The 71,200-nt window shown below is 45.8% G+C and overlaps 2 protein-coding genes across 2 annotated transcripts in view; one reads left to right on the top strand and one right to left on the bottom strand.

Annotated features, from left to right (window-relative positions):
- The window catches only part of SLC25A20 (solute carrier family 25 member 20), a 23,954-nt gene extending 20,399 nt beyond the window's left edge, over positions 1–3,555 (bottom strand). The window contains exon 1 of the mRNA XM_056862013.1: positions 3,339–3,555. Within this exon, the coding sequence (XP_056717991.1) occupies positions 3,339–3,461 (123 nt within the window). The 5' untranslated portion in view covers positions 3,462–3,555. The remainder of the gene's footprint in view (positions 1–3,338) is intronic.
- Positions 3,556–18,836: 15,281 nt separating this feature from the next.
- Positions 18,837–67,254, top strand: ARIH2 (ariadne RBR E3 ubiquitin protein ligase 2). The gene is made up of 15 exons (XM_056854058.1): positions 18,837–18,911; positions 20,940–21,287; positions 48,366–48,433; positions 51,819–51,882; positions 54,822–54,969; positions 55,343–55,464; positions 57,078–57,187; positions 58,228–58,345; positions 59,402–59,452; positions 59,575–59,596; positions 59,824–59,975; positions 62,249–62,392; positions 63,348–63,416; positions 65,482–65,565; positions 67,148–67,254. The coding sequence occupies exons 2-15, from the start codon at positions 21,036–21,038 to the stop codon at positions 67,217–67,219; spliced, it is 1,476 nt and encodes a 491-aa protein (XP_056710036.1). The 5' UTR covers positions 18,837–18,911; positions 20,940–21,035; the 3' UTR covers positions 67,220–67,254.
- The last annotated feature ends 3,946 nt before the right edge of the window (positions 67,255–71,200 follow it).

Below are 71,200 nucleotides of genomic sequence, written 5' to 3'. Positions count from 1 at the left end.
TATAATCTGCCGCAAGTCTCAGCAAAAAAGCAGACTATAAATAAATTTTAAAATTCTTACAATACTAATGTTGTGCCCAATACTAAATTCTTCTCTTGTGTAGAATACATGCTAATGTGTAATTATCATTCCTGAGACTTGCGCCCCACATACACCCTCAATCAATGTTCCTGAGGTGAATTGCATCACAACAGATAGTCCTGTTCTCCCTCAATCGTTTGGAGAACAAAGGGGGAAAACAAGCTCTGCTGCCCAAAGCAATTTAACCAGATGCCTTATCTGCACAAATGGACTATCTGGTTAAAGAGCCTGAAATACAATGCTCTGCAATATCTGATGGTGGTGGAAAGTGCCGCAAAGTCACAGCTGACTTATGGCGACCCTGTAGGGTTTTCAAGATAAGTGATGATCAGAGATGGTTTGCCACTGCCTGCCTCTGCGTCATGACCCTGGTATTCCTTGGTCGTCTCCCGTCCAAATGCTAAAAAGGGCCGACCCTGCTTAGCTTCCAAGATCTGATGTTATCAGGCTAGCCTGGGCTATTGCATTATGTATTCCCAGCGATGTATTAAGAGTTTGAAAATGTTATAAAAAACATCACTTTGAAAGGGTTTTTGGATGCCACGGCTAAAAAATGGTTGGAAGACGTCTTCACAGCTAAAGGGGCCAAACAAAGTGTTAACAGTATTTTTATAACAGTTTCAAACTCTTAATACATCGGTGGGAATACATAGAAAGTGCAAACAGTATTTTTTAATAACATTTTCAAACTCTTAAAACATCTCTGGGAATACATAATGCGGTAACCCTGTAGGTCAAGTCAGCAATACTCTGCTAAGCCACAAAAGATCTTTAAATGGGTTGTTGTGGAAGGGAAACAACCTAATTTCTAGTCAGAAGGGTTTTTTTTAATCCAGTGGGAATAAAATATGAGCTACACTAATGAAAGCAAACTGCAACAAAATCCCAAACAAAATGCACGAAGGCTTTAACTGTAAAAATCAACAGAAACGGCTTTCTGCCCTTAGAATCCCATCATTCATCCAAATCAATCATGAGTACCCACCTAATCATTTCGCCTGGTGTGTCATACAGATGGAATGCCCTCCCCACAGGGGTTCACTAATTAGTCCAAACTCCAGTAACTTCCAGAAAGGCATTTGGGGGGGGGGGAGAGATAGTAATGGTGTTGGAGGAAGAAGGTTACTGAGAATTTAATAGGCACAGAGTTATTAATTCTGGTGTTTTATTGGTCAGTTGTTGAATGTAGCTTTTTTTTTGTTGCTCTTGTGTGTGTGTGTGTTAAGTGCCGTCAAGTCGCCTCTGAATCAGTGTCCTCCAAAACGTCCTATCTTTGACAGCCTTGCTCAGATCTTGCAAACTGAGGGCCCTGGCTTCCTTTATTGAGTCAATCCATTTCTTGTTGGGTCTTCCTCTTTTCCTGCTGTCCTCAACTTTTCCTAGCATGACTGTCTTTTCCACTGACTCTTGTCTTTTCATAATGTGACCAAAAACTAAGTTTAGTCATTTTAGCTTCTAGGGTCAGATCAGGCTTGATTTGATCTATAACCCACTGATTTGGTTTTTTGGCAGTCCACGGTATCTGTAACACTCTCCTCCAACACCACAATTAAAAGGAATCTACTTTCTTCCTATCAGCTTTCTTCCTTGTCCAGCTTTCTTACAGCTTGCAATAAGTATCGTGAAAGCTGCAAGAACAAGAATTCACATGACTGTTCAGCAAAAGGGCACAGCCCATAAAGCTCTTCCAGCATGTGTTACAACTCTGGCATTGCTCCACCAATGTTCCAGCTCTATTATGGGAACTTTGGGAAATGCTGTTTGCAGCCACCTCATGCCAGTTAAGCGCTACACTGGCAAAAGTACATCCTACAATGCACCATATAATACTAATAACACTTACGCAGGACTTTGCACTTCTGTGCTTTGAGGAACAAGGAACCTTGGTCAGTGAGGGGTAGCCCTGTTAAGTATGTTGCAGCAAAAAATAAAACAGAAGCCCAGTGGTACTAAAATAATAATAATAATAGTTACAGGCCAAATTTTTCTGAGTTAGAGCAAGCTTCGTTGGATGCATTGGAATAGTTTATTTAGGCTAATTTTTTGCCTACTGTAAACTATCGCAGACTAAGGGGTTGGACTAGATGGCCTGTATGGCCATCTCTAAGGGTCCACTTTATCTGATGCATGAGATGAGCCTTCGCATGTAAGATATTTATATACAAAGTTATGTGGGAAGCTGACATCGGGAAGGTGTGATTTCTTCAAACCCAGCATGTCAACAGCACTAACACCCAGAGGCTGGTTTCACCTCCTTCTCCATGCGATGCATCCTGGGGGCGGTAGGGTTTTTTTTAGCATCTCCCCGGGAACAGAAACTTAAAAAAAAAAAATCACCTTTCATTCGTAAGAACCGACTGGTAGCCTCCTTAAAACACGAACAGATGCATCTGCGGCATCCGCTTTTTCTCATTCTCGTTAACTGCTCAAAGACCAACAGGTCACAAGCAAAAAGAAAAATAGTATACAAATTAACAACTTGGGCAAAGGCCGTCACATATTGGGATACACTGGCAAAAATGGATTTTACTATTTTAGTTAGTGAGCTATAGAAACAAGTTTTATTATTTTTTTATTATATTGTTAATGGAAATTTTTAAAACTTAAGACACTTCTTCGGAAGTCTGGTGACGGGTCACTTTTTAAGGTGGGTGGAGGGTCAAAAGGGTATTTTTTGTTTTTTGAACCTTATAATTTTGTAACTATGAATGTATTAATAAGAGCATATAATTGATACTCTTTTGTATTTTCTTTTTATTTTTTTATTATTGTATTTGTTTTGTTTAATGTTATAAAAAACAAAAAAACAAAAAAACCAAATTAACAACTAAATAACTGAAATCATACGTAACGTGACATTTCAAATTCTCGCACATCAGAGTCCACGAAAACGGATGTCATAAAGACATCTCGTAGACTTTTAAAGATGCTAACGGGATTCCTGATGGGTTCTGCACGGACAAGCTAAGAGTGCAACCTGCTCTACGGGAAACTACTTCGATTACTGGCCTATGTTTTTATCTTAATGACTGCACATTTTATGTACCTTCTGAAACAACTGTAACATGACTTATGCCATTAAAGGTTTTTCATTTCATTTCAACTACTTCGATTACTCTGGGTTCCCCCTCTGCGCGGCGTTTGCCGGGGCTGGCAGTCCTCCGAACGGTCTCTCGGGCTCTGGTCCTTCTGCAGCCCCCCCCTCGCGCGGTGCATGCCGGGGCTTGTAGTCCCTGCTCGCCCCCTTTCCCCCTCACCTTGATAGTGTCTAACGGGTGTCCCACGAAAACCAAGCAGACGCCCCCGAAGCCTCCGGCGAAGAAGTTCTTGACGGGGCTGATGGGCGCCTGAGGAGGCTTCTTCCGCGGCTCTTCCGCCATGGCTGCTCCGGCGGCGAGACCGTCCCGTCCTGGCTGCCTCCCGCCTGAGCGCTCCGAGCGACCTTTACCCTCCTTTCCCCCCCCCTCCTCGGTCGGGCTCCGGGCAGAGGAGACAGCGTGAAACCTCCCCTGCAGATAGAGCGGCCGCAGTTGGCCGTACTTCCGCCGCCACTCGCCGCGTCTGTTTACCACAGAGTAGCAATACCTCGCCCTCGGTTGCTGGCGTGCAAGCTCTGCTCAGAGCATGTTTATTAATAGCAGTGGAGATGATTTGAATTTTCCTTAATTGCTTGCATTCCCTACATTTCCCTAGCATGTTCGTTAATGGCAGTGGGGATCATCTGAATTTTTCCTTGCATTTGAATTTTCCTTAATTGCTTGCATTCCCTACATTTCCCTAGCATGTTCGTTAATGGCAGTGGAGATAATCTGAATTTTTCCTTGCATTTGAATTTTCCTTAATTGCTTGCATTCCCTACATTTCCCTAGCATGTTTGTTAATGGCAGTGGAGATAATCTGAATTTTCCTTGCATTTGAATTTTCCTTAATTGCTTGCATTCCCTACATTTCCCTAGCATGTTCGTTAATGGCAGTGGGGATCATCTGAATTTTTCCTTGCATTTGAATCGGCCTTAGTTGCTTGCATTCCCAACGTTTCATGACCTTTTATCCCTGGAGATAGATCACGACGGGTAGCCCTGTTAGTCTGTCACTAGTAGCAGAAAAGAGCAAGAGTCCAGTCGCGCCTTAAAGCCTAACAAAATTTCTGGCAGGGTATGAGGTTTTGAGAGCTCATGAAAGCTCATACACTGCCAGAAATTGTGTTAGGCTTTAAGGTGCTACTGGACTCTTGCTCTTCTCTACTTTTATCCCTGGGGTATCCTTTAGAATTTTTTAAATTCTTCATATCCATATTTTTTTTGTTTCATATAGAACGTAAGAGTCTCTGAGAAAAATGCAGAATGGAAGTAAATAAATATGTATCTGCCTAGCAAGACCCACCCCATGCAGCTGGTAAAGTGAGTTCTAGACCACAAAAGCTTATGTATTTTGGAAATTTTTGAAGCTAACGTAGTTGATACCACACAGATTTCATGTGCCTATTGTAGCAAACTCTCTACCCCTCTCCTCTTGGATCATTGCATTTTGAACCAACGGAAGTTTCCAGACTGTATTCAAAAGCAGCCCCACTTAGAGCACGTTCCAGTAGACTAATCTGGACATTTGTGATAGTGGACAGATCAGCTTTCTATAGAAACAGCTGCAGCTAGTAGACCATCATAAGCAAGTTATAAGTAGCCCATGGCCACCTCTGTCACCCGTCTGCCCAGGGACAATTGAGACTCCACAAGTACTCTCCAACTTGCATGCCTGCCATTTCAGAGGGAGTACAGACCTAGCCAGAACAAGTTGTAACAAATTACTTTATCAGCTTTACACCCCATCAACCTTGCTTCTAATTGTCTGGATTGAAGGCTGGTTCTCATGAGCATGAGAATTAGGTGGCAGGGCCCTGAAGTGGTAAAAAGAGGGGCACCACTTTTAACTGTTGGTGGTAGATTCCAACTTTGAATGTTGTTTTGCATAAATAAATGCCACGTAATTAGAAAATGGGCATAGCAGAGACAGAAGCTCTACCCAATTTTTCTGCTGTGCTAGTTTTCTTTCACTAGAATGTTGGTAACAGCAGAAGATTCCAAAATAAGATCTTCTGTTCTCCATATTGTCCAAAGTCCATTGTATCACCCCACATCTCTGCCACCTAATACCCCTTGTATGTGTAAACCAGGCCTTTCTTTCTGTTAATTTGCCCTCAGCCAGTCCAGCATGAAGAGCCGGCATGGTGGAGTGGTTAAGAGTGGTTAAGAGTGTGGCGTGGTTAAGCACATAGTTAAGAGTAGTTACGAGTGTGGAGAGCCAGCGTGGTGTAGTGGTTAAGAGCGGTGGACTCTAATCTGGAGAACCAGGTTTGATTCCCCACTGGGTGACCTTTGGCTAGTCACAGTTCTCTCAGAACTCTCGGCCTCACCTACCTTGGACTAGTCACAGTTCTCTCAGAACTCTCAACCTGACCAACCTCACATGTTGCCTGTTGTGGGGAGAGGAAGGGAAGGAGATTGTAAGCTGGTTTGACCACTGAGCCAATGCCCCAAGCCTAAACTGTACCTCCAAGGCCCTTTCAAACTGTTGGTCCAGAAGGACACTGTAGTCAATAATGAAAGCCACCAAGGAGTCCAGTCAGTCAACAGGGATGTGCTCTTCCTGTTGACTGACTGGAATAGATCAGCCATCAGATACCTCTTCCAGTCAGCTTCACTAGCAGCTTTTTTTAAACTTAGGGGAGCACTCAAAGTAAGACTTTGATGGAAGACTATGGACAAAGAAGTCAAAAGCCCTAGTGCATGTGTGAATCTCTGCCAGTGCATCTCTGTAGTGAAAGCACAAGGCACTAGCAGAAACAAACTGCCTGATCTCTCATCGCACTTGGCCTTGAGTTTCAGCAAGGAAAGTGGCCTATCTATAAAGTAAATAAATTTTTTTTTCACTGATGATGACAACCAGCCTCTTTCTTGCTCATCCAACGTCTTCAGGCACTGTAGGAAAACCTTCCACTTCAGAATGCTGACTGCGTAGTCTCTCCTAGAGAGCATTTTGCTTTCTAGTTCCAATCTGGAGCCAGTTGTGCTTGTATTACAGGATATTCCAGTTACATTTTGTATTATGTCACTTTGGTCTGCATGGCTTTAAAGCACATCTACCTTGCATAATTATATTTGTCATGTTGCTATCCTGCACTTTCAGCAAGAAGCCCAAGGCCATAAACCTGCTCTATGAGGAGAGACTTAAGGAGCTGGGTTTGTTTAGTCTGGAGAAGAGAAGGTTAAGGGGTGACATGATAGCCATGTTTAAATATTTGAAGGGATGTCATGTTGATGAGGGAACTAGCTTGTTCTCTGTTGCTCCAGAGACTAAGACACGGAATAATGGATTTAAACTAAGAGAAAAGCAATTCCACCTAAACATTAGGAAGAACTTCCTGATGATGAGGGCTGTTCGACGGTGGAATGCACTGCCTCGGAGGGTGGTGGAGTCCCCGTCTTTGGAGGTCTTTAAGCAGAGGCTGGATGGCCATCTGTCGGGAGTGCTTTGATTGTGGGATCCTGCATGGCAGGGGGTTGGACTGGATGGCCCTTGTGGTCTCTTCCAACCTTGTGAACCTGATGTTACCTATTGTATACTCACAACTGTACGGTTAGTCTGGAAGATCCTAGTCACTCCAACATGAACACATGAAGCTGCCTTATACTGAAACAGACCCTTGGTTCATCAAAGTCAGTATTGTCTACTCAGACCGGCAGCAGCTCTCCAGGGTCTCAGGCAGAGGTCTTTCACATCACCTACTTGCATAGTCCCTTTAACTGGAGATGCCGAGGATTGAACCTGGGACCTTCTGCATGCCAAGCAGATGCTCTACCACTGAGCCACAGCCCCTCCCCAGCATCATCCAGTAAGCCTCATGGCAGAGGGGAGATCCTTTGCCCACTGGACCTATTACTATTGGGTAGTTCTGCATCCAGTACTTGCTTTTTTTCATCTGCATACCCAGCCAAAACCCATGTGAAAAGCTGATAAATAGCTGCTTTTATGTAATGATCCTGGGAGTCCCTTATTTGACGGAAGCCGTTGAGCTGGGAACGTATGTGTAATCTTCTTTCCTCCCACAATATTTAAATATGTTGAGTGCCAGACTCAATATGAGAAAAAACGTCAATCACTTGTGCGGGACAAAAAGGTCAAATGCGGTTATCAGCTTTCTTCTGGGCTTCTGCCCTTGGCTTCTGTGGTTTATCATCACTACCCATCTGAGAAATGGAGCTCACCACTCTCCCATCTCTTTCAGTAAGCCTTCAGTCGCATGTGGGGCAAACAGACAATTCTGGTGAGAGAGGTCAGAGACAGAAACCTGACAAATTTCAACTGTTTGATGGCTGCCAATGACAACAGAAGAAGCATGGAGAGGAAGGGCTCTCCAAAGACCATCTCAGGTACTTGGTGCTAAAAGGCCTTAGGTGACTGATAAGGGAAGGACTGACTTTGCTTGGTGTAGTCCCAGCTTGGTGTAATGGTTACAGTGTCAGACTAGGGATCTGGAAGATCCAGGTTCAAATCCCTCCTTTGCTGTGGAGGCTCATTGGGTGATCTTGGGCCAGGCACTCAGTCTCAGCAGGACCTGCCTCACAGGGTTGTTATCATGAAGGTCAAATGAATGAGGGGGAACCAATGTATGCCACCCTGAAATCTTGGAAGGAAGGGCAGACTTTTAAAAAATGTACTAAATAAAAATTTGTACAGTTTTGTCTGGGGCTTAATTTAGGTCTGAGCTCAACTCCAGTATCCTCTTATTTCTGACTTTAGGTATTTAGACGCAGCTTGTTTCTTTCCTGCAATGGAGGCCCAAAGCAGCTTAAAACATTGTTTAGCCCTGGAACATCTAAAGTAAGCATAAATAGAAGACTCTCTGAACATGTGCAATACTTCTCTGTCATGACTGAACAACCACAGCCCACGCACAGATAGCTTTTTATGATCAGGATACAGAATTTCCCAGACAGAGCTTGTGGCTTCCCAACCTGGCACATTTCTCTCTGTGTGTGAAGTGCCGTCAAGTCACAGCTGACTTATGGCAACCCCTTTTGGGGTTTTCATGGCAAGAGACTAACAGAGGTGGTTTGCCAGTGCCTTCCTCTGCACAGCAACCCTGGTATTCTTTGGTGGTCTCCCATCCAAATACTAACCAGGGCTGACCCTACTTAGCTTCTGAGATCTGATGAGATCAGGCTAGCCTGGGCCATCCAGGTCAGGACGGCACGTTTCTCTGCCCCCCTTTAAACAATCCATGTCAAAAAGTTCATGAGAACTTGTGTATCTCCAAAGATTTTCTCCCTGGCCTCCCCCCCCCCCATGCAATCCTAGGCTATACTCCCTAGCTGTGATGCACTTTTGTTGTGTCTTATTCCCAGGTGCTGCTGACAGGCTCTGAAACTGATGTGCTCTCATGATTTGGTACAAAAAGAGGGGGATGTTTTCTCCCCTTACCTCTGGAAACTCTTGAGAAATGCAAGGAAGCATGAGACGCTTCAGCCCTGGCTTTCAAAACCAAACCTAGCAGCTGGGAGGCTCCCCAGTTACTCTTCCACAGTTTATCTCATCCATGTCACATTGGTAGATGGTAACAGCAGGAGGATCGGAGCGTGGGTTAAGCCCATCTGCTTTATTGGCTCTCCCTAGATTTCTAGGAAATGTTCCTCCAAGCAGCTGACACTGCTGCAGCCCACGCCCCTTAGGGATGTCCCTGCCGTCAGAAATTAGACCGTTTCCAAACATTGAGCTTTAAGTACGAATGGCTTTTCTCAGCACTCTAAAAAAGATGATCAAAGATGAGGGAATTAAAAAGATGATCAAAGATGATAGAATTAAATCGGAAAGAAGAAAATAAAAGTGTAGTGATAAGAAGGAATTTTGACAGCTTGCTGAAATGCACACATCATTTACCACTAGAACACTAAAACTATCCTGGAATTTGGGAAGGAGAATTAGGCAGCTTGTGCTAAAAATCACCTTTTGTCCATAGGGAGGGCTGTCTGTATTACAAACACATACTCTGTGTCACTCCTCTTTGTTCAAAATAAACTGAATTATGAATATGATTATATGATTGAAAACATGTAAACAGCACCTCTAAAAAGAATATTTGCTATTACTCCCATGTTTTCCAGATGTTTCCTTATTTGTACTCCTTTTCTGCATCTTACACAATTCTCTGTCATTATGCCCTGCTTAAAAACACACAAACATAAATCCCCATACAGATGCAACCCAAATCCAAATGATGAGGGGGATCTGCAAAAATATCTATCCCAGGCTAAATAATGCAATTGGAGCAATCTGGGGGGGGGGGGGAAGCAAATTTGCATTAATAACGTTGTCAGTTTCTTTCTGAAAGCAAATTCTAACTTTGGTACAGAGTTTTGATTCTGATTCTCAACAGTATGAATACCCTCTTAGATCACATTCTGAGTAATATCTGCAACAGGAAGACAGAGAAAAGCACAGTATATGAGTGTGCTGTGCTGACGTTAGTTGGCTGCCTCTACTTGTCAAATAAGACAGCTGCTTATTGTTTCCAAAACTGCTTTTGGGATTATCCCAGAATAGCATGTTGCATTTGTCCAGACTGGAAAGAATGAATCAAACGTTTATGAGAACTCTTCCTCCATCTAGTGGTACGTGGTGTAGTGTAGTGGTTAAGAGCTGCAGACTCTAATCTGGAGAACTGGGTTTGATTCCCCACTCCACATGAGCTGTGGACTCTAATCTGGAGAACTGGGTTTTCCCCACTCCTACACATGAAGCCTGCTGGGTAACTTTGGGCTAGTCACAGTTCGCTCCAAACTCTCAGTCCCACCTACCTCATAAGGTGTCTGCTGTGGAGAGGGGAAGGCAAGGCAATTGTAAGCCGCTTTGAGACTCCTTAAAAGGTAGAAGAAAAGCAGGGTATAAAACCAACTCTTCTTCTAGTGGCAAACCCTTTGCAGCTTTTGCTGACTTGGCAATAGATTTGAGATTTTTTTGTACTCCGAAATGCCAGATTTTGCCTCTGTCAATTATTACCTATTTTTGTATCCTGTTAAACAACTGATGACCTTTGGCATACAGAAGCTGCTAAACTAAAATGGGGAACCAACAAAGACTTTAGGTTGCTTGAAGGTGACAAAAAAGGGCTACAGGACTCCCCAGATTCAAAGAGAAGTAGCCAAGAGTTGACAAAACTTGACCCAAAGTAGTTACCGGTAGCTAAAAGCTCAGCAACTGTTCAGTTCTGAGACAAACTGATAATTCCAGATGAGTTAGCCATGTTAGCCTGTAGCAACAAAATAAAATTGCTGGAATAAATTTTGATAGTTTTTAAGGTGCCACTGGATTCCTGCCTTATTACACTGATGTTAAGGTCATTTTTGCTAATTTCTCCTTCCTGGGGCAGACCTCCAATCTCAACCCACCCCCATTTCTGGAGGTCTTTATTCCCCCAGGAGCAGCATTTGGGGCTGCACTAGGAGGGAGAGGGGAAAAAGTCCCACTCTGCTAATGGAAATCCCTTTTGTGTATGGAAATCCCTGGCAGGAGCAAGCCTTGGTCTTCCATTCCTTCTTAACAGAACAAAACAGTAACAAAAAGTGAGACAAGAGGGTTTAAATTGGATGAGGAAAAAACAAACATTGTTTGTTTATTTTTCTTTATGTCAAACTCGGTTGTCAGTTTCATTCTCTAGGTGCAAATATTGGCTCTTACCGTTGATTTTAATATTGAATATGTTAACAGAGTCTTCTTTTTTTAAGGCTAATATGTTCAAGGTGCCAGTTTCCTAATACGGCTACCCCTCACAAGTTACTGTCTTAACTGAAGCACTGGAAACCCTTCTTTAGCCCCACTTTCACCTCCTCATGGTTCTTATCTTCAGGGTTGTCCCAGAGGTAGCCGACCTGCTAAGGTGTAGTGGTTAAGAGCGGTGGTTTGGAGCTGTGGACTCTGATCTGGAGAACCGGGTTTGATTCCCCACTCCTCCACATGAGCGGCGGAGGCTAATCTGGTGAACTAGATTTGATTTCCCCGCTCCTCCACATGAAGCCAGCTGGGTGACCTGGGGCTAGTCACAGCTCTCTCAGCCCCACCTACCTCACAGGGTGTCTGTTGTGGGGAAGGGGATTGTAAGCTGGTTGGAGTCTCCCTTAAGTGGTAGAGAAAGTCGGCATATAAAAACCAACTTTTTTTTTTAAGGTTTATTTTTGTAATTAAGGGGATACAGAAGGGAAGGGTAAAAACCGTTTGGTATACAAAAACAATGTAGCAGATTCAACAGAAAAATAAACTTAGTCGAATACAGTACCATATAACAAGCATGAATATTAATCAAGTAAAATAAAACATATCTAAAGATATAATTGTGAAAATACAGAAAACCAACTCTTCTTCTTCTTCTGAAAAGGCACCAGGGGCCAGAGCAGCGATTCCCAAACTGTGCTCCACAAAACATCTCCTAGCGCCCAGTGAAGAGAATGGAAAGAAAACTACTACTGTCATTCGGTTTAGCTGCTAAACGAAAGGTTGGGTTCCCAACCTTTTTTTGACCAGGGACCACTAGGACTTTTTTGTTCGGTGCAGGGACCCCAAGGTTCAAAATAAAAATTCCGAGAATTTGAAAATAAACTTTAATCCTAACTGTTAGTTAAACATTAAACTTAGAATAATATTTGAATATGGTTTTTTTTTATAATAGAGAACTTTTAATTGAAAATATTAATTTATTATGGGTTTATAACTTTGTTTCGCGGACCTTAATTTAGTTCTCGCGGACCCCTGGGGGTCCGTGGACCCCCGGTTGGGAACCAACTTAGCATATCGGTGCTAGGAGGAAAATTAGCGCTCCGTGATTAATTTCTCTCCTGAAAAGTGCTCCGTTTGGGAACCGCCGGGCTAGAGCGTCAAAGAAAACCTTTTGCCGCTAGGAGGCGCTGTCAGTCGAATTACGGCGCCGGCGCTTGACCCCTACTTCACCCATAGCATTCGGCCGCTTAGCGCGAGGACTTGCAATGGACTCGCCCAGGAGGCCTGAAATAACATTCTGGTCGCCTTTCCATCCTTTCCTACCGCCGTATGCTAATCGATGCGTCCGGCAACGTATTGCTCCCTTACCCGCATTCGTTTAATGAACAAATAAATAAAGGGGAGCTGGTCTCCTGCCTCCTCCGCACTCCCCCCTCCCATAATAGTTTTTATGTTTTTTTTTAATTATGATTTTTTTTTGCTTTTTGTTTAATTACAAAAAAAAATCAATTTTTTAAATAAAAAAACAGTTTAGCCTAAAACCACGTTCTCGCGCCCCCTGTTCCTGAAAATGGTTCGCGCCGGCATTTCTTCTCCTCCCCGCCGGCGTTTTCTCCTCTCCTCCCTTCGTGGCTCCTCCCCGTCTCCCCCCACGTTCTATCGCTCGTCATCGCCTCTGCTTCCCCCGCTTATCCCGACGGCGGAAGTGACGCCACTAAGGAGGCCGCGGCTTCCGGTGCGCAGGCCACAGTTGCCCGGCTAGAGATGGAGGAACCCGCGGGGAGCTGATTTTCCTTCTCCCCCTCCCCGACCCTCCGGCGGCGCCTCCCGCTTCGCGCCCTGGGCCGGTTGGAGTCGCTTTCGTCGCCGGGACGTCGGTGGCTCAGGCCTCCGCACCGTCCTGCCCGCACCCTGGGTGAGCGCAGAGGTGTTGGGGGGCCGGGCCTTGTTTACATGGAGGGGGGGAGGACAGGGAAGCGGTCCCCCCCTTCCCCCTCCCTCGCGATAGTGTGGCTGTAATTGCGAGGCAAGGCGCGGCTGTAAGGAGGGAGCGCCTCGTTCGCTGCCTCAGTGAGACCCCAAAAGTGTGTGGCAGGAAAAAGAGAAGGTCTGGAGTTCCCTCTTCCCCTGCCGACGCCAGTGGGGAGGGGGTGTAGGAGGCTTCCTATTAGGCTTGAGCACCCGAAGCTGCCTTACACCGGGTCAGACCTTTGGTGAATGTTATTTCTGGCAGGGTATGAGCTTTCGTGAGTCACAGCTCACTTCTTCAGATGCTAGTGATGAAGCTCAAGACAATGCATCCTCCTGGATTGAATAGGGAGCTGGGATTCATGTCTCATTAAAAAGGTAAAGGTCCCCTGTGCAAGCACTGGGTCATTCCTGACCCATGGGGTGACGTCACATCCCGACGTTTCCAAGGCAGACTTTGTTTACGGGGTGGTTTGCCAGTGCCTTCCCCAGTCATCTTCCCTTTACCCCCAGCAAGCTGGGTACTCATTTCACCAACCTCAGAAGGATGGAAGGCTGAGTCAACCTTGAGCCGGCTACCTGAAACCGACTTCCGTCGGGATCGAACTCAGGTCGTGAGCAGAGCTTTTGACTGCAGTACTGCAGCTTAACACTCTGCGCCACGGGGCTCCTACCAATGCTACCATGTCTCATTACCAATGCTAATTTCTCCACGCCTACTATCCCTCTGCATATCACACCAAATCCAATTACGCCTGCTAATGTCATTTACCTGCTATTGACATTTACTTGTTATTGCCAGTGGGTGTCTGAATTCACTCTACTTAAGGATCGATGGACTCGCATTCTAGCTGTATCTGAAGGAGTGAGTTGTGGCTCACAAAAGCTCATACCCTGCCAGAAATTTCGTTAGTCTTTAAGGTACTACTGGACTTTTCTACTGCTAGTGACAAACTAACACATCTACTCATCGTGATCTATCTTTGGTCAATGTTGTCTTTTGTGGCTGGCAGCAGATTTCCAGAGTCTCAGGTAATGGTCTTTCACGTCGCTTGTTACCTGATGCTTTCAAATGGAGATGTTGGGGATTGAACCTGGGGCCCTCTGCGTGCCTGTCAGGTGTTCTGTTACTGAGCCATGACCTCTCGCCTGCACTTACAGGTTCAGATTCCACTCCCACTGTGCTTTAAATGTGATTATCTCTGTCTTGGGTGAATCCCTATCTCTTTCAACCAAATTGATTGAAGGAAACTTGTCATTAGATCTCCTGAACTTCTTGGAGGAGAGTAAATGTTTGGAGGAGAGGTGGTAGTTTCTTCAATAGGGTAGAGGATACTGGTGCTGAAGCTGCTGTTTCCTGTTCTGTGCTCCTTGTCGTATGTGATAGGGCTGTACTAGCTCATGATGTAGGGACTACAGTGACCTCTTGTATTGCAGCTTACATAGGAAGTGCTGCATGTTGACAAGAAGCAAAAGCGTGTAGGACCAACAGTATGTAAACTGTTTTACAGGTTATAGAAGTTAATAACTGTAATCTGCTGTGGGGACTGGCACCTGCTTGAGGGATATACAGTCTGTGGTGAAAAAAACAAAATCATATAAGAGCAACTCAAATTACGCAAAAAGGTGTCCAGGCATTTAAGTACAGGGTAGCGACAGAAGATGGCATTAAGGATTAAGAAATAAACAGCTGGCCACAGAGGAGAGTGGGTAAGATGAGTTTTTGGGTCACTGTTCTGTGTGTGCAGGCAGCAGTGGGGGCACTGAAGGCATTCTTAACAGGAAATGTTTATCCAGCCTCATGGCTCCAGTGCAAATCATTCTTAGTTCTTTTAACAGGCTTGTCCATTAGTCTCTTCTGTGGCCCCTGTTATTTGCCGTTTAGACAGTCTTCTTTACCAAGCCTGTGAATCTGACTAGATTTGCAAAATGTGCTGGTGGCTCAGTGAGTGGAGACAGCAGAACCTGCTTTCTGCAGAATTTCCATTGTACACTCCAGAGCCCACCTCATGCATTCTTCCCTTTGTCTGATCTCAGCTCTTTCTTGAGCCATCAGCTTTTCATCTCTCCTTCCCTCAGACTCTCCTTTCTGAGACAGTTGCCCTATCCTGCACTCCTTGTTAACTATCTTGTTTTATACTCCTAGCCTGCCCCATAAAGCTCTTCCTGGGCTGAGGGCCTATGTGATATTTTATTTCCAGCTAAACTGACAACTTTTTTTTCCTTCACGGAAGCTGAACTGCAAATATAGACAGGTTTGTTTCCTGAGCAGTTTGAAGATTTGTCACATTCTCTACTTTTGAACCAGCTGATCCTGTCAATGTCACAGGCTTCATTGAACAGATAGAAGATTTGGGGGGGAGTAATGTGTTCCAATTAGCAAGGAGCCCCCCTGAGGACAGGTATAGCAATTTTCTAGTTTTGTGTTCAAGTTAACCCTTTCCAATAGATCTGTGGTTGTGCAGATTGTACTATGCCAATAAAGGTATTTGAATTTAGATCTGTGGTTGAATATAGCCACCACTTGCCTGATGTACGCTAATGGGGAGCTGGGCATGGGGGCGTGCTGTGTCCATAGATAAGAATTACATTTCTCACACAATAACTGACTCCTCTTTTCTTCATTACCATTCTTTGACTGCACTGTCTGCCCTGTAATCTCTGGATACAATTCAGATTATTGGTTGTTCAACTTGTTCCAGACCATTTGTTCTTTAAAAATATCTGAAGAACCCTGTAAGTCCGTAACCGTGCCTATCAAATCTCATAATCTGATTTCTCCTCCTCTTTTTTGCTGTTCAGATTAGAAATTTCTTGTATTGGTTTTATTGCTGTGAGTTTTTGAGATGACCTTACAGCCAATGGATTTCCTGATGACTTGTGTTTGTTGTTTAGTGCAGCTGGGATATAAATATTTGAAATCAATGTAATGAACACTTATTACCATATATACTTCCATTTTGGTGTAAAATGCTTGAATTTTGAAGTATCAATATATTTTCATTAGGAGATGGAGACTGTTAAGCTCTGATGTTTACATACTTGCTCTTCCATTTAATTAACACTTTCTTCTTCCCATGTATTTTCATGTCATCTCCTTCTTTTGACAATTAATTGCCTCCTCCCGCTCTTCCCACAAACATTTGTGTTTGCCTTTGAAAAGTGGCTATGAGGAGGGCTGTTCCGAAATATATGAATCGCAATGCAGAACTACGTAGTCTTAAGTCCATTGAAATCAATGGGCTGAGACTGGACAACCCACGAATAGTATTGCACTGTAACTAGGTTGCCTTGTCCCTCTTTGCCACCGGCGGATGGTTTTTTGGGCAGAGCCTGAGGAGGGCAGGGGTTTGGGGAGGAGAGGGACCATAGAGTCCAATTGCCAAAGCGGCCATTTTCTCCAGGTGAACTGATCTCTGTCGGCTGGAGATCAGTTATAATGGCAGGAGATCTCCAGCTAGTACCTGGAGGTTGGCAACCCTAACTGTAACTCTCCCTTAAAAGGCTTTTTAAAGATTAGATGAAGAGTTGTTCTGGGGGACAGCTGTCTAGAGTGCACCTGAGATATACAATGGAGGCAGGGTGTTATTACCCCATCTGAGAATGGCTTTATCATTCCAGACCTGGTCAGGTACCTGGGATAACCAAACCAAGGAGGGTAGCTGATGGTGGAAGCAAGGTAGAAGCCTGGGTGAGTATACTTCTGGGTTGAACCCCCCCCCCCAATAACTACATGGATGCAATACATTTGAGGAAATTCTGATGTTGAACGATTGCCAGGGGAGTCACTTAATCCCAAAGGTATTTGGCTTCAATAATGCCAATGTATTTGGCTTCTGATCCTCATTTCCTACTGCTGGAGAAAATTAACTGAAGTCATAGCAGGACTTTAGACTAATTGCAAATGTTTTTGAGTGAACCACAGATCTTAATTATTTTATATACAAAATTTATATTCTGCTTTTCTGCCCAATTTGGGCCACCAAAGCAAAACATTATGCAACATATCATAAAAAATAAATTAAAAAACACAAAAGCAGTAATTAAAACATAGAGCAGGAAGGAGGGGTCATTGAGGGAACTCCAGACAAACCCAGTAAATTTTCATCTGCTGACAGTGATGGAAGGGGACAGACAAATATCCCTGGGGAGGGCATTCCACAATTTCAGTGCCATGGCCAACAATGCTTTCTCTTGGGTCGCCGCCCATGTAATCTTAAGGCGGGGCACCCGAAGCAGGACCTCACAAGATGATCGTAGCAGCCAGGTAGGTTTACATGGGAGTAGATGATCCTGTTCTCCAAAATAAGAAATTAAATGAAGGGAGAGGTTGTGTAAATACCATCTCCGTGCCAAGATATTTCCATGCTGTATCATTAAGAGTTTGAAAGTGAGAGATAAGACAGCCTTTTTTGCTGAGGCGCTTAAAACCTCCACAACATCTGAGTCTAAAGATGTTGGTGTGTCGGCGGTGGGGAGGAGAGACAGGGGTCATACTTGGTTATACACAGTGGGTTGAGATAAATGCTACAGAATCTGACTGTGTCTTGCATGGAAAAATTCTTGCCCTCTCTTTATAACTAGATGGTTGCATTGTGTTCAACATAAAATAATACAGGTCCAAATGATGGAATGTAAGTTGAATAAATAACAATGGATCTAATTTTATTTATATACACTATGGGAATTTTTTTCTGTCTTTATCTTTGTCTGAGCACTCATGACTAATAATAGTTTTTTAAAAGTCATGCTGTTTTATCAATTTGCTGAAAGCAGAAGTAAAAAAAAGTGTAATGCCGCAAATTTTTGACATACTGGATGTTTTTTATTATGTTCTGGGATGATAAATGCCAGTAGGGGGTTTGCCCGTACATTTTCCTGAGTCACTGTGATGGTTAAACTTATTACACATCCTGGCAAAATTTATTGGGAAATCCCTTGATGTTCCATGCCCTTTTGGTTATACTCATTCATCTGCATAGAATCAGAGTTGAAAGGGACCTCCAGGGTTATCAAGTCCAACCCCCTGCAGAATGCAGGAAGTTCACAACTACCCACACCCCTACTCCATGCCCAGAAGTCGGGGGGGGGGGAACCCTCCAGGATCCCTGGCCTGGAGGGAAATTGCTTCCTGACCCCAAAGTGGAAATTGGCATTACCTGTGGGCATGTAAGAAAGGGCCATGAGAGCCAAACACTGGCTCATGCCTTCCTGCCCTCCCTCTCACTATCGGCCTAAGTTCACAGAATCAGCATTGCTGTCAGATGGCCATCTAGCATCTGCTTAAAAACCTCCAAAGAAGGAGAGCCCACCACCTCCCAAGGAAGCCTGTTCCACATGATCTATAGCCTGTGGATCTCACTAGTTGTCTGTGCTATACTTGCTTATATAGATCCTGGTGATCACACTATTTAAACCATAATAGTTGTAGTTGTTTGAATATAAGCATATTGATCATATGTAACAGAAAAACCTCTTTATAATTAAACAAATAACTTATTTTAAAATAATACCAGCACTTAATTTTCTTTCTGCTAAAGTCAGGTATTTTCTTTGATCTGAGCTGAGTCCATTCTGTATAAAGTCTCTCTATGATTGGGTCAAGAAGGCCTAAGGCTATGAGATGTATTTGAGTCCTTTTGAGAATGGCAGGCTATAAATGCTATACAACAAATTTATATGCTACAGTATGACATTAGTGAACCTCATCGGTGGTTTCCAGTACCTTGCTGGTACTGGCTAAAGCCACGACTTGCTTATGTTGTTGATGAACAGCGCTCAGAATGCCTGAAGCAATCACTGAGTAATGAGATGTTCCTCTTTTTAATGCCTGCATGCTTTGAAATCATTTTTAGAGGTGAATTAGTAAGATGGCCTACTTTCACACTTTCCATCTTTGGGGTTCTGGGTTTGTGCATGTGATAGTTCCCGATTTGTCTGCCTTTCAGACTCTGACTTCTGAATTGGGTTAAACACGAATTCGCTTCTCAGCTCTGCCGTTGACCTGTTGTCATTTCAGCCTGTTTGCTTCCTGTTTCTGAGACGGGTGAAAGCGCCTCTCACGAAGGTCATGAGAACTTGAGTTGCATACTTTGAAGGTATGAGGTGTCACAGTTTACAGCACAGTGTTTATTTAGTGCCATTGGTTACACAGCCACAGTCCTCGCCAAGAAAGATTACTTTCTCGGTAAGATGAGGGGAGAAAGTTGAGAGATGCTCAACTGGTAGTAGAAGGTGCAGCAAAGGTTAGACTGCGATGCTACAGGGTGGCATTTCCAGTAAAATTAATTTTGGAGGATTAAAGGAATCAGTGGGGGTCTATTTATTTGCTTTATTCGTAGTCTACCTTTCTCACTGAGGCTCAGGGCAGATTGCACACTGGAAGTCAATCAGCAGGACAAGACATCTGATAAGCTGTAATATAGTGGGGGCTAGGCAGGGATGTTGATGGCTGGCGGGCCATCAACTTGGGGAGTTGGGTGGATAACCTGGCACAGACGGGGTTGCGTTCCTCCGGTCTAGGGCAGATTGTGCTTCTGTTCCACCAACCACCAGCATGGCTCAGGGAGCTCCTGCCTTCTCGTGTTACTTGATTGTCAAGTGTCAGGGGTCACCAGACACTGTTTTTTCCTTGTCCTCAAAAGTAAAAAAAATGACCTCCCATCTAACACACATTGGTCAGCTGCTAGTTAAATTACTAACTCCTGTGTGGGGCTGCCTGTGAATATTGTTCTGACACGTCAACTAGTCCAAAGTGCAGTGGCCAGCCTGTTAATTTGACCTGGCTAAAGAGGCCACAGTACACTGGTTTACAAAAAGAGTAGTAGTAGTTGGGTTTTCTACCCTGCTTTTCTCTACCTTTAAGGCTCTGTGGTGCAGAGTGGTAAGCTGCAGTCAAAGCTCTACTCATGACCTGAGTTCGTTCCCAACAGAAGTCAGATTCAGGTAGCCGGCTCAAGGTTGACTCTGCCTTCCATCCTTCCGAGGTCGGTAAAATGCGTACCCAGTTTGCTGAGGGTAAAGTGTAGATGACTGGGAAGGCAACGTCAAACCACCCTGTAAACATAGTCTGCCTAGTAAATGTGATGTGACGTTGCCCCATGGGTCAACAATGACCCAGTGCTTGCACAGCGGACTACCTTAACCTTTTTTTCCCCCTCTGCCTTTAAGGAGGCTCACAGTGGCTTACAATCACCTTCCCCCCCCCACAACAGGTACCTTGTGAGGTAGGTGGATCTGAAAGAGGTCTGAGAGAACTGTGACTAGCCCAAGGTCACCCAGCAGGCTGCGTTTGGAGGAGTGGGGAATGGAACCCAGTTCTCCAGACTAGAATCCACCACTATACCACACTGGTGCTGCACTGGCTATACAAATACTTTCTAGCGCTATTTAAAGTGCCATTAAAGCCACCCTAGGCAACCTTCTCTCTTTTTATATCATAGAGGAGGAAGCTCTATGGACAGGGTTCCCTGCATTGGGTGTCCACTGTGTGGCTTACCAAGACTAGAACATTCTCAGTATAGTGGCCTAACCATTACAATTATTTTTAGGGGTCCTCCTTCGGGTGCCACCATCCATCTGAGGCTTTAGCATCCCAAGAAAAAGGCCTTCTCAGTTGTAGCACCAAAGTTATGGAAGACAACAAAATTATGGGAACACAGTCCTGAGCTCCTTGGAGGAACGCTGGGGTAAAATGTGATAGAATTGCCAGAGCAAGGTGTTGCACCACCTTGTCTGAAATTTCTGAGGCCCTTTCCACAGGAGAGTATTTTACAGCTCTCTTCCCGCTTATTTCCTGCATGGTAAGCTATAGTCTTGTGTGGAAAAGGAAACATTTACCTGTAGACAGTGAAGGGAGTTTTGTACCTGAACAGAGGTTGGAAGATGGATCCTTAAACAATTTAGGCAGCAAGAATAACATGGCTGCTCTTGGCCTCTTAAATAAAAGTGTCTTCCAGGCTTCCGTGCGTATGAGCATCACTGTTTAATGTTATGAATTGAGAGGGTTTCCCTCTAAATAAAAACTGCTTTGCTGCTGATGTGCATACACTTTATGGGCATGAAAATAAACTGGTTCTTTTGTTTTCATTCCCTTTGTCCCCCCTCTCTCCCCCCTTCCGGTTTAGGAATTAGAAAAGTCAGATGAAGTCAAGAGAGTGGTAAAGTGCGGTGGAGAAAAACAGACATTCCTCTCCTGCTCTACAGTTTGGCAGAGCATTAAGATGTCCGTGGACATGAACAGCCAGGGCTCCGACAGCAACGAAGAGGACTATGATCCAAACTGTGAGGAGGAGGAGGAAGAAGACGAAGAACCTGGGGACATTGAGGATTATTACGTGGGGGTGGCAAATGATGTGGAGCAACAAGGGGCTGACGCCTTTGATCCCGAGGAATATCTGTTCACCTGCTTGACTTACAAGGAGTCTGAGAGTACCCTGAACGAGCACATGGTCAGCCTGGCCTCTGCATTAAAGGTGAGCAGCCCTGTGGCACTTGGCGGAGATGCGCCTTTAAGTCTGCAAATTCCGACATGACAAAAGTTCAATCGCTGTGTCTTGACAACAGAGCAGTAAGTGGCAAACGCTCACAAGTGCTTTGGATTTGGTTGTGTTTTCAGTGTCACTACAGTGTTCACCTACACATTTTATTGTTTGATTAAGTCATTCATGTATACCCCTGCATTTCTCCCTAAAGGAGACCCAACGGCTTACACAATGTTCTCCTCTCCATTTTATCCTCACAACAACCCTGTGAGGTAGGTTAGGCTGAGAGTGCGGCTGGCCCAAGGACACCCCGCAAGCTTCCATGGCGCGAGTGGGGATTTAAACCTGGGTCTTCCAGGTACTAGTCTGACACTCTTAACCTCTACACCAAACTGGGTTTTCTGTGTATGTGTGTGTGGGGGGAAGCATACCTTTTTCATAGAGCTGCTGTTTTGATTGTAAAAGCTCCTCAATATCCGTAGGTAAGCAAAATGGCCAGGGCTTGTTCATTCCTTTGCTTACTTTGCCATATGGATTTGGTTTACAAAGGTCATAGGCCGCAATTGATTTCAACTAAGGTTGAAAGTCAAATGGAATTTGTGGGTGGGACTTCCTTGGCTTGGGTCAGTACCTGTTCTTCCTCGTAGCTTTCAGTTCCTTCTAACGGGTTTTCATTTCTGAGTCTCCCCTGTCCCGTAAGACCCTTCCTGTGCTTCTTACCCTCTCAGGCCATGCCAAAATCTTACCAAAGGCCCTATAAAATGAGGGATTGCAACCAGAATAAATTATAGTCTTAATAAACTTGCGCAATGGGTATGGCAAAATGTGGTGCATTGGCCATTGAGCAGAAGTCGCAAAACTTGTGTTTTTGCATGTGTGCTCTCACTTGCGCACAGCAGCATTTCTCCCAGAAACTGAGAAACTTTATCCTTCCGTTTTCCAGCTGGGCCTGGACCTCTTCAGAACAAATCAGAGGAGGAAGCAGCCGCTGGGGAGGGGGGGATCCCCTCTGTGTTTTCTGTGCTGCTTCTCCTGGGCAATCCTTCTGAACAAACTCCCACCTCTGTCATGCTTCATGGAGAATGGGCAGTGGGGGCGGGGGCACAGCCAAGGCAGAGTATGGCCTTACAGTAAGGTTGTTTAGGAAATGGGCAGGGGGAATGGATACTTTATAGACCTGATGTTATCCGTTGCCTGCATAGATGGCAGTTGTTATGTCGGTCCCAAAAACTTAATCCCGAATAACACGGTGAAGTTTTCTACACCGCCTTCTTGTGCAGGGGGAATCTATTTTTTGAACTGAATGTTTTATTGGTTATGATTTATGAACAGTTGTCTGTAACTTAAAGGCATTTGTAATTCTTAGCATGAGATCCGTATCTCACTCTACCAGTGTTGAGATTCTCCCCACCACCACCATATCCAGCTCTGGAAACCATCGCTAAAAGGAAGTCCAAGATATACTTTGCAAATAACTTGATCTATTTTGGCTCACGAAGTGAGTCCTCAGAAGCACGTAACAAAAGTTCCAGTTTGACAATTGGGTATTATGCTGTGTTTTTTGAGGGGGGAATAATCATAGATTTTCAAGAGAAGCAGATCTGAGCTCCTTTGAAATCCTATCATTACCATGACAAATGGCTTGTTGAAAGGTAGGTGCTTCTTGCCTCCTGCTGTACCAATGACTAATTCTCCGGGGAGGGGGATGACACACACTTAATTTCTGTGCCAAGTGAACTGAAGAAAGCAGTAATCTCCTTTGTCTAATGCCGCTTGGGCAGTAGACTTAACCGAGAAGCCTGTGAAGACCCCATTGCTCTAACTTGGAGGGGAGAAACTAAGGGCTCAGAGAAGAGGTCTGTTCTTCAGCTTGTGCCAGTATTTGGCACCTGCTCTGAGCCATCTGGCATGTTGGTGACACGTAGTAGCAACCTGCCATGAGCTTGGAGCCAATTGCGACTATTATAGCTAAGGATGCAATGTACACAACAGGCTTCAGTTGCCCTCTTCTGATGCTTTTAACTAATACTTAAAACTTGACTAAATGGCCACCGAGCAAAACTTTTATGTTTCACATTAAAAAACTCTCATACCCTGCCAGAAATTTTGTTAGTCTTTAAGGTGCTGCCGGACTCTTGCTTTTTTCTACTGCTAGTGACGGACTGACATGGCTACCCATTGTGGTCTATCATAAAAAATTGACCCAGATAAATTCTGGGAAGCTTTTCAAGACACCACTGAGATGTACATGCCCATTCTCTGTGTGCGCCTTTAGTGTTTGGTGATGTTTGCTCTGAGGCTATCTTCATAAATCCATGGCTACATTCCCTCGTAAAGGCCACCACTTCATTCTGCCGTCATCATCTTCTCCCTCAATAGCTTCCCTGCTTATTTTACAAGGACAGCCAGTGTGGTGTAGTGGTTAAGAGCGGTGGTTTGGAGCGGTGGACTCTAATCTGGAGAACTGGGTTTTGATTCCCCACTCCACATGAGTGGTGGACGCTCATCTGGTGAACCGGGTTGGCTTCCCCACTCCCACACACGAAGCTAGCTGGGTGACCTTGGGCCAGTCACAGCTTTCTTAGAGCTCTCTCAGCCCCACCTGCCTCACAGGGTGTCTGTTGTGGGGAGAGGGAGATTGTAAGCCAGTTTGATTCTTCCTTAAGGGGTAGAGAAAATTGGCATATAAAAACCAACCTTTTGGTTTCTTATCTGGCTTTGGGGTCAGGCACCCATCTTGCAACTTGGCAGATAATGTTCTTCTCAAAGACAAGTTCAGCAAGCTCTGATCATCCCCATTCTTGCAGACGGTGAGAATCTGTGCCACAGCAGAAAAGAGAATGGTAAATTTCTGGTAAAATCAACATTGAATGCAATCTTGAAGCAATTATTACCTGAGAGAAGGATTTTCCATTGTAATATCCTTGTAAAGATTTACAGCATGGCTGCACTTGGAGTACTGTATACAGTTGTGGTCAACTTGTCTAAAAAGGATATGGTGGAGCTGGAAAATATTTGGAAAAGAGCAATCCGATAATGAAAGGATTGAAGCTCCTTCTTTGAGAGGAAAGACTCAAGAGTTGAAGCTTTTCAGTTTAGGAAAAAAATGGCTATGGGTGGGCATGAGAGGTTTATAAAACTGTGCATGGTGTGGAGAACATGGTTGGAGAGTTGAGGGGATTTTCTGATCCCACGTATATATAGGAAAAAATTGCTATGGGTGGGCATGAGAGGTTTATAAAACTGTACATGGTGTGGAGAACATAGAGAGTTGAGGGAATTTTCTGATCCCATCTACAACCAATTTTAAAAGTCTTATCACTGGGGGTAAGGCAGAGTTTTGTCCATGGTGGGTATAAATAAAAATCAAGCACCAGTTTGCTGTGACATCCAGATTGTGGGTGGGAAAAGAAGTCCAGTTTGCCCAGGTGCCTCCATTCCGATGTCACAATGAACTGGAGCTCAATTCTGGGTTTCCCAGCCGCAAATCTCAAATTGCTTGGGGAAAGAAGAAACCAACACATGAGCCCAGCAACAAATTGTTTTTGTACCCATCGTAGAGAAACCTCTGTTTGTCCGTAACATCTGAAATTCTGGTAATTCTTGCAACATACTTGGAAAGTAGGCCAACATTATCCCTATGTCATACTTGTGGGGGATGAGATCGAGAGAGTATTGCCACCCACCCCTGCCATGGGTGAGGCTCAAACTAGGGACTTCTTGGTCAACGGTGCACCCTAACAAGCTCTCGCAAAGTGTAGCACAGCCATACTTGTTGGCCACAGTTTTTCATGTAGGAGGCCTAAATGCTTCTTGGTTTAAGGGTCTTGTTCCATACCACTGATTGTAAGTTATTGGACTTACCCTACTCAGAAAGACTTAGCTCATGTAACATGATGAAAATCGATGCGCTTGCTCACATGATGCTGGAGGGTTCCCATTTCAAACTGCAACGTGACCAATGGATTACTCCTATTTTAACTAAACTACCTGCCACCGTAATAGGTGATAAAATAGTCCCCTTTTTGCTGGTAGATAGAGATCCAAGTATAACAGTGACAGTGGCCAGGTATCTCTCCACCATATTTTCCTCAAAGAAATAGAAAAAAACTCCCCATTAACTGCTCAAAATCAGTGGGTCGTGGGAGCTAGGAAGGAAAGTTATTGAACATGCAGGCAAACATGTTGTTTTGGCTGTTTTGGAACAGTGGGGATACATTTAGGGCAAAGCTTCTTACTGTGGGTCGTGACCCCCATATGGGGTCGCGTAACTGAATGTGGGGGTCGCGAAAAAATTGGCAACAGTAAAAGTTATAGAGCAAATCACGCCTGAACTGACCCTAGAAGCTAAAATGACTAAACTGAAGCTAGCGTATTTTGGTCACATTATGAGAAGATAAGAGTCACTGGAAAAGACAGTCATGTTAGGAAAGTTGAGGGCAGCAGGAAAAGAGGAAGACCCAACAAGAGATGGACTGACTCAATAAAGGAAGCCACAGCCCTCAGTTTGCAAGATCTTATCAAGGCTGTCAAAGATAGGACATTTTGGAGGACTTTGATTCATAGGGTCGCCATGAGTCAGAAGCAACTTGACGGCACTTAACACACACACACACAAAAGTTATACCAAAGAATTGTTTTAAAATAAATTTCTTTGTGATTTACTATCAGTAAATGTTTGATTTGTATACCTATTTTATATACCGTATCTATATTCTCAGGATCATGTAAAAATTTCTTGGGCAAAAATGGGTCGCGAGCGGGAAAAGTTTAAGAAGCCCTGATTTAGGTGCCTTTGAAATTTTCAGATGCCATGTCAGGGATGCAGAAATAGCAGAAGCCATGCCATATGCGTACATATGTCTGTTTAAAAAACAAAGATGCCTACAAACTTGACTTTTTTTAAGAGGCAGATGTTCGGGAAGTGGAGGGTGGCCCAAGCTGTGAAGTCCTTTGTGTCATTTGCCTTTCTTCTCATACTTGCATGTGTGGGTGCCATGACAGGACCGTGATCAAAGCATTCCCATCCCACCCACACTTTTTTTTTTATGCTCATGGGTGTTCTGGGGAAAGTTTATCCTTCGCGCCCTAAAATGTTTCAAGTGGCCCTTTGAAGAGATGGACTCTTCAAGTAATACGGGTGATGTTACAGCCAATACAGTAATTGAACTGTTATGCTATGTTTGTTTTTGCAAATGTTTTGCATGAGTTGTTTTATCTTGTGGAAAAGGTGACTGCTAGAATCCAGCAAAAGGCCATGGAAGCTTTGTGAGTGGCTCTTCAGTAGGTGCCAAGGGTGGGGGAATATCAAAATAGTAACTAAGAAATAAAGTGGAGGGAGGGACACTTTACTAGTGGGCTGGTGTAAAGCATTTATTATACAGTGTAATTATCTGATAGGGGCAGTGTGACATTTCCTGGTCATACCAGAAAGCTTGATGCTGAAGAGCTCATTAAGCAGCGGAATATTTCAAAAGCGTTCATACGTTTGTGAATTGGCCTGGAGCGGCACATGTAGAGGGAAATGGTGTGCTGTTGGAGATTCTTGCTTGAGTTCTTGGGTCAGTGCAGTCTCTTAAGTTGCTTGCCGCAGCTTCTGATCAGTTTGCATTATTTCTGGTGCTTTTCCTGTGACCTGCTTTAAAATAGTGCAAGACACCAGGGCAGAAGGTAGATCTAGGGCTGGCTCATGATAGATCCCCTGAAGCTCCCCACTCAGGAGCTGTAGGGAATCCAGCTCTTCTTGGCTTAAATGGCTAGGACAACCAGTCTAGTTGGCTGCAGTCTATTTAGATCATAAATAAGAATGTTATATACATTACATTGGTTTTTAAAATGGTCAGCAAGAAGAGGTCACCACTTATCCCTCCACTTCCTCACTTTTAAAATGGACTAGTTCTTTGCATGGCATTTTTAGGGTTTGATGTTGCACAGGAATGTGCTGCCTTGGAGGGTGGTGGAGTCCCCGTCTTTGGAGGTCTTTAAGCAGAGGCTAGATGGCCATCTGTCGGGAGTGCTTTGATTGTGGGATCCTGCATGGCGGGGGGAGGGTTGGGGTCACTGGGGATGTGGGGGGAGTTAGTTGTTAATTTCCTGCATTGTGCAGGGGGTTGGACTAGATGACCCTAGTGGTCCCTTCCAGCTGTATGATTCTATGATGCTATGATCCTGATGAGTGGGCAGTGTGGTATAGTGATTAAGAGCGACAGACTCTAATCTGGAGAACCAGGGTGGTTTCCCCACTCCTCCACATGAAGCCACCTGGGTGACCTTGGGCCACTCAGTCTCTCAGAACTCTCTCAGCCCCACCCTACCTCACATGGTGTCTGTTGTGGGGGAGGCGGGAGGGAAGGCAATTGTAAGCCGGTTTGATTCTCCTTTTGAAAACGTAGAGAAAGTCGGTGTATAAAAACTAGCTCCTCTTCTTCTAGTTCAGATATTAATTTGTATAGGCAGATGCCACAGTGTGTTCCTCAAGCGGTGTGGCAGGTAATTGTGAGTGGCTCCACCACTTGAGAAGGCCATTTTGCAATTGGCTTTGACTGGTGGACCCTGGAGCCCTGGAAAACGAAGAGGTAGATCCCTCAAACCTGAAATCTGGCCATCCCTGCTTTCAGGGTCAGGAATGGACACCTACAGAAAATGTAGACCTCGTCCTATTGGATTTCGCATTAAAGAAAATTTTATATGTGGACATGCACACAAGGCATACTGGAATATGTAACTTCACTTCTGCGTTAGGAGGAATTGTGCTGAATGTTTCTTGCTGGGCAGCTGGCTGTTTAATCATGCGAGGTGCTAAGCCTGGTAAAACCCATTTCATTTTTATCCCACCCTTCCCCCAAGGAGCTCAAGGCAGCACACATAATCTCTCCCCATTTTACCCACAGAACAACCCTGTGAGAGGGAGGTTATTGGACCAGAGTAACCCAGCAGTTTCATGGTGGTTTGAGCCTGGGTCTCCCCAGTACTAGTGTGATATTCTATACCATTACAGCACACTGATTCTCTGCCCTTGATAAAAAAAAATATTGAATTCATGGTTACAAGGACATTGGGGTCTGATGGGAATCTTTAGAAAAACTACTATAAGCAGGGCTTCTTAAACTTTTTCCACTTAGCAACCCCTTTTCGCCCGAGAAATTTTTACGAGACCCCAGGTATATAGGTATATAAAATAGATATACAAATCAAATGTTTACTGATAATAAATCATAAAGAAATTTATTTTAAAACAATTCTTTGGTATACATATAATTTTACCATTTACTGTGGCCAAATTTTTCGCAACCCCCACATTCAGTTAAGCGACCCCATATGGGGCTGTGACCCGCAGTTTTAAGAAGCTTTGATTTAGAGCACGGCTGGCGAAGGCCTATGTTCTGAGGGGCTGCTCTGTCTTCTGGGTGCCGGTTTGGGATGTAGAACAACTTGATCCTCTTGCAGATGGTCAAGCTCTATAATAAAATTGCTGTCTTCGAGCAATAAGGGGTTTACTAGTATTGAGCACATGTGCTTAGGTGGTACAAGGTCATCTCTGGGAGCAGATAAGCAAATATCTGGTGAAGTTGGATATAAAAATCTGCCTTGAGCTTCGGTGAGAAAGGCAGGCTATGAATGAAGTAAAAAAAAAGGAAAATGCGTCTCTTGGAAGATCTCTTTGAGAAATAGATTAGGAGTGGGCTTTTGCTGTTCAAGAATTTTTTAGTACTTGGATTACAAAAATTGGTGAGCCTACTGTGAGCTGACTGTAGTTGCCTTAGGAGTCAGACTGTTCCCCCCAGGCCTCGACAAACTTTCTCGCCAGGCCAAAAACTGGCCAGACTCTTTTTCAGCCTTCAGGTTTTTTTATTGGAATGACAGTTTTCTCATTATCACTACCACAAAACCTACTAAGTATGTCACAATTTCTCGTAATTTTATTTAGGCTACCATATGACAAAAGCGTTGTAGTATATAAATAAATATGGGGATATAACCCTGGCTGTCGTCGCAGTAAAATCATTGCAGAAAATACGAGGTGCCACAATGAAATTTCTAGGTGCTATGGCGACCTGCCACCTTGGGTTTGTCAAGCCCCGATCTAAACAGTTGTTGTTCCACTGAGATTTGAAAAGGATATGTCCTATTTAAAAGAAGTATCAGATTTGGCATCTGGCTTACTGTATCAGCTTACTTAAACATAAAATTAAGTGTCTCATGTGAAGAACTAGAATGTCTCTAGTCTCCTGAAGAGGAGAAGTCTGAGAAGGGTTATGATAACCATCTTCAAGTACTTGAAAGGCTGTCATATAGAGGATGGTGCCGAGTTGTTTTCTGTTGCTTCAGAAGGTCGGACCAGACCCAATGGGTTGAAATTAAATCTCAAGGTTTCCATGTAGACATTAGGAAGAATTTTCTAACAGTTAGAGCGGTTCCTCAGTGGAACAGGCTTCCTTGGGAGGTGGTAAGCTCTCCTTCCCTGGAGGTTTTTAAGAAGAGGCTAGATGGTCATCTGTCAGCAATGCTGATTCTATGACCTTAGGCAGATGATGAGAGGGAGGGCATCTTGGCCATCTTCTGGGCATGGAGTAGGGGTCACTGGGGGTGGGTGGGGGAGATAGTTGTGAATTTCCTGCGTTGTGCAGGGGGTTGGACTAAATGACGCTGGTGGCCGCTTCCAACTCTTATGATTCTATTATTCTAGTCTGGTTTGTCAAGCCTGAAAGTAAGTCTGGTTTGTCAAGCCCTCCTCGTGGGGAATGCTGTGCATTGAACACATGAAGCTGCCTTATACTGAATCAGACCCGTAGTCCATCAAAGTCGATATTGTCTACCCAGACTGGCAGCAGCTCTCCAGGGTCTCAGGCAGAGGTCTTTCACATCACCTACTTGTCTAGTCCCTAACTGGAGATGCCGGGGACTGAACCTGGCACATTTTCTGCATGCCAAGCAGATGCTCTACCACTGAGCCACGGCCCTTCTTCCAGTAATGTTGCTAGGAAGACCTAAGCCTCCTTGTGGGGAATGCCGTCATTTTGATGTTGCCTGCTGCCACTCATCTGACTGGGGAAATGACCTACAAATATTCAGAAGCTATTTAGAATTATTTTTCTTCTTTCCAATTTTATGAATCGCCTAAAGAGTGCTGCGTTTATGGATTGGCCAGAAGCTAAAAAAATCTTCTCACCGCCTCTGATCTTTGCAGGGTATAGGTGGTGGTGGGTGGAGAGCACTGCAAAACCTTTTAGTCATTGTATCTGGGAGTTTATCTTACTAGTTCTGTAGCTGGCCTAGAAAGTGAGTAACGAAAGCTGTGAAACAGAGCCACAGCCCACAGTGTTTCAGTTCAGCAGTCTGTTAATCACCCAGACAAAGGGCCAAATTGGACCAAGGGGAGAGGGATAATAAATCTCCTACAGTTCCACACTCCACATATTTCTCAGTCTTATAGTGTAGCGTTTCACACATGCACTCGACAATTTTTTTTTCTAAATCGCAATATGTTCTCGTGACAGTGGTAAGGTTATTTTTACCCTATTTGCATTGAATGGGAAACTGAAATAAGTAACTATATATCTAACTCGGAGGTGTGCCCACTGCCTGTGGATACTTAAATCCACAAAGAGGGAGCCCACTCAACCCCAACAAAATCTGAAACTAAAAAAAGGGGTTAAATCCCCCCAAAAAACTACCGTATTTTTCGCTCCATAAGACACACTTTTTTCCTCCTCAAAAGTGAGGGGAAATGTCTGTGCATCTTATGGAGCAAATGTGTGTGAATCCGGCCCCCGGGGAGAAGGGCAAAGCTGCGAGAGGCCCTGGGAGCCAAGGCCGACCCCCGGCCATGGCAGCCCAGCGCAGAGCCGGCGCGCCCCGGGCGCCGGCTAGGAAGCTGCCAGCCAGCTGGGGGGCGGGAGGCCCCTCCCAGCAGCCGCCCAGCGCAGCGGGAGCCCGGCGCAGAGCCCACACGCCCTGGGAGCCGGCTTTAAAGCCGCCAGCCAGCTGGGGGGCAGGAGGCCCCTCCCAGCCGCGCGGCAGCGGGGCGCAGAGCCGGGCCGCCCTGGGAGCCGGCTGGGATGCCGCCAGCCAGCTGGGGGGCGGGAGGGCCCTCCCAGCCGCCCAGCGCAGCCTCGGGACCGGGAAGCACTGTGGGGAGGTTAAACTCCTCTGCGCTGCCATCCCAGGCAGTGCAGAGCACTTTCAAGACCCCCCTGCCTTTCCCCGCCTTTAAAGACTGCCCCGCCCGGTTTCCTTGTAGTCCCAGGAAACTGGGCGGGGCGGTCTTTAAACTGCTCCATGCTGCCTGGCCAGGCAGCGCAGAGCAGTTTAACCTCCCCCCGCGCTTCCCGGTCCCGAGGCTCAGCTGTTGGGCGGGGACTTGAAAGTGCTCTGCGCTGCCTGGGATGGCAGCGCGGAGGAGTTTAAAGACACCCCCCCCCCGAGCCGGGCTTCCAGGGAGTCCCTAGAAGCCGGGCGGGGGGGCGGTCTTGAAAGTGCTCTGCGCTGCCTGGGATGGCAGCGTAAAGACACCCACCCCCCTGCCGGGCTTCCACGGGCAGTACACCATTTGATTCAGAATATATTTTTTCTTGTTTTCCTCCTCTAAAATCTAGGTGCGTCTTATGGTCAGGTGCGTCTTATGGAGCGAAAAATATGGTAAATAACGTTGGTGGCTGCCAGCAGCACCCCTCCAACCCAGAGGGCGGGGACATTGACAGCCACCTAGAGATTGGGACTCAGGGGGGTAACCGCATTAGTGGGCAAGCCCAAAGTGGGCTCAGCCAATGAGATTGAGACTGGGGGGGGACGGGCTCAGGAATGGGGGGGAATGGGATTTGTATAGACTAAAATGGACACTTGTGTAGACAAAAGTGGACAAAAAATAGTTTCTTAATGTTCTTATTTTCTCCTTGGTGCAGAGGCGGATCTATTGTGAAACTAATGAAGCTTAAGCTTCAGGGACCCTAATCCCGGAGGGGCCCCCTGAAGCAACTTTTTTTTTTAATGAGTGAATTTTTCAACAAAATTGATGGAGTTTTTTAGCGATAGAATCATAAGCAAATGGGTTGAAGTACTTAATATTGACTTTAGAATATGCTCTAACACCCATTTCATATGGCCTGAAAATGTCCCTGCAATTGGTCAAATTTCAAAATTTTCTCGGCTTGCAGCACTCAAACCCCCAGCTGTAAGGGCCCAATGAGCTCACCTGAATTTATTCACAGCCTTCATTTGGGCAGCTGGATCCTCAAATCCTTCGTTGGTGTACGGCTTAATAGCTCTGTAGTTTTATTTTGTCACTGTATGGCCCATTTTCAAGGACTCCACCCCAACAACCTGTTCTCCACCATTTCAGCCTCAAGGTCCTTGCAAGGGCAGCAAGGCCCTTTGGACCTTGTTGGATGTTGCCCTATTGTTGCTGGTTGCAAAGGAGGCCGCATAACAGTTCAAGCTTCAGGGCCCCAAAAATGTAGGTCCGCCACTGCCTTGGTGTGTTTGCTGCTGTTCTTTATACTGCCAAAGGGAAAGGCTATTCGTCACAATCAATTAAATCCCCAAAGTTTTTATTTTTCTGTCTCATTTTGGGAGTTATTTAATTCTGACGCTAGATTGCAAAAATACACAAGGAAGGGTAAAACGGGAAAAGTCATTTTGTGCATTATAAAGTTCAAGCTGAATCGTTTGATATTGGCACGCAGGTTTTCTTTCAACATGGTAATGTCAATTTGATCAACATAAGAACATAAGAAAGGCCCTGCTGGATCAGACCAAGGCCCATCAAGTCCAGCAGTCTGTTCACACAGTGGCCAACCAGGTGCCTCTAGGAAGCCACTAACAAGACGAGTGCAGCAGCACCATCCTGCCTGTGTTCCACCGCACCCAAAATAATAGGCATGTTCCTCTGATACTAGAGAGAACAGGTATGCAGCATGACTAATATCCATTCTAACTAACAGCCATGAATACCCCTCTCCTCCATGAATATGTCCACTCCCCTCTTAAAGCCCTCCAAGCTGGCAGCCATCACCACATCCTGGGGCAGGGAGTTCCACAATTTAACTATGCGTTGTGTGAAAAAATACTTCCTTTTATCTGTTTTGAATCTCTCACCCTCCAGCTTTAGCAGATGACCCCGTGTTCTAGTATTATGGGAGAGGGAGAAAAACCTCTCCCTGTCCACTCTCTCCGAACCATGCATAATTTTATAGACCTCTATCATGTCTCCCCTCCGCCGCCTTCTTTCCAAGCTAAACAGCCCTAAGCGTCTTAACTGCTCCCCATAGGACAGTTGCTCTAGTCCCCTAATCATTTTGGTTGCTCTTTTCTGCACCTTCTCAAGCTCTGTAATATCCTTTTTTAGGTGTGGTGACCAGAACTGTACACAGTATTCCAAGTGTGGTCTCACCATAGATTTGTACAAGGGCAGTATGATATCAGCAGTTCTTTTCTCTATTCCTCGTCTAATTATAGCCAGCATGGAATTTGCCTTTTTTACAGCAGCTGCATACTGGGTTGACATCTTCAGTGGGCTATCCACTACCACCCCAAGATCCCTTTCTTGGTCTGTTGCTGCCAGCACAGATCCCATCAGTGTATATGTGAAGTTGGGATTTTTTGTCCCAATATGCATCACTTTACACTTACTCACATTGAATCTCATTTGCCATTTTAATGTCCATTCTTCCAGTATGCAGAGATCCTTCTGGAGCTCTTCACAGTCCAATTTTGTTTTAACCACCCTAAATAATTTGGTGTCATCTGCAAACTTGGCTACTTCACTGTTTAACCCCAACTCCAGGTCATTGATGAACAGGTTGAAAAGCACCGGTCCCAACACAGATCCCTGAGGCACCCCACTGCTCACATCCCGCCATTGTGAGAACTGACCATTGATTCCTACTCTCTACTTCCTATTTTTCAGCCAGCTCTCAATCCATAAGAGGATTTGTCCTCTTATCCCGTGACTATAAAGTTTGCTTAGCAGTCTTTGGTGGGGGACTTTGTCAAAAGCTTTTTGGAAATCCAAATACACAATATCCACAGGCTCATTCCTTCCCGCATGCTTACTGACGCTTTCAAAAAACTCTAATAGGTTAGTGAGACAGGACCTACCCTTACAGAAGTCATGTTGGGTTTTGCCCAGCAGACCTTACCCTTCTATATGCTTGACAATTCTATCTTTAATAATGCTTTCCACTAATTTACCTGGAACAGACGTTAAGCTAACTGGCCTGTAATTTCCTGGGTCCCCCCGGAACCTTTTTTATAAATGGGTGTTACATTGGCCATTCTCCAGTCCTCTGGTACAGAGGCTGATCGAAGGACATATTACATATCTTTGTTAGAAGTTCAGCAATTTCCCATTTGAGTTCTTGAAGAACTCTAGGATGAATACCGTCTGGTCCCTGTGACTCGTTAGTTTGCAGTTTGTCTAGACGTTCTAGGACTTCCTGCCTTGTTACCACTATTTGCCTCAGTTCCTCATTTTCCCCTCTCCAAAATCTCTGTTCAGGAGAAGGAATCTGCCCTGTATCTTCAACAGTGAAGACAGATGAGAAGAATTCATTTAGTTTTTCAGCAATCGCTTTATCCTCCCTTAGAGTTCCTTTACTCCCGTTGTCATCCAATGGTCCAACTACTTCCCTAGCTGGTTTCCTACTCCTAATATACTTAAAGAATTTCTTATTGTTTGTTTTGATGTGTTTAGCAATATGCCCCTCAAAATCTTTTTTTGCATCTCTAATTATCTGCTTGCATTTCCTTTGTGCAAGTTTGTGTTTGCCTCTGTTCGCTTCGTTTGGGCAAACCTTCCAGTCTCTGAAGGAAGACTTTTTTTCTCGAATTGCTTCCTTCACCTTACCCGTTAGCCATGGTGGTGACCTCTTGGACTTATTACTACCTTTCCTGACCTGCGGTATACAAGCTAGCTGAGCCTCTAGTAATGTGGACTTGAGTAACCCCCAAGCCTTTTCAAGAGATTTAACCCTCCTAACTGTTCCTTTCAACTTCCTCTTTACCACTTTTCTCATTTTAGAGAAGTTCCCTCTTTTAAAGTCAAAGGTAATTGTGTGAGATTTCCCAGTCACTTTCCCACTTACATATACATTAAATTTGATGCCATTGTGATCACTATTGCCAACTGGCTCAACTACATCCACATCCCGCACTAAATCACTGGCAGCACCACAGAGTATTAAATCCAGGATCGCCTCCCCTCTGTCTGGGTCTATGACCAACTGTTTGAGGGCACAGTCATTTAGGATGTCTAAAAATTTTATCTCTTTGGCTTGACTGGAGCATACATTTATCCAATCAATATGAGGGAAGTTGAAGTCTCCCATTATTACTACTTCATTACCTTTACATGCTTCCCTAATTTCATTCTCCATCTCAAGATCACCCTGAGCCATTTGGTCAGGGGGCCGATAGAACGTCCCCAGTACTAAATCTCCTTTGGGGCCTGGAATCGTCACCCATAAGGATTCTTTGGACGCGTCTGCCCTTTTTATGGTCTCTAGCTTATTAGACACTATGCCTTCCTTGATATACATAGCAACACCCCCTCCAATACGCCCTTCCCTGTCATTTCTATACAGTTTGTAACCAGGGATGACTGTATCCCACTGGTTCTCTCCCCTCCACCAGGTTTCTGTAATGCTCACTATATCTATGTTTTCCCTTAAAACCATGCAGTCTAACTCCCCCATTTTTGCTTGGAGGCTTCTAGCATTAGCATAGGAATACCTCCACACTGCTTCTCTCTTTCGACTTGCCTGGCATGTGCCTTTCGGCATCTTTAAGTGGCTATCCATCATTTTCCCCCCATTCCCTTTCATGTCCAAGTAATTCCCATGTGGGCAATCTGAAGCAATTTTCCCTTTGTCCATGTGCACTGAGTTTGTCCGAACCAGATGCTTCTCAGCTCCTGTCGGCTTTCCCCCCAGGTTCAGTTTAAAAGCTGCTCTACCACCTTTTTTATAGTACGCGCCAGCAGTCTGGTTCCATCCTGGTTCAAGTGGAGCCCATCCCTTTTGTATAGGCCCGGCTTGTCCCAAAATGTTGCCCAGTTCCTTACAAATCTAAAGCCCTCTTCCCTGCACCACCATCTCATCCACGCATTGAGACTCACCAACTGTGCCTGCCTAGCTGGTCCTGCACGTGGAACAGGTAGCATTTCTGAGAAAGCTACCTTGGAGGTCCTGGCTTTTAGTCTTCTGCTTAGCAGCCTAAATTTGGATTCCAAGACCTCCGGACTACATTTCCCCACATCGTTGGTGCCAACATGCACCACAACCACTGGCTCCTCTCCAGCACTACCTACCAGACTACCTATATGACGGGTAATGTCTGCAACCTTCGCACCAGGCAGGCAAGTCACCATGTGGTCCATGCACCTACCAGAAACCCAGCTATCTACATTCCTAAGGATTGAATCCCCCACTACAAGAAGCCCCCCTCCCCTCTGAGGCATATCCTCGGTACGAGAGGATATCTGTTCTTCTACCAAGGAAGAGGTCCCTTCTAAAGTACCACATTCCCCTACCGCAGTGAGATGGCCTCCTTCCCCAAGGGCTCCATCATCCGTGACTGGCAGGTTGCCGTCACCTTGGGACTGGGATGTGATTATTTCATCCCCGGAGTCCTTAGTCACCTCTCTCTCTGCCTGCCTCAGCTCCTCCAGTTGAGCTACCTTGGCCTCGAGGAAGTGAACTCGCTTTCTGAGAGCCAGGAGCTCCCTGCACCGAGCGCACACCCACGACTTCTGTCCAGCAGGCAGATAATCATACATGTGACACTTCATGCAGTACACTGGATAGCCCCCCGACCCCTGCTGGCTTTCTACCTTAATAACTGGTATTTTATTAATTAATTTATTATTATATTATTCTTTGGTGTTGTAACCCTGCCCTTTACTCTCTTGCACTCTTCCTATACCAAATAAGAACTGAGTGCCGAAGTTCCTTGCCCTGCAGCTATCTGCTGCTAATTCACATAGATATTCAAGTTGCTCAGTACTGCAACCGGATAGAGAGAGTTACTCTGCTAAGATAAAAAGATTTTATACTCACCTACAGCTCCCCAGTCACGATCCACAGGGCAAGAGCCTCTCCCAGCAAACCTCAGTTAAATTCTCAGTTTAGGCTTCCCAGTGTTTTAAAAAAGGCAAAGTTTAAACTCACCCCTGCCTGTAGTCCCCAGCTCAGCTGAATCAAAATGCAGCCTCAATGATGGATATGTTGTTCTTCTGTGACAAGCGTGATCTGTGTGAGAAAAAGAAGAAGAGGGGAAGGTGATAACTTTCTATGTGTTAAGAATGAACTTGGACATCATAAAAGCAGGGGGGGGGGAATGTCGGCTGTTTTCCGTGCATCTTCTTTTTGGGCATATGGTATTTACTGCTGTCATTTTTAAGAATGTCTTTGTAACCTTGAATGGTAATCCTTTTTTAAATGGAAGTGTAGTAGTTCAGAGTTTGAGCTATGAACCAATCAGTCCCTTCCTGCTCCCAAGTCTCAACCTTTAATTCACCCCTAGATTCAGCTCCCTGGAGCTCTTAATTCTGTGATACTCATAAGAACATAAGAAAGGCCCTGCTGGATCAGACCAAGGCCCATCAAGTCCAGCAGTCTGTTCACACAATGGCCAACCAGGTGCCTCTAGGAAGCTCACAAACAAGACGACTGCAGCAGCACCATCCTGCCTGTGTTCCACAGCACCTAATATAATAGGCATGCTCCTCCGATCCTGGAGACAATAGGTATGCATTATGACTAGTATCCATTTTAACTAATAGCCATGAATACCCCTTTCCTCCATGAATATGTCCACTCCCCTCTTAAAGCCTTCCAAGTTGGCAGCCATCACCACATCCTGGGGCAGGGAGTTCCACAATTTAACTATGCATTGTGTGAAAAAATACTTCCTTTTATCTGTTTTGAATCTGTCACCCTCCAGCTTCAACAGATGACCTCGCGTTCTAGTATTATGGGAGAGGGAGAAAAACTTCTCCCTGTCCACTCTCTCTAAACTTCTCCCTGTCCACTCTCTCTCTTACCTCCTGAGCTCACAATGCATTTATGATGTTAAAAGTGAGGATACATTGAGGATATCTGTTTTGGGGCTGCTTCTTGCATACAGTTCTCAAGTAATGTATGTGAAGCACATGAGGAATTTCAGGAAATAACTTTGTAATGCTAGCAGCCTGGTCCTGTGTGTGTTTTCTCGGAAGGAAAATCCCACTGGATTGGGTCTAAAGCTCTCCAGAGTTTTCATGCCCTCCCTCCTTCCTCTGCAGCTCCTTATCTCTTGCCCTGAAAAGTTGGGTGACCTTGTAAGGCATATGATGCAGGGGGCTGCAGGTGTGAGGGGGATTGAAAACTTAGGTAGTGTGAGGTAAACTTCTTTCTCTGTATCTGCAGTTTAACAATAGTAACTCTGCATTGCCTCACGTCGTTGGAAATCTAACTGAAATATACTCAAAGTGCTTAAAATACACTCCATAAATGCTTATTTATGGGACTTGCAAAAATTCCTTTTGGGCCTGCATATGAGGCATAAATTTGTGCAAGGAAAAAAAGCATGGTTTTTTTTCTACCCCCTCTCCCTGTTTTCAGCCCTGCTGCTCTCGCTTGTTGCAGAGATTTCAGCTGGAGGGGGTGGCGCTTGGATTAAAGCTCCAGTGCGCACAGATTAAACATGAGGAACAAGTTGTTCTAAGGTTTAACCAGAGATCCTCTTTCAGTCCCCAGTCTAATTTAGTACACTGTGAATAAAGCACCTGACATCTGCTTCCCTAGGCTTGTGCTTCTCCTCCCTAAACTGCACTTTCCCCCCCTTCATGAGTATCTCAGATGGTGAGCATCTCTGCACACATAGGTCCAGACTGGTACTGCATATTAATGGTATAGAAATAATGATCATGTTTACCGTAGTGTTCTCTTTCATGACCACCTCACCTTTAGGTTCTCAAACTCCAGGTTTGCACAAGGTGCCTGCAAGGGTGTTGGCGAATGCTTGAACTGAGCAAGTGACGTGGTTCCTCCAGAACACTGGCAGGCTCCTGGGATTAAGCGTATACTTTCTCTGAGAGCCTGAGTGAGCTGCAGCTGGAGGAGGAGCGGCTCCATTCTTATCCTTTGGAGCAGCTAGGGGTGCCTAATGCCTGTGTTGGCAGACAGTGTGGAAATGATACAGGAGCAGTTCAGTTAGATCTTTAGCTACCAGAGGCTGGGCAATCACTTGTCAGGGATGCTCTGATCCTGCATTGAGCAGGGGGTTGGACTAGATGGCCTGTCTGGCCCATTCCAACTCTATGATTCTATGATTAACATAGGATTCAAGGGACGATAAATTTGGAAGTGAAGAGAGTGAGCTAAAAAAATTGAGAGCTTACCTGTGTTAGACCTCTTGCATTTTGTGGCATTGTGACCCCACTGTTTACCTCCCTCCCGTGTCCATGTGTGTATAATCCTCCAACTGTGAGGATAACCTCCAGATGGTTTAATGTGCTGGTTTCCAAGCTTTTCAGCCCCAGGACCTACCTTTAATCCCCAGGCATCATCTGGAACCCAGTGAGCTGCCAGCACATGATATAAGTCCTGACTTAAGTCACGTGCTAGGATGAGGAGGAACCAGTCTTTCTGAACCTCCCTTCACCACAAAGGATTCCTTTCCCCCAGTGAGTAATCTTGCCTTACTCATAGAATCATAGAGTTGGAAGGGACCACCAGGTCATCTAGTCCAACCCCCTGCACAATGCAGGAAAGTCACAATTACCTCCCCCTCACAACCCCAGTGACCCCTACTCCATGCCCAGAAGATGGCCAAGACGCCCCCCTCTCATGAACCGCCTAAGGTCATGGAATCAGCATTGCTGACAGATGGCCATCTAGCCTCTGCTTAAAAATCTCCAGGGAATGAGAGCTTACCACCTCCCGAGGAAGGCTGTTCTGCTGAGGAACCGTTCTGTTAGAAAATTCTTCCTAATGTCTAGATGGAAACTCTTGATACTATCCTGCTACTCATTTCAGCATGCATGCAAAGAATCATAGAGTTGGAAGGAGCCATACAGGCCATCTAGTCCAACCCCCTGCTCAATGCAGGATCAGCCTAAAGCAGGGGTGAGGAATCTTTTTTCCACCAAGGGCCATTAGGATATTTATAACATCATTCACGGGCCATACAAAATTATCAACTTAAAAATTAGCCGACCAAGCCCCAAGCAGACAGCTTCCCCAGATGACCCCCTTTGCGCAGGCAAGCAGGCAGGCATCCAACTGGTGGCACACTCGCCCACCTGGTGGCACAGGATGATCTGTTGCACCAGCCGGGCGTAGCTGTCCAGCCACATGCCGGAGTTGCTCTTGCTACCTCCGACACACTGACTAAGAACCCCCCCCCCTGCATTCTGGCCCTGCCCCCTTTAATCCCTCCATTGTTGCCACTTCCGCCCCCAGCCCTCTTGTAGTACAGAGGGAATATGTTTCTCCATGGCCCGGGTGGGAAAGGGTTAACACAGTTTCTTGGGCAGCCAAAGCAGCTCCATAGCTAATGACTCTTCTGCAAGGGGGGGGGGGAAAGGTTCCTTTTCTCGGCAAAACAAACTTACATCCGCCTTGAATAGAGGCTATTCCTGTCCGTGGGACGGGGCGGATCACCAGTCTTAGATCCTTCTGAGCTAGAGATCTGCCAGGACCCATGAAGGGCCAGACCAAATGACTTCGCGGGCCTTAAATGGCCCCCGGGCCTGACATTCCCCACCCCTGGCCTAAAGTATCCCTGACAAGAGTTTGTCCAGCTGCTGCTTGAAGACTGCCAGTGAGAGGGAGCTCACCACCTCCCTAGGCAGCTGATTCAACTGCTAAACTACTCTTACTGTAAAAAAAAATCAAAAAAATCCTGATATCCAGCTGGTACTATTCTGCCTATAATTTAAACCCATTGTTGCAAGTCCTCTGCTACCATCAGGAACAGCTCCCTGCTTTCCTCTGAGTGACAGCCCTTCAAATACTTAAAGGGAGCAATCATGTCCCCCCTCAACCTCCTCTCCAGAGTGACTACCGTATATACTCGCGTATAAGCCGAGTTTTTCAGCCCAAAAAACGGGCTGAAAAAGCCGTCCTCGGCTTATACGCGGGTCAATACGGTAGGGGAGGAGGGAGGAGGCAACTTACCATCGCCGCCATCGCCGCCGCTGCTGGGCCCATGCGGCTTCGCCTGGCCAGGAGCGCCCTGTGAGGGCCTCCTGCGGCCGCTCCAAGGCCGCGCGGCCGCCACCGCCGGGCGCGCCGGGCTCCCCCCGCCCTGGAAGGGCTGGGGGGAGCCTGCTGCGGCCGCTCCCAGGCCGTGCGGCCGCCGCTGCCGGGCGCGCCGGGCTCCCCCCGCCCTGGAAGGGCTGGGGGGAGCCTGCTGCGGCCGCTCCAAGGCCGTGCAGCCGCCGCCGCCGGGCGCGCCGGGCTCACTCCCCCCCTTGAAGGGCTGGGGGGGAGCCTGCTGCGGCCGCCGCCGCCGGGCGCGCCGGGCTCCCCCCGCTCTAGAAGGGCTGGGGGAAGCCTGCTGCGGCCGCTCTAGGCCACGCGGCCGCCGCCGCCGGGCACGCCTGGCTCCCCCCGCCCTGGAAGCCTCCTGCGGGGGGCCCACCGCCGCCACCACCGCCTTCACTGGGAGCCTGTCAGGTAAGCCTGCGTGGGGGGGGGAGGGGTTATAAGCCGACCCTCGGCTTATACGCGGGTGCCTAATTTTTCCCCATTTTTGGGGAGAAATTAGGCACCTCGGCTTATACGCGGGTCGGCTTATACATGGGTATATACGGTATTCCCAAGTCCCTCAGTCTTTCCTCTGCACCAGCTCCAGTCTGTCCCCATCCTTTTTGAAGTGAGGCCTCCAGAACAGCACACAGTACTCCAGGTGTGGCCTGACCAATGCGGTGTACATCAGGACAATGACATCTTGCGACGGTCTGAAGCGCAACAAATAGTGCCCTTTAACAGAACGTTTTCCTTGCCAGACTCTTTCCGCTGGTTAGAAATCCATAAATTTAGATGAGCTTTCTTATTGGCGAGGTATAATGCCTTAGACTTAGCCAAGACACAAGGGAGGTATAATAAAATTATTGCAGAAGACAGCAAATGCTCATTTTGTCCTGATTGAGTGGACTCCTCGGCACACATTGTTTTAGCATGTTCCCAAAATGATACTGCACAAAATAAATATATTATTCCCTGGAGAAAACAGCTAATGACACTTCCTTAGAAGCGGATACTGCGTTATCTGTTGTCAAGTAGATCAGTGAATTGTGTGAGATATGTGGCAACTTTTCTCTCTATAGTGTCAAGAAAAAAGTAATTTTCATTCCCCCCCCTTTTTAAAGTGTGAAATGGTAGATAAATAGCCAATAGCTGTTAAATCTAGGGACGAATAGAATACTAAAAAAAATATTGCGCGCAAGGTACCACTGGGCTCTGTCCTGGGACCGCTATTATGTAATATTTTTGTTAATGACTTGGATGATGGAATAGAGAGCATGCTAATCAAATTTGCAGATGACACCCAGTTAGGGGGGGTAGTTAATACCCCGGAGGGTAGGGTCAGAGTTCAGAATTACCTCGATAGACTGGAGAGCTGGGCCATAAGCAATAAAATGGATTTAAATAGGGAGAAGTGTAAAGTAGTTCACCTAGGCAGAAACAACATAAGGCACAGGTACAGGATGGGAGAGAGTTGGCTTGACAACAGTACATGTGAAAGAGATCTGGGAGTCTTAGTGGACCACAAACATGAGTCAACAGTGTGATATGGCAGCTAAGAAGGCCAATGCAATTCTGGGCTGCATCAATAGGAGTATTGTGTCTAGATCAAGGGAAGTAATACTACCACTGTATTCTGCATTGGTCAGACCTCACTTGGAATACTGTGTCCAGTTTTGGGCTCCACAATTTAAGAAGGATGTTGACAAGTTGGAGCGTGTCCAGAGGAGGGCGACCAGAATGGTCAAAGGTCTGGAATCCATGCCCTATGAGGAGAGACTTAGGGAGTTGGGTTTGTTTAGTTTGGAGAAGAGAAGATTGAGGGGAGACATGATAGCCATGTTTAAATATTTGAAGGGATGTCATGTTGATGAGGGAACTAGTTTGTTCTCTGTTGCTCCAGAGACTAGGACACGGAGTAATGGATTTAAACTAATAGAAAAGTGATTCCACTTAAACATTAGGAAGAACTTTCTGACGGTGAGGGCTGTTCGATGCTGGAATGTGCTGCCTTGGAGGGTGGTGGAGTCCTCGTCTTTGGAGGTCTTTAAGCAGAGGCTGGATGGCCATCTGTCGGGAGTGCTTTGATTGTGTGATCCTGCATGGCGGGGTGAGGGCTGGGGTCACTGGGGATGTGAGGGGAGGTAGTTGTTAATTTCCTGCATTGGGCAGGGGGTTGGACTAGATGACCCTAGTGGTCCCTTCCAACTTTATGATTCTATGAAGCTGGCAACACATGGCCTTTAAACATATTAAAGAATTGCTCCAGAAAGAGATCCAGCTCTTTCCCCTGCATATAGCTTTGCCCTTCCTCATGTCCTTTTAGGCCTCCTGCATGCAATTACGTTGTAATGCCCCACAAGCCTTTCTGCATTTCACCATGCTAGATCTCAAAAATATCTACATCTGCAAATGAATGTTCCTAAACTTTGCAGTGGAAACAATGAAAAAAAATATTCTAATTGCCAGATTCATTTGAGTGTGTACAAGTGCATAAACTGAGATTGTGGTCGTCGGTGAATGAATTTGGTGTGGGGAGGATGAATGTATATATTTGCTAGGCCCCAGGGAATGTTTGGGGCAAGATCTCTGTCTGGTTCAGCTTAACCTTCATAGATTATCTCGAACGGGCAGGTGTAAGTAGTGGGATGGCAGGGTCTCTGCATTGCTCCAAATTGGTCAAGGGGCGACATCCCAAACGGCCTGTGAAGATCCCCAGTCATGTCAGTCATGTCCAAAGTCCGGCCCGGAGGCCAATTGCGGCCCCTGGGCCGGTTTAATACGCCCCCCAGCCTGTTTTGCAGAGAGAGAAAAGGGGGCGCCTGGGGGCCGCACCTGTGCTTTGCATCCCTGACCGAGGGGGCGACACTTGGGTGGAGGGTCGCCTCGATTGGCTGTCTCAGCCCCATACCCCGGAATGAAGGCCAGTGAGTCTGAAACCCTAGAGAGGCCACTTCCTTCCTACCCAGAGCCCGTGCGTGGGGACACGGCCTTTGCTGTTCTGAAGCATGGAAAAGCAGCAGCAGCTCCTCCCGATGGGTCAAGGAGGATCCTGAGGATGGTTGGGGGGGACTCGAAGGTGGGAAAGGTGGCGGGGGGGGGAAATGCAAGGGAGGTCAGAGGCTGGCCCCAATCCGGGAGAGGAAAGACACCCCCCCCCACACACACACACACACACACAAACACCTAAAAACCTGGGAGTGCGGGGGGGGGGGCTGCTCCGTCTGGCTCTCCTCCTTCCTCTCTGCAGAAGGCTGGGGTGGGGGGGGGAGATGCAGCCCCTTCCCTGCATTGCAGAGGCCTCGCAAGGGATCCAGATTTGCAGGGTGGGTGGGAGGGAGGAGGGGAGAGACTGGATGGGTCTTGAGTGGGGGGATTGTGAGTCAAGGAAAGGCAGGGGGGAGAGGGGGCTGGATTTGGGGGCAGGGAGTGTTTGGAGTCAGACCCCCCCAGCAGGTTCTCTCCAAGGCAAGTGGCTGCTTCGAAAGAAGGGATGGGGGAAATAAATGACTCCTGGCATGTATCGTGTTTGGAAATGAGGCCTGTTCAGACGGGGCCGAGTCTGCAGAGGACACCCATGTTCATTCCAGTGGTCAAAGCCCCGAGCAGAGAGCAAAGAGGTCAGAAGGAAAGAAGAAGGAAAGAGTTGGTTTTTATATGCCCACTTTCTCTACCACTTAAGGGTGGCTTACAATTGCCCTCCCCTTCCCCTCCCCATAACAGATACCCTGTGAGGTAGGTAAGGCTAAGAGAGCTGTGACTAGCCCAAGGTCACCCAGCTGGCTTCGTGTGTAGGAGTGGGAGAAACAAATCCAGCTCACCAGATTAGCCTCCACCGCTCATGTGGAGGAGTGGGGGAATCAGACCCGGTTCTCCAGATCAGACTCCACCGCTCTTAACCACTACACCACGCTGGCTCTCATGGGGAGAAAAACTCCACATTCCTCCCTGCACGGGAGATGTCAGAATGTTTGAATCTTGGACTCCATGAGAATGAAAACCAGTTTATTTCCTGGCTCAGATGATGGGAGGACAGAATACCCCCAGCATGGTTGAAGGGAGAGAGTCGACAGTCCCAGAGAGGCACATGAGCGGGGTGGGTGGGGAGGAAGAGCTCCTGCTCCCTCCCTACAGAAGGAAGGTTGGAGATTTAGAAGCTGGGGAGCGTCCAGTGAGCTGAAAGGGGCTTTGGGGAAAGGAAGGAATGTAGCCATGGTTTTTGTGGTGCAGTCTGTGGTTATGGGCATAATAAGTATGCCGTTTGCAATAAACTTTGCATAAAATAGTTAATTTGCATTTAATTAATTTAATTAAGAATGTCAGGCAAAATGGTCGGCCCTCACACATGTTCACTTCATAAAATCTGGCTCTCTTTGAAAAAAGTTTGGACACCCCTGCCCAAAGTGATCTCTCTCGATGTCCAGCAAGAGCAAATGTTCTGCCAGAGTTGAATCAAGCTTTACCTCTGGAGAGTCAGCATAGTGTAGTGGTTAGGAGCAGTGGACTCTAATCTGGAGAACTGGGTTCGATTCCCCACTCCTCCACATGCAGCCTGCTAGGTGACCTTGGGCCAGTCACAGTTCTCTCCAAACTCTCTCAGCCCCACTTAACTCACATGGTGCCTGGGGGGTGGGAGGTGATTGTAAGCCACTTTGAGACTCCTTAAAGGTAGAAAAAATAAGGGTATAAAAACCAACTCTTCTTCTCTGTAAGACTTGGTTTTCTTGCAGCCAGGGAGATTACGCAGCCTCTTTTTCCTGTGGCGCCCTCCCCCCTTCAGTGTATTCCTTCCGTTCTTCCTTTCTCCAGGTAACAAAACGTGTGTGTGGAAACAGTGTGACTTTTTAGCCTGCAGAAATGCACTAAGGATGTAGTCTTGAGTGGAGAGACTCAAGGCTACGGTGTTCCGTACTCCAGCTGGGCCTTGTGTTCCGTACTCCTTGCTGTGTTCTGTACTCCAGCTAGGCCTTGTGAGAGGAGTGGGGGATATCAAATGTTGGGATGAAGGTCGGGCAGCCCATCTGGCTGATCCTAGCTCGCAGCGCTTTCTGGCTAACCACTTTCACAGTCAACTGCCTCGTGTGAGAAAAGCTCATGCCCGAGCCTGTGCCGTCGTTGCGTTCTGCCATCAGTGAGATGTGAAACCTCTTCTGCCTGTCTGGCGGTGCCCAAAAACACTCAAACCACTTATTATTGACTGCTTAATGCTCTTTTGGCTATTAATGTCATTTAGATTAACGAAGCCTCCAACAGGTCTGTTACAGTTCTTTCTGCCAAGGAATAAGTGTAGAATTGCTGCTGTGCACTGAGCAAATGGTGTGAATTGGTTCAGCCAGCATTCTTGTGAATCCTGGAAGGAGAACTATGCAAGATTTTTTTTTAAATCCCAGAAGGCTTTTTTTGTTTGTTTTAGAGAGAAGCTGGGGAGACACACTAGTGATATAGGAGATGTTTGTCCTTCCAGGTCTACTCCTGATGACCCTTGAAAGCCAGTGGGGGAAGTAGTGGTTAGATTGTCAGACTAGGAACTGGGAGAGACTTGGGTTCCAATTCTCCGTTTGCTGTGAAGCTCTCTGGATGACGTAGGGCTGGTCTCTTTCTCAGCCCTAACCTACCTCGCAGGGTTGTCGGAATAAAATGGGTGGATGGAGCCCTATTCACACCTCACCAAACACCTTATAGGAAGACCAGGATAAAAACACAACAGATGGCATTCACTAGACCTTCTCCTGTGACTAGGAGGACTAGAGGTTACTATTATGCTGTTTTTATTGCATTGTTTTTAAATTGTTTAAGCTCCCCAGAGTCTCAGTGAAAAGGTGGACTATACATGAAGGAAGTAAACTAGTAAATGGGCCCGAGGCTCTTAGAATACCAGAGTCTGTGCCTGCTTAGTAAGCTTGGTACAAATAGCCCCTTGTCTTGAGTGTGTGTGTGTGAAGTGCCTTCAAGTCACAGCCGACTTATGGCGACCCCTTTTGGGGTTTTCATGGCAAGAGACTAACAGAGGTGGTTTGCCAGTGCCTTTCTACACAGAAACCCTGGTGTTCCTTGGTGGTCTCCCATCCAAATGCTAAGCAGGGTCAGCCCTGGTCAGTTGACCCTGCTTAGCTTCCGAGATCTGACAAGATCAGGCTAGCCTGGGCCATCCAGGTCTGTGCCTGCTTAGTAAGCTTGGTACAAATAGCCCCTGTCCTGAGTACAGTGTATAAATTCTTCTGCAGTGGATTTGGCCAGAGATTGAGGAAGTGTGTTTGAATGGACTCTCTTTAACATTTAACTTGTAACTATAAAGAGCAGGAGTTTATAGTGGCTCGTATTTATGGTTGCATCCTGTGCCTTCCCCTGTTTGTGTGTGCACTCGCGCACGCATGTTTGCTCCCATATTAGGAATTGCCTGGACAGTGTGGTGAGATTGGACGGTGAGGCTACCTTGCATTTTGGTTCACTTAGAGCTGCTTTGCTTCTCTGTTCTCCGTACCCCTCCATGCTTTGTTTAAGCCCCAGGTATGGTCAGTGCCACTTTTGACAGGCTGCACCTTTTCTCAGCCATGGGTTTCTTTGTTGTACTGGATTTAAGAGGTTGAAACGAAGAACATACCGCTCTGGAAATGTTTTATTGTCACATTAATGACCTCTAAACCCATGAAAATCTTTAATGGCATGGTTGGCTAATGGGTGAAATTAGTATTGATAGGGAAAATCTGTGTTTTAAGGATGTATTTTACCACTGTGAACGTCCAGATTTACTTAAGTGGGGAGGATGATATGGACCTGCCTTTCTTGAATGTTTTTTTTTAGAAATGCTCTGCTCATTGGTCTATTTTTTCCCCTTCTCTAGGTATCACATGCAGTTGCTAAGCTTGTATTAGTTAGCTTCCACTGGCAAATCTCAGAAATCTTGGAAAGGTAAGCATATGTTCGGATCCTTTCCCAGTGTGCTTTCAGGCCTGGCTATGGTCGCCCCGATAGATGGGCAGAGGGAATGCGACTCTGTTGATTCTCCTGGACTTTCAGCAGCATTCAGTCATAATCTCCTTCTGGACTACCTTTGCAAGTTGAACCTGGGAGGCATCATATTGCAGTGGTTGTGGTCCTAGCTGGGGGGGGGGGTTCAGAAGGGGGTGCTGGGGGACTGCTGCTCAGCCCCTTCACCTTTGGCATGTGGGGTTCTGCATGGGGCTCCATCTTATTCCCTATGCTCTTTAACATCTATGTGAAGCCACTCAGTGAGGTCATCCAGAGATTAGTGCTGCTGGTGAGCAGAACGTCTGACCCAGGGTTTAAGGTGTCACCAATTCTGGATGGGGTTCCATCCCCCTTGAGGAGCAGGTCTGTAGTCTTGAGATGCTCTTGGACCCAGGCCTACTTCTGGATAAGCAGGTGGCAGCTGTTGCCAAGAGTGCCTTTTACTAGTTTTGACTGGTTAGCCAGCTGCAGCCTTTCCTGGACAGAAAAGATCTGGTCGCTGTGGCGCAGGCCCTGGCTACATCTAGATTAGATTACTGCAATGCACTCTACGTGGAGCTGCCCTTGAAATGTTCAGAAGTTTCAGTTGGTACAGCATGCTGCAGCCAGGCTGTTGACCGGAGTGTGTTGTGGGGACCATATCGCTCCAGTCTGGTCCCATCGACACAGGCTCCCAATCTGTTTCAAGGCACAATTCAATTGACCTTTAAAGCCCCATATGGTTTGCCACCAACATAGCTGAAGGACCACCTATTCCCGTATGAACCTACAGGACCACTGCAGTTATCTTGGGGTGCCCCTGCCTTTTGAGATTAGTCTGGTAGCAACCCAGGAGAGGGCATCCTTGGTCATGGCCCCCAAACTCTGAAACTCGCTCCACAGGGAGATTTGTCTGCCCTGTTCTGTTGCCATCTTTTGCCGGCGGGTGAAGATTTTTTTTGTTCTGTTCAGCATTCCCTCAGTGATCCCTCCTTCCTGCCCTATGTTTTAATAATTGTTTTTATGGGTTTTGTATACGTGTTTCAGCTTTGGGTTTAATTGTTTTAACGATGTGTGTGTTTAAATTTTTTATTTAATTTATTCATTTGGGTTTTTTAAATCATTTTTGAGATGGGATTTTATTAAGTATTTTTTTAATCTGCCTTGGTGGCCCTGATGAGGATAGAAAGGTGGGGGTATGTATATTATTAATAAATAAATATGTGCAAGCTTGACTCTAACTGAGGCATCTGCAGACCATTATATGTTTCACTCTTAGAAGTGTGGGAAAAGTACATCCCTTGGCTCAAACCTGAACTGAGGTGTGTGTGTTGTAAATAACATTTTGTTTAGACACCTGTAGCAAGCAAAAACTGCCCCCCAGGTGACAGATCAAAATGTTGGTTCTATGGTAGAATTTGCAAATGATTGTGATAGGCATGTGTGGACAGAGAAGCTAGCGAAAAGCTTGGCAAGCTTGTAACTTTAGTGAATCGTGTTAATTCAATAAGAATCATGTCAATTCAATAAGAATTGAAATGAATGGCATAGTTGCAGTTGATCGTGGCCCTCGGTGAGCGATTGGCAGCACGGCACACCACTGCTGGTTATTTTCCCACTGTCCTTTAAAGCAGTGGTTCTCAACCTTTTTCCGACCGTGGCCCCCTTCCGACCTTGTTTCCTTCCTGTGGGCCCCTGTCCTACCGGTAGAAAGGTAGCTTTTTAAATGTTTTGTTTGTAAATAGCCAAGGAACAAAGAAGCATAAACAGCCACGCAAACTGCACACATGCAGTTCTTATTGGGAAACTGAAATTTACCAAAAAAAAGTGCCCCACAAAAAGGGAATACAACACGCTAATAAACAACAATGTTCACATACAAGGGAGAACAAAGCCTCTACCGTCGTTGCACAAGATTACAGCGATACAAAAATCCACAGTTGCAAACGATGCATAGAAGTGCAATGAAGAAAGTCATGGGTTAGGTTTTCATGTGTTTCTGTTTTCTTCACTTCTCACTTCCCTCTGTGGCCCCTAGTCTTGTGCCGTGGCCCCCCATTTACGCAGTTTTCACCCATGGCCCCCTTGGAATATCCTGGGGCCCTCCGGGGGGCCATATGGTCCCTGGTTGAGAACCACTGCTTTAGAGGGGCTGCTCCTCAGGCTCGTGCACTCTCTTCTCCTCCTCTCCCACTTTGCCTTGCGTGTTCCATTTCTCTCCCTAAATTCCTGGTTTGCAGCAAACCACCGTTCATTGTGACAATGAAATTGAGCAAACCAGAACTGGAAAACCAGTTCAAACGAATAGCGTGTGTGTGTGTGGGGGGTCCAATTCTGGTTTGGAGGCTTGGTTCAGGTGCAGTGGTGACCAGTGGTTTGCCGGTATCTAAACGATTCCACAGGTGGGAGAAGTTCTTCAGGATCGGTCACCCCATTCTCACTTTTCGTATAGTAAGTTGATGAGCTATTTCTGGTTTGTGGGGAAACATAGCTTGTCGTTGCATTTGAATTGGCAAATTATGGTTTGTCCTGAACCTAGAAATTAGTAGTTTGTGACTTCGTGCAAAGGAAGGAGGGAGTGTTCATGTATCAGATACCATTGTTCATGTATCAGATACCATTGTTTCTTATGTCTAAATCAAGTCCAAGATTTTTTGCCAACCATGGTTTGCCTGATTTGGGGGGGGGGTGTTGCTGCAAACCAGGGCATCAGGAAGAGGGAGGAGATAGGCACCAATGTGTGAGGCCCTGAGAGTTTCATCTGAATCTGGCTCACCTTTTCCTGGAATAAGTGTATGGATGGAAGTAAGTTTGGCTGAACAGCAGGGCAACTTGCCAGTGAAAAGTACTTAAGATGTGGCTGTGTCACGCTACTTGGTTCTCTTTACTGCCTCTGAACCTAAAGGGAACCTCCACATTCAGAGACAATTCTCTGAATCTCAGTACCAGGAGGCAACATCAGGGGAAGGCCCTTGGCCTCTATGCTCTGTTGTTGTTGACCCTCCATAGTAATTGGTTGTCCACTATGTGAGACAGGATCCTGGAGTAGATGGACCGCTGATCTTATCCAGCAGGGCTCTTCTTATGTCCTTGGAACAATGAAAAAAAGATTCAGATCCATGACTGAAGAGGAATATGAAGGTTAGCTAGGAGGCTTTGGTCTGGAAAAGTAATTTTTCTCAGCTGCTTTCCACTTTTGTCATGGGCATAACTGGTTATTTTTGAAGCTAAATAAGCATCTGATCAGCATAATGGTTCCCATGAAAATACTGCATTTTTATTTCATGAGCTGTCCAATCATGGTTCCATCTTGACCTAGAATTTAACTTTTCTTTCTGGCTTTCAGGCACAAGTCCAATTCTGCCCAGTTGCTAGTGGAAGCTCGAGTTCAGCCTGCCTCATCCAAACATGTGAGTAACTGGCCATTGTGGTTAGGGCTGTCGATTCGGTTCAGCCCGAACCGAAAAACAGCCGCATTTCCCCCGATTCGGCGGTTTTTCGGTTCGGATTGAACCGAACTCAAAAAAGGGGGGGAAACGGGGAGCCGAATTCAGCAAGTTCGGGGTGTTCCCGAATAAATTCGGCGAATTCAGGCCCTTCCCCCCGCGTGCCTTCAGGGAGCTTCCCTGAAGGCGCGCGGGGGTCTCTTTAAATAGATTTGTGCCTCCCAGCCGGGAGGCACAAATCTCCCCCCCCCCTGCACGCCTTCAGGGAGCTTCCCAGCTGTTAGGCACAGCCCCCTGAAGGCGCGGGGGAGGGGAAACAAATCTGTGCCTAACAGCTGTTAGGTGCAGATCTGTTTAAAGGGCCCCCCGCGCACCTTCACGGGGCTTCCCTGATTGGGACTTCGGCACGGCCCAAATTTAAAAGGGCCGAATTTTGCTGAAGCCGAACTGTACCGAATTATTATTTTTTCAACAGCCCTAATTGTGGTACACTTAGAACTTAACTATACAAGTAATTTTACCTGAAGACTGGTCCATTTGCTTCATGCTCCACTTTCTGCTGATTTCTGATCCAGTGCCCCTTCTGTGTACAAGGGCGCTTTCCCCCTGGAGATTCAGTAAAATTCTGGCATGAATGTAAGAGCTTGACCTTCTATATAAGGTTAGGTCCTTTTGGGCTTGATCTCTGGGATTTCGACTGAATGTCAGCCTTTAGAGAGAGCAAGCAAACAGCTTTGTCACTGCAATCGAAATCTGACACTGTAGATAATTTTATTGGGGCGGTAGCCTGGTTTTTAGCCATTTGAAAATGATCTTGCTGTTGAACATTTGATGTTTTCATCTCGGGCATTATGACAACTTTTGAAAGTAGTCATCCTGTTCTTTGAGTTTGTTGAAGAATGTCTAATTGAACTGGCATCTCTAAAAAGAGCCCCTCCCCAGTGGCAAAGCTTCCACCCCCCAGTCGCCAACAGCCAACTTGTCACTACGAAGTCTCAAACAGCCCAGCCTATTCCTGCCACTTCCTGTAGCCTCTCTACTGGCAGCTCAGGTTGTTGTAGGGGTTTCCTTCCCATTTGCATCCTGCAGTTCCCAGTGTGAAAATACTGTTTATAATCTGCCCCGTGGCGCAGAGTGGTAAAAGCTGCAGTACTGCAGTCAAAAGCTCTGCTCACAACCTGAGTTCGATCCCAACGGAAGCTGGGTTCAGGTAGCTGGATCATGGTTGACTCAGCCTTCCATCCTTCCGAGGTCGGTAAAATGAGTACCCAGCTTGCTGGGTGTAAAGTGTAGACGACTGGGGAAGGCACTGGCAAACCACCCCGTAAACACAGTCTGCCTAGTAAACGTCGGGATGTGATCCGGTGCTTGCACAGGTGACTACCTTTACCTTTAATCTTCAGCAGGTCTCTGAAATATACCAACTGCATTCAGACATCATGAACAAAATCTGTAGCCAGTGAGTGCTCTGGACACTCCCTGCCCCTTCTTCCTCTCCTTGCTCACAGCTGACAAACTGAAGGCTTTCTGGCTCTCGAGCACAGTTTGTCACTATGTCGAGATCGGCTGAAATGACAGATAGCAGTTTGTTCTCTCTTAGAAACCCTAATTTGTATGCAAAAGAAAAAATTGCATTTTGTTGTTTTTACTCAATTCAGATATCACCCCCCCCCAAAAAAAAAAAACTGCACAGAGAACCAGGAAATCCTCAGTTTTCCAGCCAGGCACAAGGAGAGGAGGGGAGCATGCACGAGCTGAAGGAATTCACTGCCTGTGGATGTAGTGAAGATTGTGAGCCTAGATAGCTTGAAGAGAAGGATAGCTGTTAGCCATAGCTGCTGAAGGGAACCACTATATATAGAGACAGCAAACTTCTGAGTACCAGTGCTAGGAGGCAGCATTGAAGGCCTTGGCCTCTGCCCTGTTTGGACCCTTGGGCAGCTGGATGGTCACTCTCTGAAATAGGATGCTGAACCTAGATGGGCCAGTGGTCTAATCCAGCAGAGTGGGGCTGATGTTCTTAGGGCTTTCTGGTTTGTTCTCATCAAACCAGGGCTTGTTCATGACATGAGAATGCAGCCATTGTTTCGAGTCCTCTTTCGCAATGTGGATCACTTCCCCACATCTGTGTTAACTGGTAGCCTTTTAGTAACATGAAAAAGTCTAGTTTATTTTTTCCATTCTGAAGCGTTGGTGTAAATCAAGTAACCTCAGCAAACTTCACAAACCAAAAAAGAAAGCTCATCACCTGTGAGAGCAGCTTCTCAGTATGCATTTCTCAATGGCTAGAATTGTACTTGAACAAGTGTCACAGCTGATGGTGGACAAGTCCCATTCAACCCTACAGGGCATGTTATGAATAAAAGTCTTGATGTACATTAAAATGGCAGCAGCTGTTGAATGCACAAACCCTGTTGCCAGTAAAAAATAAATTCTGAATGCTGTTCCCTGGCAGTACATACACAGTAAGGTGGGGCCAGACAACTTGTACAGCCTGATGGGTCTCACTGGTGTTAATTATAAGCAGATGGATTGTAACTACCGTAATACTCATAATGGGTCAGTTAACAACATGGATTGGGGAATTTGGAGCCGTGCGGGTTCCCCTCTTTGCAGAATACATCTGAACAAGCAAACTATGGTTTCTGTTACTTCTCCGAACCAGTGAGCAAATGCAAACTGTAGCTTGCTGACTACGGCAAACTTTCAAAGTTGGTATGCTCGAGTTCACTGTTAATTTCTCAGATCAGGAAATAGGTTAATAGTTAACAACTGTTCCAGACCTTTCCCTACAAAATGGCTGCCATCTGAGCAAAATAACTATAGCCTTGGGAAACACTGCTGGGATTCATTTTATTCTTGTTGGTAACATTTGGTTTCTCCACCCCCCCTTTCCATCTCAGGTCATGGTACATTCCTCCCAGCACTGTGCAGTATGTATGCAGTTTGTCCGAAAGGAGAACTTATTGTCTCTGGCTTGTCAGCACCAGTTCTGCCGCAGCTGTTGGGAGCAGCACTGTACAGTACTCGTCAAAGATGGAGTCGGAGTTGGTGAGCTGGGATCAAAAGGGTGCCATTGCAACCTTTGGGGTGAACTGTGACCTCCCCCTTCCTGATTCCCCTTCCCACCCACTGTAAGCCTAGCAAATCTTAAACCCCTAGCATTTAAAAGTAATAAATGGTTCCTGGCAGAGGCTTTTATTTTGGTGGTCCAAGCAAGGGTTTGGGGGTGATACAGTGGAAGGTTGTTTCCCAAATTCCCATCGCTGTCCCATGTATTAGGTGCGGTGAAGCATTTTTTTCTAGTAAGGGGTCACAGGGTGTGGGGGGGGGGATGTAGTTGTGAATTTCCTGCATTGTGCAGGGGGTAACGTTGACAGCGACTTCCCTCCAAGTAGCTTTTTCTGGGTTTCGTTTTTAACAGGCATCTCCTGCATGGCTCAGGACTGTCTGCTCCGGACACCGGAAGATTTTGTGTTTCCACTGCTACCCAGCGAGGAGCTGAAAGACAAATACAGGCGCTACCTCTTCAGGGATTACGTTGAGGTATTGCTTGTTTATATATCATGTGTTCTGTGCCAAGGAAATGCATTCCTCTGGATGTGCATGCATTTGCGTAATTTATCGAGTTTCCTAATTTTCAGTTTTTCAGACGATTTAAAACATTGGGGGGAGTAATGATTAATGAACTGGTGAAAACAAGAAGCATAATTGTAGGTTACTGGAAATGGTACAGGTGTAGATTGTGGGATGGGAAAGTGTATAGGCTGTAGCCCTGAAAGTCAGAAGCCCTGTCTAACACCAGAAATCAATTAAAGGAAGTGATTTTATTTTGTGTATGGCCAGCCTTAAGTAGAATGTCCCACTGAGTTCAGTGGAACTCTCAATAAGTGAGTACAGGATTGCAGCCTTAGTCTGTAATTGGTTCATAATGGGTTTAGTTGTATATGCTTCTTGGTGTAAAAACTACCTTTACTCGCTACTTCGGCTATAAGTAAGAGCAGTTTTTAGTTTCAGCTTTTGTTCGAGATGTGTTTCTGTAGTAAAAGTCTCCTTTTTGGTTTCCTTTTTCTGTCACCACAAACTAAAGGCTGTAGGAAAAGGGTTTGTGGGGGGGGGGGAGAGGGAGGCAGGGAGAAGAGACTTTCCCTGTCACCAGCAGGAATCGGGACCACCTGATTATGCTCAGGGGATTTTTGGCAATAAGAAAGAAACCTCTGAGGGATAATGAACCCTTACTTTCCTGCCCAGAGGTAGCAGGGCTGAGGGGTGTGGGCTGGGTATGCAAAGCTGAGCGCTTTTAAGTCCCAGTGAAGAAGTTTAAGTACATGTTTAACTTTCCTTTAAAAGCTGTGTGACTTGATGGTATGTAACTTTGCTTGTGCATATTTGCCCCTCCAGTAAGTTTAACACTGTCTCAGGAGTCCTGAAAAAAATTACTTGATTCAGCAGCTACTAATGCTAGTTTGGTTGGGTCACTGCAACATATAAAACCTTAAAATCCCTTTTTCCCCCAAGGTTTGCTTCTTCTTTTTTTTAAAAAAAATGCATTTGTCCCCTTTTCAGAAAACTCTGCCCTGGGTGACATGCAAGAACATCAAATAAAAGTGAATCCCTTGCCTGCAGAAGGGACGTTATATCTGGCATCCTTGTCAGAAAGAAAAATCACTGGCTTAAATATACCAAAATCAATTTCAACTAGAACAGAGGTTCCCAAACTGTGCTCCACGGAGCACTTGGTGCTCAGCGAAACATCTCCTAGTGCTCCGTGAAGAGATTGGAAAGAAAAACACTACTGTTATTCGGTTTAGTATATAGGTGCTAGGTGAAAATTTGTGCTCCGTGACGAATTTCTCTGGAAACGTGCTCCATGACTCAAAAAGTTTGGGAACCTCTGAGCTAGAAGAACCAATTGTATCAGATGTAGTAAGACGGTAAAGGCAATCATAAATCATTAACCACCTAGGCACATTAAGAAGCTTAACAATTTTCCTGAAACTTGCAGAGATTTCCTTTTGATAAGCATTCCAACAAGGACCTGTGTTTGGTTTTAGCTGAGCTTCTCTTTGATGAGAACTGACATACATGGAAAATAGGACATAATTGTATTTCCAGTTCCTAGATTGGCTTTTCATAGAGCTTTTTGGTGTGTGTTCTAGAGCCATTTCCAGCTGCAGCTCTGTCCTGGCGCAGACTGCCCGATGGTCATACAAGTACAGGAGCCCAAAGCCCGCCGAGTACAGTGCAATCGATGCAATGAAGTTTTCTGGTGAGGAAGTGAAACCGTATGGTGAAATCAGTCTTAACAAAAAGTGTTAAGGGTTTGGGGTTTCCTTTGCAAGCTGGTTGAGAGGAAATGGAATGAAACTCACAAGGTACCCTAAGACAGTAGGTCAGCAAGTATTGTTTCAAGTTCAGAACAACCATGTCAGATGAACTTCCCGAGGCTGCTTCTCACATCTAGAAGTGTGAGTTCACGCTAGGGAGTCTGAAAAACCTTTCCAACAACTATTCGCACAGCTAGCTGTAAGACAAACCTGTGAATGGCTGAATGTGATGCGCTATAAAGCTGGGACTGTGAATGACTGAACATGATGTGCTTTAAAGCTGGGACTGTGAATGACTGAATGCTATATAGCTGTGACTCCTAGAGTTGAGTCATGCTACCTGATATTTTTTTATTCTCCTCCCCACGAAAAAGATCACTTCCCTAGGATCTGAAATGTACATTGGCTGCTCACAATGGAGCAGCCCTGTTCTATTAGGCTGCCTTTAGTGACCTGACCTTTGTTTTCTGTTTTGGGGAGGAGGGTGGAGGTGGAGAGAGGTAATGGTGCGAAAAACCCCACAAAACTTTAGAACTCTGGACCAAGCTAGCCAGAATGCTGTCATCTGTGTGTGGAGCACATTTATTTGTTTTGCTGAGCTCTGATTCTAAGTAAGGCATTGTAGCCTGAGCATCTGCTTCTTGGAACTCTGACTCGGCCCTCTCCTTGGCTTTTGTGATTTCATCATACATTGGCCACTCACTTTCCGAATTTATCTTTGCTTATAAGAACTAGAAACTTGCTTTCTGGTGATTGCAGTTTTTATGTTAATATGAGTGGGATTCTCTTGAAGCTAAATTGTGCCCAGGATCAAATCACGCATTTGCAGTAGATACGTGCAGCCCTTACCAACCCCTTCCACACCACTTGTGCAAAACGGCAGAGGCCACACAGCTCCGCATTACGGATGTTCCTCTTTCGTATGTACAAAGCGTCATTTAGCTTCACACATTGGACTTATCTTTCTCTTTGCTTGCTTAAGTTTCAAGTGTCGGCAGATGTACCATGCCCCCACAGACTGTGCCACCATCCGAAAATGGCTCACCAAGTGTGCAGATGACTCTGAAACAGCTAACTACATCAGCGCTCACACTAAAGATGTAAGGCATTCGGAGTATTAGAAGCTCATTTATAACTTTGACCATGCTGAGAGCTTGGGGGCGGAGAGTCACATGACGTTTAAAATTTCTATCTCATTTAAATCTAAAATATGGGGTAAACAAGCTGCCAGCAGCTAGCTTGTATGTAGTAATGTGCATAATATTAATAGAGGACGTGCTGTTTCAAACAGCATATTTGTATTGAATTCCGTCCCTTCTGTTCCTCCTTTTCCTGCTTTGTCTCCCACTCATCAGTCAAGCTAATTAAGGCCAAGGTTGTTCAAAATGGGAGGCTGGGAGGTGTCAGTCAGTGTAACTGGCAATGATATCTCACATCCTCCAGAAAGACCTAACATAATTCTCCAAATACCAGATTTGTTGGTCTTTATGATGGCACTGGACTCAAATTTGTTCTACTATTACAGGCTAACAGGGCTACCCAACTGAAGCTAAATTGTGGAACTCCCTGCCCCAGGATGTTGTGATTGCTGCCAACTTGGAAGGCTTTAAGAGAGGAGTAGACATGTTCATGGAGGAGAGGGCTATCCACGGCTACTAGTAAAAATGAATACTAGTCATGATGCATACCTCTTCTCTACAGTATCAGAGGAGCATGCCGATTATATTAGGTTCTGACAATCACAGGCAAGATGCTACTGCAGTCATCTTGTTTGTGGGCTTCCTAGAGGCACTTGGTTGGCCACTGTGTGAACAGACTGCTGGTCTTGATGGGCCTTGGTCTCATCCAGTATGGCCTTTGTAATGTTCTTAAGAAGGTCTCTCCCAAGAAGGAAGACCAGAAGTCTATTCAGTTCTCCAGATGAATGTCACCGATCCTCCTGTCTTCTGTCCTCTTTCCTTTAATGTTCAGCATGGGTTGAGATGTAAACCGTCACGTCAACACAAATACAGTTTGGACTTAAACACGATAATGTAAAGCAAGATGAAAAAAGAAAAATCAATATGGATCTGAAAAAGACACAAGATATCAAAGGCGGAAAGATTGAAACATGAACAAGGACCTAATATGTATTTATTTTTCCCTTTCCTTTCCAGTGTCCCAAGTGCAATATCTGTATCGAAAAGAACGGTGGCTGTAACCACATGGTAAGCAGTTCCTGTACAAGATCAGGATTGCTTTAAACAAGTTCTTCACTTGTTGCCTTAAATCTTTTGTTTGAGCCTTGCCTAACGCCTTCTGTCTCTCTCTCTCCCTTTCTCCTCTCCAGCAATGTTCTAAATGCAAACATGGTAAGTGGACAGAATTAAGAGGTTTGTAGTGGAGGAGGGAGGGCAAGGCTTATCTCTTTCTGCTTTGAAGACAACCCTGACAGTCCATTAAAGCATCCTTTGCTATCAGTGTACAGTGACCCCTAGAGTAGTAACTTCATTTACCAGGGGAGGGGGTGGGGGGGCTGCTGTTCTTGCATTTTCGTAAGCATTGCAATATAACTTGCCTCTCTCCTTTGCAATCACAGACTTCTGCTGGATGTGTCTGGGAGACTGGAAGACCCACGGCAGCGAATACTACGAATGCAGTCGGTACAAAGAGAACCCTGATATTGTAAACCAGAGTCAGCAAGCACAGGCCAGGGAGGCCCTTAAGAAGTACTTGTTCTATTTTGAGAGGGTAGGAGACATCTCCTTGGCCAGAGCCAACTGTAGCCTTTTTAACTCGCCCGGCCTCGTGCAAAGGTCAATGCAGACTGTGTGGGAAACTGCGTGTAATAAAAAAGCAGTCACAGTAGTTTTCAGACATCTGTGTTAAAGATCCTTAAGCTTATTCTTCCAGAGGCAGGCTCCTTTCCACAGGGTTTCTGTGGGTCAGCAGTGTCGTGAGAGTGTTCTTTTACCAAGCCCACAACAGTAGGTTGCTTTAAGTTCCCCGACACTGAATTGCCTCTCTCATGCAGCAGAATCTTCCTACAAGGCTACACTTTGCCTTCTGCATTCTCCTGCACCAAAAATGCTGGAAACTCACCCTAGCTTGCAGTTCTTTCTGAATTGCTTACCTGTGTAACAAATGTTGAATGGGTTTGTGAATGCTTAATGTTCTTTACTCTTGGGTGTGTCAGTAAGGTGCTTTTCCTATATCGGTAACATTTTGTATACTTAAGGCTCAATCGGCTGGATCTTTATGGTATCCAAAGCATTACCTAGTGTGGTACTTATGCACAGCTCCTCTGGGATAGATCTTGATGGGTGTTTGGCTGTAGCAGCAGGAAAAAGCAAGAGTCCAGTGGCGCCTTAAGGACTAACAAAATTTATCTGAAGACGGGAGCTGCTACTCACAAAGGCTCATAACCCTGCCAGAAATTGTATTATTCTTTAAGGTGCCACTGGACTCTTTTGCTCTTTTCTGCTGCTACAGCTCCTCTGAATGCAGTCAGTTTGGACTGGTGGCAGCAGCACTTCAGTCTTCTTGGGCCAGAGTCCTTTCCTCTCTCTGTTATCTGTGGGCCCATTAAATGCCGGGTATCCGGAACGGTTAACTTGCAAAGCATGAGGTTTTACTACTGAGTTGGGGGGGAAAGAGCATGTTTCTGTCAGACGTGAATATCCTTTCCACAGCTGTTGTGCTGATGATGCCAAACTGCTTTTAAAAAAAAAATTGGAGGAGGAAATTTTTAAAAAGTAATTTTGGGGTTCTTGATAAGGGATCTCCAGCTAAAGGGATTAGGGCAGGTAGGTGATGTGAAAGACTCCCTGCCTGAGACCCTGGAGAGCCCCTGCTGGTCTGAGTAAGCAATTCTGACTTTGAGGGACCGAGGGTCTGATTACATATAAAGCAGCTTCATGTGTTCAAGGATGAATCTACAGAAAATAATGCTGTTAGCGGTCCAGATGTATGGTGGCAGGAGAAATATGGATTAATGAAGTAACAAGCAGGAGGATGACATATAGAACCTCTGAGGCTGATAAGCAGCCAGTTGTCAGACCCAAAAGCTTCAATCCTTCACCACGTTTTAGCTTTCACATTTTCATCCTGCCTTTTCTTCCAAGGCTGCATACATGGTTTCCCTCTCCTCTGTTTCCCACCTCATCAATCCTGTGAGGTAGGTTAGGCTGAGAATGTGGGACTGGCTCCCAGCGAGCTTCCATGGCAGGTTGGGGAGTCAAACCTGGATCTCCCCACGGGTCAGACACTCTAACTGCTACACCATGCTGGCTTGCTTTTGTAGATTCTGCCCGTTTCCAAATATCACCATCATCACAATGTTTTGGTTGTCGGCTTTTAAGAATTTTTACTGTGATTAAGTAACCAATTAACGTTCACATGTGTTACACTTGAATCATGTGCTGTAAGCAATTGTGAGGGCCCAAATGTGGTAGAAAAGTAGTGTGTGAATAAAAATACAACAAACATTGAGAACTAGAAGCTTCCTTTTGAAAAGGAAACCAGCATTTTTAGGAAACCAGACTGTGACTCTGATAAAAAAAATATTCACTTGGCACATCTGAACACTTTTTTTTTAAGAGCAAAAGACAAATGATGATATTCCAGGATGCCACATTTATAGTGTGACCAAAAACATATCCAGTTTCATGACCCGCTGCCCTCACAGATAATGCAAATACCAAGTGGGGCTGTTAATGTGAATAGCATTGTCTTATCGCTTTCAGAAGGCATTGCCAAAACATAATGGGGTGATATCAGAAAGTGGCTGGGATGCGTTTGTACTTCAGTACATCTTGCCTCTTGTGATGGAAAGGCTTAGAATTGAAACCTGCTTCTCACCGCTCAAGATCTATATATCACAGAGCTTTTATGGAATGAAAGGTGCTTCTCAGCTGGGTTCCCCCCCCCCAAATTAATTGGTCTGGTGGACTTAACCCCAACTTTTTCTTCTCCTTCTAATGAAAGACTGCACTTTTCTCACCTCTTTCCCTTCATGTCTGCAGTGGGAAAACCACAACAAGAGCTTGCAGTTGGAGGCCCAGACGTACCAGCGAATTCAAGAAAAAATACAGGAACGGGTGATGAACAACCTGGGAACATGGATAGACTGGCAGTATCTACAGAATGCAGCAAAGCTACTTGCAAAGGTTGGTTTCTCTGGCCCATTTGCACCCAAGAACTTTTGTCAGAAGAACAGTGAAGGGGGAGGGGGGCAGTTAGTCGTGGACGGTGTTGCCGTGAGATGTCACCCCTGAGTTTGGAGGGCTCCAGGCTCTTGGCATAAAGTTGCCAGCCATTCCTAAGGCTGGTTTGTGTTTCTTAGCTCACTGAATTGATCTCTGCTAGAATAGACATCAGGGAGTAAGCCACACTCCTATGGGTGGGGAATCCCTCCTCTCCTCATGCTGAAACTTTAGGGTTAATACCACAAGCCCTGAAAGTGTCCAGGTATCCCATCAGACCACACAACAGTCTTTAATGGGCATGACTTACCCCTCGTCCCGCCCCCAGCCTACCACATTGCATGATGCTACTGTATAGCACATTGCTGAAAGCCAATGTAGTTTTCCAAGGATTAATGCTGTCAGTCTGCCATCCCCCAGCATTGGGAGAAGGGGTTGTATCAACCGGCAACCTCTTGCCCAGGTTTGAAATGCTGACAACAGCCCTTTCAGACTCCCAGTGGGCGAGGTGTGGTTCTTTTAATAATAAGGCCAAGAGCTTTTCTTTGCCAAAGCCTTATCTCTCCGACCTTCGGTTCTTCCCCAGGAAAGCTGCACTCGCAACATGTGCAGCTCCTCTAATTAGTTTTGCAAAATGAAATTTATTTTTAAGAAGATAAAACAACTCTCAATTCATAACACGCAAAGAAAACCATCCTACTCACTAGTGAAGGCCGTCAGAAGAGGGGGGGGGGAACTCTGCCCCTGGGACAAGGCTAATGCCTTAAAGAAGACCTCCCCCACCAGCCAAGGTTGAACACTTAATCACCCTCCACAGAGTAACTTTCAGTCTTAAAGCCAGATACTACTTCCACACAGGGGTCTAGATAGTCATTGCCGGCACGCCTCCCAGTTTTTTTCTTTTTCTTTTTTATCGTAGTGTCGTTACACGCTACAGTACACATATCCGTACGCCTACTATATGGAATCCGGTCCCAGGAAGAAATTGGTAAGACACGTGGCTTGTGTGCTCGCTTGCTGGCATCTAGAGTTCTGAAGGGGCAGGGGGTTGGGAAACACGGGAGCCCTGGCAGCGTGGCTTGGGCGGGCCGTGTCCAGCAATGGCACAGGCGTGGCTGGTGAATTTAGTCGTCTTGCCATCTGCTTGGCTGAGTGGCTGCACAGGAAACATCTGTAAGCTGCTCTCCAGGTGTAGAATACAAGCCTAATAGGTACAAACCGGTTAATCGCAACCAGCATCTCTTACCTGAATAAGAAGAAAGATCACAATGGGTAGCCCTGTTAGTCTGCCACTAGCAGTAGAAAAGAGCGAAAGTCTAGTGGCACCTTAAAGACTACCTGGCAGGGTATGAGCTTACTGTTAACAAGGAAGCAAGTACTTGGGAGTATCTCTTTCAGCTGCGTACAGATGGCTGTTCCCGTGGCCATGCTAGGCCCCATGCAGCACAAGCTGCTTTGGCGAGGGACTTCCAAGCTCGGAAGACAACCAGACCCAAGGAGGCTGAGTGCTTCGGGAGCTGAGCTTTTGTTTTCCCTTACTGTTATAGGTATTTAAGCCTGAACATGGCCTCCTTCAGTTCTTGCCTTTCAGCTTGTCCTAAAGCCTTGTGCCAATGGCCATGTCCAGGCTTAAATACCTATAACAGTAAGGAAAAACAAAAGCTCAGCTTGGATCTTACGCAGCTGAAAGAGATACTCCCAAAACTTGCTTCCTTTTTAACAGTAAGCTCATACCCTGCCAGAAATTTGGTTAGTCTTTAAGGTGCTACTGGACTCTTGCTCTTTTCTACTGAATAAGAAGAACTCGCTAATTCAGAGGTCACCTAATAACTTTTTAAAAGGAACTTCGTTTCTTTATGTTTGTTTTGCAGGTAGAGACGCAGGGCACACAATGAACTGTATTTCTGTGGGGGGTGGGGGTAAAGCAAATGAAGTACTTCCTTTTTTGCAAATGTGCTTTTATTCACTAACTGTCCAAACGCAATACTTTGGAAAAAATGGGTTAGAAACTGAAAGGAACGGACAGTGATCTTATAGGAAGAAAATATTAAAAGTCTGTGGCTAGCATGTGACAGCTCTGCCTCCCTTTTGAATTCAAAACGTTATCCGTGTTATAGCTTGAGACGGTGCAGAAAAAAGCAACCAAAATGATCAAGGTGCTACAGCAACTGCCCTATGAGGAGCGGTTAAAACACTTTAGGGCTGTTTAGCTTGGAAAGAAGGTGGTTAAGGGGAGACATGATAGAGGTCTATTAAAATTATGCATGGCATGGAGAGAGTGGACAGGGAGAAGCTTTTCTCTCTCTCATAACACCAGAACGTGGGGTCATCTGCTGAAGCTGGAGGGTGAGAGATTCAAAACTGGTAAAAGGAAGTATTTCTTCACACAACGCATAGTTAAAGTGTGGAACTCCCTGCCCCAGGATGTGGTGATGGCTGCCAGCTTGGAAGGCTTGAAGAGGGGAGTGGACATGTTCATGGAGGAGAGGGCTATTCATGGCTACTAGTAAAAATGGATACTAGTCATGATGCATACCTATTCTCTCCAGGATCGGAGGAGCATGCCTATTATGTTACGTGCTTTGGAACACAGGCACGATAATGTCTTGTTTGTGGGCACCTGGTTGGCCACTGTGAACAGACTGCTGGACTTGATAGGCCTTGGTCAGATCCAGCATGTCTTTTTTTATGTTCTTATAGCTGTCTTAACTTAAAAAATCTTTAGATTTCTGGACATACCCTTGATGGATGCTCTCAGATAGGCAGAGAAGAGAAATGGCAGCTGGGATTTGAACTGGCTTTAAGTCCAGCGCCTTTCTGGGGTGCCTGTCAGTTCGCACCAGATGTGACAGCTCGTCATTCCGGTTATCTGAGCCCACAAAACCTGCCTCAGCCCTTGGCTTGTCGCTTCTCATTCCTTCAGAAAAGCATGTGGAGTTTGAGCAACAGCAAGATGTTTTTTCTCAGAGCAACAGACTGGGGATGGGTGAGGGTGGCAGAAGGTGCTCTTTCCTGTCTTTGTTCTCCCGACAGTCTGTTCTGTTTGGTTCCAGTTTGAATACCAACAAGCTCAGCTGGAAGCTGAAATAGAAAATCTCTCGTGGAAAGTGGAGAGAGCCGACAGTTATGACAGAGGGGTAAGCAACGACCCTTGTCCAGCCCCTCCCACCTAATCTTTCCGTTCATGAGCTTCAACATCCATCCAGACAGCAGGTCTCAACCAGTCCTATTTGCAAACAGAGACATTGTCACTGAAGTGAAAGCAAGACATATGCTACTCCTGATGCCTCAAGGTTTTAGTTGGACAGGATTCAGGAGAGGCAGCATATAAACTCTTTAAAATGTTCACAGAAAATGCCGCTGTTTTTTTGTGTGCTTGGTTTTCACAACTATGGAGGCTGCGTATGTATATGTGAAGCTGCCTTATACTGAATCAGACCCATTAAAGTCAGTATTGTCAGACTGGCAGTTGGCTCTCCAGGGTCTCAGGTTGAGGTCTTTCACATCACCTACGACCTGATACTTTTTAAATGGAGGTGCCGGGAACTGAAACTGGGATGTTCTTCATTCCAAGCGTATGCTCTGCCACTGAGCCATGGCCCCCCTCCCCAAGAGGCTATAAACTCATTGTTTTAAAAATTGATTTAGAGATCAATTTTAGGCTTTTCTAGGAACCACCAATGAGCCCCATGGCGCAGTGGTAAAGCTGCAGTACTGCAGTCCAAGCTCTGCTCACGACCTGAGTTCGATCCCAACGGAAGTTGGTTTCAGGTAGCCGGCTCAAGGTTGACTCAGCCGTCCATCCTTCCGAGGTCGGTAAAATGAGTACCCAGCTTGCTGGGGGTAAAGGGAAGGTGACTGGGGAAGGCACTGGCGAACCACCCCGTAAACAAAGTCTGCCTAGTAAATGTTAAGATGTGACGTCACCCCATGGGTCAGTAATGACCCGGTGCTTGCACAGGGGACCTTTACCTTAGGAACCACCAACTGTGTGCCATATTTGGCAGTCTTTGAAGTTACTGTTTATTTTATCAAATTTCCACCTCTCCCTCCCCAGCCAAAGCCGGGCTCAGAGTGGCTTATGATTGATCTTAAGCAGATGATGAGAGGGAGGGCATCTTCGGCATCTTCTGGGCATGGAGTAGGGGTCACTGGAGGCGTGTGGGGAGGTAGTTGTGAATTTCCTGCATTGTGAGGGGTCGGACTAGATGACCCTGGTGGTCCCTCCAACTCTATGATTCTATTCTATGATTCTATGAAGAAAGACATCAGATGTAGTAGATCGGTCCTTATGGGGTTCTTATTCTAAGGTCTACACCTTTTGCTGCATTCCTGCTGATGCTGGGGCCAGAAAAGAGGTTTAGTTCTTCCCCCCCTCCCCCACTTGAACACATGAAGCTGCCTTATACGGAATCAGACCCTTGGCCCATCAAAGTCAGTACTGTCTACTCAGACCGGCAGCAGCTCTCCAGGGTCTTAGGCAGAGGTCTTTCACATCACCTACTTGCTTAGTCCCTTTTAACTGGAGATGCCAGGGATTGAACCTGGGACCTCCTGCATGCCAAGCAGAGGCTCTACCACTGAGCCACGGCCCCTCCCCCACTTCTAGAGTTTCCTCTCTATCCCCTTTGTTCGTTCCATATGTGGAGATCCACTTCCTTGCCAGTCTAAAGGAGGAATGTTCTGCTCCCTCTTATTGGTTTGTTTCTCCCCGCCCAGGACTTGGAGAACCAGATGCACATAGCGGAACAGAGGAGGAGGACCCTGCTGAAAGACTTCCACGACACATAAAAGTTGGCCAGAGGCATCGAGGCACAGGGGTGAGAGCAGAGAGAGCAAGGTGCATGGCATCGAGAGCAGTGACGGAAGCAGACGCAAGGAACAGGCTCCGCCCCCCTCCCCAGAGAAGGGCTGAGGACAGAACTGCGCCCTCCTCTTGCAAGCCAGACACGAGCTAGCACCACTGCTTAGTTCTTCTTCCGTTGTTTTTTTTCTTTTCTCTTTTTCTTCTCTTTCCGCTTTTTGGTTTCTGCCAGGCTGGAGTTCAGATGTGGGCACCTTTTTCCTGGGACATTCTCTTCCCTGGTTGTTGGTTGTTCTGGGAGGGAGTTCTAATATTTCCCCTCCCCGAATGGCTTGTTAATAGTGTTAGATCATTACAAACTTATGTAATTTTCGACAGTTGTACAATTATACAAAAAAAAAAGAACAAACCCTAGAATAACACAAAACCCTTTTTAAAAATAAATCGGAATTGGAGTGTGTTTCCTTTTTGATAAGCTGCTTGTCAAGTTTAATGGCTTTTCTTCTGTTTACTCCCCCCCCTTTCCCTTCCTCCAGTCGTCATTTGCACTGGTGATTATGAAATAATCCGACTGGCTTTCTGTTAGCACCTCTTCTGTGCGCTGTTTGTATCGCTTGTTTTGTGACTGCATGAGAAGACCAGTGCCTGGGCCAGAAGACCATCAGGAACGGCCAAGGATAAAGCTGACAGTCAAGCGGCTCTCCTGTTCTTTTCTGGCTATGCAACGCTCAGGGGGCGGGAAGCTCAGTTCTGCTATTCCACACATTTCTCTCGCTAATCCATAAATCTGAGCTTGTCTGCTGCATGGATCCGTTGCTTGGCTTTTGTTTATCTGGACTACTCTCTGCCAAAAACTAAAAATGCCGCAGAGGATTATGGCACCTTTTCCTTGATGGCATCACAAACAGGCATTGGCTTTGGTTGAGAGCAGTAGGAACAAGCCGTGTTCTGTCCGTACCTTGGCGTATCCGTGCAACTCAATCACTTGCAAACCCGATCCTTTACATGACTGTAAGGTGATACATCCCGTTTGATCCCTCTTGTCCTGACAACACCAGACTTCCCCGCTGCTGCCATCAAGGGAGAGCTGTTACAGTTAACATGATGCTTGATTAAAATCTTGGCAGCGTAAGGCAAATCCTCAGAAACGTGGCAATGGTAAACTTACACTTTCCCTGGAAACCACTCCACCGCTGGTTGTAAAGCAGCAGGCAAATTTGGCACCAGAGGAGGGGTGTACATTACTTAGTATGAAGGTTTGTGGGTGGCGTGTTATGGGCAGAGGACTCTTGAATGGGCAAAATTTCCTCTGTTAGATTCATTAAGAAGCTAGTTTCACAACCACCATACAACAAAAAACCTAAGGTATGTATAGTATATGGGCTGTAACATACCTAGGAAGATAGAACCGCTGGCTTTCTCCTAGCGTTGCTATGATTGCTGGATGCAAATGAGAACACCCAGTTTCTTTGCCACTTTCTGTGACCTTTGTTGCACTGAGCACTTCTTTGTGATCATGTACTTTTGGGTTGGATAAGAAGGATTGACTAGGATTTTTGTTCTGTGCTTAGTATGCTTTGTCTTTACTGGCCTTTTCAATGGAAACCTTTTTTTCTATTATTGTCGGCTTTCGTCCTAGTTCTTAGGGCAACCTGCTCTGCTGCCTTCTCCCTCTTCAGCTGCTGCTACTACCTCAAGCACTCCAAGAGAAATTATTATGCCCACCTGCTTTTTCCTTTAAATAAATGGCTCCAGGATGTAAATGTATACACACCCAGCAGCCAATTAAACAAAGATTAAAGAAGAGTGAAGGAAGATAGTAAGTTAAATTATAAGTCCCTAGGACACAGAGTGAGCTCCGTGGCGCAGAGTGGTAAGCTGCAGTATTGCAGTCCAAGCTCTGCTCAAGACCTGAGTTTGATTCCAACTGCAGTCAGTTTCAAGTAGCTGACTCAAGGTTGACTCAGCTTTCCAACCTTCCAAGGTCAGTAAAATGAGTACCCGGCTTGTTGGGGGTAAAGCATAAATGACTAGAGAAGGCAATGGCAAACCACCCCATAAATACAGTCTGCCTAGTAAAGGTTGGGATGTGACATCACCCCATGGGTCAGTAATGACCTGGTGCTTGCACAGGGGACTGCCTTTACCTTTAGGACACAGAATTCCCCCCCTCCCTCTTCCCATTGTTTGCTCCCTCTGCCAATTGGTCTCTCATAGCTGCCACAGCATGATAACCTCAACAGGCAGGTTCATTTGAGCCTGTCCTTTATCCCCTCCCTTATGTTGGTCAGCTTTAAGGAAGGGATCATGTGACTGTGTTCCCATAGCTGTAGATGTTCTAATTTCTCTGCATGAAGTCCACATTTGCACCCTGATAATATACAAAAAGAGGAAGAGACCCATCTTTTAACAAACGCAAAAGGGATACTTCAGTGTGTGCCTGATGTTGATCCACAGGATACCTAAACATTCATTCCATTATTGGTTTGATGAGATGCGATACATAAAGTACTAGCGCAGGATTATGTTGTTAACCCACTACTGTTGGCCAAAGATTAGCCTCTTGGTAGGAAAGTTGCAGTTAAATTCCTTCTGTTAAATACCAGCCTGATCTTCTGGCTTCCTTAGGTTTATGCTCATTCTTCCGAGCATCGGGTGTTTCCTCATCTGTACAGGTTTAATTTAGGCAAGACCTATCTGGCTCTCTGAACTAGCATAGCCAAGGCTGCATGACTAGCTCAGAACTGTCTTGTCACAAAAGATCCAGTAGCAGCTTGTTGAATGTGATGGCTACATATTAGCATAAGGTTGCATGAGTGTGAAGTTCACAACTTTCAATGGCAAACATCAAGTTTTCTAATGTTGCGGCCCTAGAATTCTCAAATAGGTCGGATGAAAGGATCCATATTCAAGCTGCCTTGAACCATGAGGAAAGGCAGGATATAGGTGTCTTAATAAACATTGCTTTTAGGCATGTCATATAAAGCCCTACTCGGTTGGTGAATGGGCTGCCCCCTATTTTTGGAACCGGTAGCGTTCATGCATGTTTAAACTATTTTGTACAGTTCTAGGAAGTTTTCAGAACAGCTCGGTGTGTTTCTCTTTCCAGTACATCCTATTTCAGAACTGCGTGGTGCTCAGGCCTCACCTGAAGGATGTTGTCATTTGATGGGGTTAGGCTGCAAAAAGCTTAGAAAATAAAAGCTTGTAATGCCTATCGAGCCTGTTGCCATGGCAAGGCTGTAAGTAAGAATGAATGGCCTCTGAGCCCCAGTGTGTGTAAACATATACTCCTTTTCCCTCCCATAGTAAGTTAATGTCCTAATACTGGGAGCTCATCTTGTTTCTGCAAAGGCCAACCAGGCAGCTCTTCTCATTTCCACTGGGGATGCTTTTATTTATTTATTTTTTAAAATTGGTTTAGCTCACCTTTGATTCCAGGGCTCTTTTATTTTTGGCTCGGCTTACCCTTAATGCGTTCGATTGTTTTACAAAGAAATACAGAACAGCTCAGGCGATATCTCTGCGCCAGCTGCCGACGGTGAACGCTGGAGACATTCAGGTTGCGCAGAATTCTGTCGGGCAGGAGTGTTTCTGTCATCCCAGAGTTTGCGTGGAGATGCCAAAAGAAGCTGTTCAGTCATGAGAGAGGTCCTCTAGCCTGCCGTGTACTCGCTGTCTAATAGCACACCTCCCGCACCAGCAGAGGAGTTCTCTGACAACCTAAACCATATGCTGTTACTGTTCTGCGCACAGCGTGACACACTTTTGCTCCAGGAAGAACCAGAGACTACTTTCTATATAATATTGCACTGTCTCAATTCACTTAACAAATTTTTTTTTTTGTTTCAACTTTTTTCATAGAAAAGGCTCTTCTATGTGCTCACGAAGTCTGGACTGTTCCAAGTTTTCAGGTAGTAGCTTCTGCTGTGGGGAGCTTTTTAAAAAAAAAAAATTATGCAGAGTGC

The sequence above is a fragment of the Euleptes europaea genome, chromosome 1, assembly GCF_029931775.1.
Source record: "Euleptes europaea isolate rEulEur1 chromosome 1, rEulEur1.hap1, whole genome shotgun sequence".
NCBI classification, from domain to species: Eukaryota; Metazoa; Chordata; class Lepidosauria; order Squamata; family Sphaerodactylidae; genus Euleptes; species Euleptes europaea.
This window is presented reverse-complemented; position numbering and strand designations above follow the sequence as displayed.

Coding starts and splice junctions, on each gene's coding strand:
- ARIH2 (XM_056854058.1), top strand. CDS start 21,036: ATGTCCGTGGACATGAACAGCCAGGGCTCCGACAGCAACGAAGAGGAC. Junction 55,465..57,077: donor TCTTCAGGGATTACGTTGAG/GTATTGCTTGTT, acceptor TGTGTGTTCTAG/AGCCATTTCCAGCTGCAGCT. Junction 59,453..59,574: donor ACGGTGGCTGTAACCACATG/GTAAGCAGTTCC, acceptor TCTCCTCTCCAG/CAATGTTCTAAATGCAAACA.